This window comes from Corapipo altera, unplaced genomic scaffold (genome assembly GCF_003945725.1).
Source record: "Corapipo altera isolate COAL_440 unplaced genomic scaffold, ASM394572v1 65, whole genome shotgun sequence".
Taxonomy (NCBI): domain Eukaryota; kingdom Metazoa; phylum Chordata; class Aves; order Passeriformes; family Pipridae; genus Corapipo; species Corapipo altera.
In genome coordinates, this window is record NW_020884891.1 from 2,986,815 (window position 1) to 3,058,903 (window position 72,089).

Below are 72,089 nucleotides of genomic sequence, written 5' to 3' on the forward strand. Positions count from 1 at the left end.
TCCTTCCTACTAAGTAATATTCGTATCCTTAACACTTAAGGCACTTCTTGCTGCACCGCACAGGCGCCCACAGACTGGCTGTTGTAACAGAATTCTTGACAAGTTGAGAATGTTAACGTTGATTTTCCCTAATCAAATAAAATGGCTTCATTCTGTGTGAAATTTTCCTCATAGAGTAATGCTGAATAGTGAGTAGCCCTGCGAATTCATCACAGAATAATCTATTTCCAAATCAGACTGTGGGTAATTCAGGCATTTTGTAATATTTTTTAACAGAGAGCATAAGAGGTGTCATATCTTGAATACATCCCAGAGCCGCAGTAAATCATCAATGTTATGAGGTTCTGGATAAAACATTTCTTGCAGGGGGGGAAAAGGATTGATGGAAAGTGATGGTTTAGGGACATTCTTTGGAACCAATTAGCTACCTAGTGAGCATAAATGAAGATATGGTTAGGACATATAAATTGTTGTTACTGAGGAGTGTTTGGTAAATACTATGGAAAAGGACAACAAGCATTTAAGCATTACAGGAAAAAAAAGTTTGTTTTATAGCACAATGATGGTGTCAATAAGCTCATCTAGTTAAGGAGTTTCACTAAACTAGAGTAGTCTAAAGTCTGTGAAGTACCAAAACAATTTAGGAGCCAGCTTTAGACTCTATATGGTGTGACAAGCTGTGTACCTGAAAAGATTTAGCTATCCTAAGAATACCAAAAGTATTAACCAGGCTTTGAGAAGCACAAAAAATGACAACATTTTCCTTTCAAGGAATTTGTTGTCCACCCTGATATAACAATGTACTTTGCTGTTCCTTTATTTGACTGTATAATCACATATTAACAAGTTTTAACCTGTGAATTCTGTAGCTGGTGACAAATGCACTCTGCTGTGAAAAGAATTTTATTTCTTCAGGAAAGTGGATATTCAGTTTCATTTTATACAAGAAAAACGTATAGAAATATGAGCAAGACTCAAGAGTAAGAAAATGTAATAGTTGCATTGAGTGAATGTATTTCACCCCGCTCTGCCAATTCCCCAATTCTGATTTAGCTGTGAGCCTACACAGGGAAATTTTTAGAGTAGCTTGGGAAGATGAATAGAGACAAAAACCCATTTAACACACAGAATCTGGAAGGAAATAGGGTGAAGAAATGCATACTGGACCATGTCTTCAACAGATTTAACTCGGGAGGAAGCAAAGTCTTGTTTATTAGCTAAAATAGGCCACTGCCACATTGGCTAGAACAGGCAACACCTGTGACCTAAGGAATCTATGGTATGATTGGCTACAGAATTTAACCACTGAGTTTTTATTGTGCTGACAATGACAAGACCATAGTTTTGTTGTATCTGCACATGCAATAGAATTGGTTGGATTGCTGAGATCTGTACTTACAGATGAAAACCCTTTTTTAAAAAGCTTGAGAGATTTCATGCTTCGTGCACATTCTGATATTGTCTTTTTTTCATTGTTTCTGCTGGGGGAGAAATATGCTTCAGTATAAAATTAAGTTGCTTTCCCTCCCTGCCTCCTATACAGCTGTACATATAATGTCTTTTAAATATTGAACCACTCAGAATATGTTCAGTTTTTTTGTCAGAAATTGCCACATGATAAAGTCAAAGGCTTTCTCCTTTTCTGGTACAGGCATACTGCTCTTTCCCTCAGCTGGATTCAAACTGCTGGAAATGAAGAAATTCTCCATTATTTAAACCAGGTACAGTAAACAACCCCAAAGAAGCAACTGTTCAGGTCAAGGCCAGGATCTGCTTCACTTCCAATAAATTCAGATTTATTGTCCATTGCCATTGAGGCTATAGGTTAGTAAATGCTACAAATCTGACAGAAAAATAGGCCGTGATATTCTAGCTCTTTTCTAATGGATTTAACGCTTTGAAGGGCATACTAGATCCATGAGTTAGTGTGTCTACATATCTTAACAACAACATAGTAACTATACATTTTAAAATGTTTTTTAATTTTAGTAAGCCTAAATCATTTTAGTTTGGAGACCAAAATAAATGGAAACATGGCTTTTTAATCATTCCCTTATAGAATTTTCAGAGAATGAACACTTATAAGCCACTTCTTTTCTTCACAGTAGAGGACCTTCCCTTCTCCTCCTCTCAAAAAAAACCCAAAAAAACCAAACAAACAACAAAACCCCACCAAAAACAGGAGAGGGTTTGCATGAATTCAGGCTGTTATTCTTCCTCCCATGATCAGAATAATGAGCAGAAAAGTTCTAATGCATTAAAGTCAGGTGGAATATAGAAGAAGTGTGAGGATCAGCTGTGGGTTTATGTTCAGAAAGCCTAAACAAAGACCTAAATCTCGTTATTTAAGCAAGAGATATAAAAAGAAATAACTCAAATAGTATAAATTATTAAACTTAATAATGAGGGAGAAGAACCCAAATGACCTTCAGAAAGCACACCGTGTTCTTGATTCTGAGTACTTGTTATTCGCATCTCTCCTCTACACGGGCTTTGCTCACACACTCCCCTGTCTCAGGGCAGGCAGGTGGCACTTGGTGACAGCCTATCTCCTGTCCTCAACAGTAACCACATGATGGTGCTGCAAGGCCAAGTGGAACAAAGACCAGTCTGCCAGACTGTGTGCTGAGCACTGGCCCATCCAAAGGCACCCTCTGAGACATCTCCACTCCTGAAAAAAGGAAGGCTGGCAGAAAAAATTTTGCACAAGCAAGTGAAAGTGTGTGTCTCAGACTTACTGTCTAACTGGAGCTGTCTGCTTCATCTTTATCCTACTTTCCTAACTTTCAAGTCACTTGTTTCCTCTGTAGCTTTGAGGACATTACAATGCACTGACTTCATCAGGACACTTCAATAAGTAAATAATCTAAACGGTGGCAACATTCACTTCCAATCCAACTTTATTCTCCTCTCACAGCAGTCTTCTCCCAGCTGAATCACATGTAACTCAATAGACAGAAGAAAGAGAGCAATTTTATCCATGTAACATAATAAGTATGAAAGTTATTTTTTTACCAAATGGATGAAACTCATTTTGTATTACTGTCTCATATTTTGTAAACATAATATAAAATCCTTGTGCAGTCTTGTTAGTAGTGTCTCTCTTTCCATTCTGTCTTTTCCTCATTTCAGTCTCTGTTCTAAGTGCATTGCAGTGAAAGTAAAGTCATGCTGCAGGTGCAAGAGAAAGACAAATTCAGATGAAATTTGACCTGCTGGCAATTGCAATTGTACCAATGACTTACATGGCCAATATGCATCTACCTAATATTTGTATTGTTTATATTAACAGATTAAACTGCACCGGGAACCATAAATTAAGATTTATAGGATCGTGGCTTAATTTTTCACTTAGATATACCAGTAAAAAAGTGAATTCAAAACATTTTGAGATCATCTCTTAGTGTAAAATAATTCTTTAAGTATTTTTTTTTGACACATCTTTTAACTAGGTCAAAATGATTAGGAAATTTTAGGAGAACATCTTGCTTTTAGCAGACTGATGCCCTTTTAGGAATGACATCTTGTAGGCCAATGCAAAATTACACTCCTTCTGGACATCTGATTTTGGACACAAGGTGAATCCTATCAGACTCTCACAGCAATATGATCTTACTTTTTTAAAAGGAGAATCCTTCCAGATATTTAGACAGAAGTGGAGGAAACCAGAAACATAAAACTCTAGAAAAGGAAAAAAGGGAGGATCCTCATCTCCTAACTCGTTAATCTCTAGCTCATCAACCTCGACATATGGAGTGTTTCCAGACAGCACACCAGGCTGAAGAAATAAGATCAGAATTTTTTCATCTTGATATATTTGTTGTAATTTTAAAGAGATGACTATGTGATTTTCCAAGCCTCTTTTGCAAAGTCTGTGGAAAGTGTCCATCACCCCATTGTTTCTATTCAGAGGCAGACTAGAAATAGGACTGTCCAGAAGTCTGGGACTCTGGGAAATAGTGTGCTAATGCCAATGAGGAACCTGTAAAAGGTCAGCTACATTCACTCAGTTCAGAGCAATGCAATGGTGATATCCCATTCCTGTGGGAGGAAAAGACAGGTTGTGCTCAAGAAGCACGTAAAAAATTTAAAAATGACTGTGTAGTTCCAGCACATAAGGTCCACACACAGAGTCCTAAGCTGTTTCAGTTTTCATCTCAAATTGTCTGGAGAAAAGAATACAAACTAATGTTTTGGTGGGAAAATATCAACGGGGGTTACAGACAGAAAACGCTTCAAGTTCTTATGGAGGTAAAAGCTGGCTCTTTCATTCGCTTTCCTGATACATGACAAATCTCTTACTGTGAGATTTCCTTACCAGACTCCCCTCAGTGAGAAAAAGAAGTCGTTATCCTGCTAAAACCCTTCAGATTTCACTCAGGAATGTTTCAAATCTTTCTCATCCTCTTAAGTTTTTCTTTGTAGCAGTATGAACTGTTGCTATCAAAGCAATCACCTAGTCTGTGCGTGAACAAAGAAAAGCATTTCACAGGTTTCACATCATGCTACAAACAGTTCAGACTGCTGGATACTTTCTCTGCCTAAATAATTTCCTGATGCCTGGAAAGCACCTGAAGAACAGGATAAGGTGTGAGGTCATTCTGGAAGATGTGTGCACGAGACAATATCATCTTATGTCACCTGCAACTGAGGGAGAAGTGATTAGTCAGGGCAGTGGTTACTGGTATTGTGTGGTTGCTTTTTTAAGGAAATTAATAATTTTAATGGAAAAGTTTTTAGATTTTAATAGCACTGTCTCACAATGTGGGAGAGCTTTGTCAGAGTGACAAGTGGTTCCCAGCTACCAGGCTTGTATTGCCGTGGTGTTAAACTAAGAGATCAATTTTCCTTTGAAAGGGACACAAATCTCCCTTTAAGATGACATGGGTTTAGTTTTGTCATCTGCTTTGCAATTCTTACTGCCCTGATGGGAACCTTTAGACTCCGTGATATGTTTAGAGAACAGCAGGTCCCTAAGCAGGCAGTGGCAGAAATCTACCTCAGTACCAAGGGCAGAGTGAGTTTAATGTGGAGCTAGGCTCCTGTGTGTTGTTTCATATCAAATAAACCCACAGTTTGTGTGGACAGACAGCATATTTTCACAATTATAATGCTTTGGCACACATACAAAAAGTGCTGATGCACGCCCTGAAAATATTCTATTAGAAACTAGGAAATAGATTAGGATTCAGGATTTTTTGCCTTTAAGCATCAGTAGATAGCAGTCCATGGGCAGTGCCTACTAAATAGTATGAAGTAGCTCTTTTGAGTTAGTCTGTCAGGAACAACTGCATAATTACACCTTTGGGAGAATAACTGGAAACCAGTTCTGTTTGGATTCCTAACTATTCTGAGACTGTATTATGGGCCTCCATGTACAGAAATTTTCCTTCCTTATTTGAAAACCACTATTTCTATGTGGTTTATTTATAATGGTTGTTTTTAAGAGCAGGAAAAATAATCTTTCAGATCTTTTCTGAAGCTTGACATCAACTGAACCTGTGTAATTAAGACAGAGTTGGATTTAACGCTGAACTATTTAAAGTCATTGCCTCAGGAAGTCTGAGTCTTTACCTGGTCCCTGAATCAACATATAACTATCAGTTCAGCACTTGACAAGACTACTGTTACAGACAGCTGTCATGTGTACAGTTTACCACTTTGATCTGCTGGTGTCATATCAAGTATTTTATACTTGAATTTGACATGCCAGCCTTGCAAGTTTTCCATAACTTAAGTGGTTGCACAGGCATGTGAGAGCTTCTTTTTCAGTAGTGGAAAATGCACGAACACAGAAAGGGAAAAAGTGGTGGCACAAACAGAGTATTGCATTAAGTAGTTCTTCCCATAAGGAAGAACTTCTTAACCATAACTGAGGATAAAATGCCTCAGATTTCTTATTAAATATTAATGTAATTAAAGGGGAATGGATAAACAACAGCCTTCCAATGACCTGCTGACTATATGACTCAGCCCTATAACATACTAGAGCAAATTTGCCCCCTCATTTTGGTCTTGTAGGTAAATGTGGGGTTTTTATGCATTATGTTGGGATTTATACATGTATTGTGTTTGCAGGGAAAGGTTTTGGTAACAGGATGGCTTCTGTGAGAAGCTTCCAGAAACTTCCCCTATGTCCTATGGAGCCAATGCCCCTGGTTCCAGGATGGACCCATTGCTGGCCAGGGCTGAGCCTGTCAGTGATGGTGGGAACACCATAGTGCATTTAAGAAGGGTGGAAAAGTTACTGGACAACAGCAATTTCTACTGAAGAAGGGAGTGGGAATATGTGAGAGAAAGAGCCCTGCAGACACTATAGGAGAATGGGGGGAGGAGGTGCTCCAGGTGCCAAAGCAGAGTCCCTCTGTATTCTGCAAATGAAAAATCTAGGGCAAGAAGGTGTCATGGTATTGTCCCTAAGGCTGCTGAACTGGGTATGATATTGCACACCATTTTAAAAACCCCAAAGTTAATGGTTTACTGCCAACTTTTAGCATGCATCTCCATTATTATCCATTCTGTAGCTCCTGGTACCATCCTCACAAATCCTGTGAGTCAACATATATCTGATTAAAATGTGCTGCAAAGATCACTTTGAAAAATGATAAAATAGAAAACCCACCAAAAATAGTGGATTGCTGCACCTTCATATATTCTGATGCATTCCTGTCAGCACTCAAACTGTCCATGGATGATAGCATGAATTCTTAGTAAAATCTACTTAAATTGTTACCCTTCTTTACTCAGAAATCGAGAGTTAATACCTTTCTGATTATGGGATAGGAAAGAGGAATGCTAACCATGCTCTACTGTGCTGCAATAGACAATTTGCCATGTTGCTCTGTTAGGAAGGTTTTTTAATCTTTAAAACTCTGAGCACAAGACTGGGCCAGTAAGGCACTAGTAGAGTTTCCTGCTGGCTAAGACAAGTGATAATTCAAACATATTCCAGATTTTTCCTTGGCTCCAGACCTGAAAGGAAAACTCTCAGCTCATCAAGAAGTGACTCATTATAGAAAAAAGACCTGCCATCCTCTGCTACTGAAAATATTTCTACATTTTAACATACTTCTACTTGAGAATGGTCTGCTGAATTTAGCAGTTTTCTGTGAAGCTAATCTGGAAGCTGCATAGTGTGTACAACAAAAGGAAACCCTTTAAAATTCGTTCCTTAGGCTGGTCTGGGACTTTAGGGGGTCTATTTAATTGGCAGGGCTTCTCTCCACCACACCCTGCTCTGAGTTAGAGGCTGCTGGTTTGGCTTCATATATTGCATGTGTATGTGTGCATTGAGGTCCTGACTTCTGACATATTCACCCAAAATATGGGAAAGCTTGGTCCAGATTAATTAGGTGCTTCTGCCCATCTCTTTTTTTCATCTTTGTATGAAAGACCATGAATTAGTACTGAAGTCTGGGTCTTCCTCAATAATCCAGGAAGATGGGGAGAAAGGAAGCATGGGTTGGGAAAATGAGCATGTGAGTGAAATACAGGAACACAACAATGATGCCAGTACCATTTTAGGCAGACTTTCCTATCTCCTTCTCGCATTTCCAGCTCATCTATGTATGGTAAGATTAAGTGAGTTAATGTCAGATCTGTAAAGATATGTCAAGATGTGTGCAACTAAGAATTATGAACAATGTAGATGAATTCAACTGTATCCATTAAAGTGAAATGTGCTGTTAAAAATCTTGCACATAAAGGATACAAAGTGTCAAGACTAAAAACAAACAAGGAAGTGATTTTTAACCTTATTAAGGTCTTATGCCTTTCTGTCTAGAGGGCTTAATCTTTAACAAAGAGCTATAAAGAACAATTACTTTTTTATGGGTTACGATTACAATCTCAGATGATTTACTGTTTGGCTTATATTGTGATGAGAGTTGGGCTGTTAATTTTACTGCATTTTTTTTGTTTTGGTGGTCTGTCTTTTTCAGTCTCTCGTTGTATTTTCTGTTACCTAAAACTCCTTCATACTTCCGTGTCAGCAAGTAACTCAGCTCTGTACTACAATTTGTTGAGGATGTAGCAGTAGAAAAAGCATTACCCCCTTCAGATGTGACATTTGGTGTATTACCTGCACGTGCAGTATTGTCAGGGGTGTACTTTCTGACCTGCAATGCATTATCTGCTCTACTGACTTTGGGGCTGTTTATCACCAGTGACATATTTCTCTGCAGGAACCTGCCATTCTTCTTGTGTCTGCTTTAAAACCCCAAATGCAGACATAATTTCTGCATTTTTGAGAGTGGAATGAAACCAGATTTTTCATTTCTTTTAACAATTCCCTTCAATGCTTTCAGTTAAACATGGTGCCTCATAAGCTGCTTTTGCTAAGGCAATATCATGTTAAAGAGCAGAGGCACTGCAAGGGTGGAATTAATTATGTATGCTTTATGCTTGTCCAGCTAACCACACTATATTCCCAATGAAATACTTAGCACATCTATGCATTCCTAAAGTCAAATAACATCACTATAATTTAAGACTTATTTTGAGCTGCAAAGAAAAGATTTTGTTACACCTGCAGGAAAGCTATTCTTTTGGAAGGGGTTTTTTCCATTTGTATGCTTTGATTGTGAGCTACTTAATTTAGTCAAAGATTCTAATTGAGCTCATTGGCAGCCTGCCTGATATTTGGCACAGTACGACTGTCTAAGTTTGAACCTTTGGGGATGTTTTCAGAGAAACGTATGTCTTCTATTTCATTCTTTGTTGTGGCAGACTGATGAGAACTTCTAAAGCAAATGAGGAGTTAAACAAGATAGATGTTATTTGACAGAGCAGTATGTGTCATGGTCTAAGCAGACATAATAGGATGAAATTAAGAAATATGAATATTTAGTCTACAGACAAGACTGTTTCCTAATACTAAGACCTGTTCTAGTTTAAACAGTCCCTCAAAAAAAAAAAAAAAAAAAAGGCAGCTCCTAGCAGGGAATATTTAACACCATGTTGAACAATATGCTAATCCTCAGAGGATCGTTACAGTATTTTCAGCAGGATGAACTAACTGATCCCTTCCATCTCTGCTCTGTTTAATTTCAATGTCTCAAAGTTTCTGCTTAGAAGAATATGTACTTCACTGCTTCGTTTTCCTGTTTCCTTGAGAACTGTCATGTCTGCAGCCTAGAGAATGACCTACTGCTACAGGACATCCTCTGTTTGCTTCTCATTACCCTTGATTTTCACAAGCTGACTTGTCAATGAATGGCTCCAGCTGAAGCATTTGAGCTTAATTTGCCTAGTAACATACTAAGGGTCTCTGTGGTATCAACCAGATGCTTCCTACTGACCTGGAATCATCAACTCTCCAAAGATCCAGGACTCTGCAAATGGATAGACACAAACAAAAAGTGTCCTTTGAAGACTTGCCATCTCCCCTCTGCTCTCCCAGGGAGAAACCGAAGCGTTTACATTAATATCTAACCCCCTCTTTTGCCTCTGGAAACATGGTGATAATTCTACTTAAATAGGACTTGTGTGAAAGATGAGACAAAATTATGCTGAGAATAGGTTTTAAGATATTCTTAACTCTTCAAAGCATTTTGTGTGAGATAAGAGTTTACTTCTCTGTCAGATCTAAACTGTTACATTTATCTGTATTTCATCACTGCTAGCCACTACTGTGTACATAAACCTGTTTAGAAGTATGCTTGTACACTGTGAACAAAAATAGTATTACATTTTAAATTTTCAGGGTAAAGTAGATGACAACTTTAATGATACAAGTTGAACTGTTGGGGAAATGAAGCACCAGTTAGTAGTTTGTACCTTTGTGATCATTGTTATTTTATTGTAAAATATTATTGCTCAAAGTAACAAATATATCAAAATAATATAAATTATTGACACTTCTAACAGGTGTGTTAAAGTGTGTAAGCATTCCACACACATATATATATATAAAAATTATGTTTATATAAAATTAATTAATAATTAATAATTACTGTTATATAATTAATTAATTATAAAGTAATAAATATAATAAAATAATTAATTAATAAATAATTATATATAAAGTGTATAATTCATATGTTATGTATTAATTATAATTAATGTATATGATTATCATATAATTAATAATAGTTAACTAATATTAGTAATTAATGTTATCTAAATAAAATATCAGTTATTATTAATAATAATTTGTGATATTATAACTATTATTAATAATTAACTATTATTTTATTACACTTAATAAATAATGTTATGTTAATACAAATATAATAATAATAATAATAATAATAATAATAATAATAATAATAATATTAATAATAATGTGTTGTATAAATAAAACCCAAATGTGATCACTTAATGACTCATACTGGGATTTGAGAAGGTATTGGATATATTGGATGTGACTCAGAAAGAATTAATGTAAATACATGAAAGTAGGGTAGAACTTAGTTTATATCTTAACCTTTTGGGAAAGCCATTCTTTGGATGTCAAGATATGAATTATTTCTGAAGATTTAGCAAGTTTCTGGAACAGTGATGACAAATCATAGAATCAAAGACTGAGAAGAGGTTTTCCCATCCAAAGAGAAGGCGTGAAGTTGTTTACAAGGCTTTTGGTATTTAATAGCAGATCTACAGAGTAAGACCAAAGGGGAAACAGAGAAGTTCATAAAGACCAGGGAAAGCTATAAAACACAGATTCCTGAGCACCACTGATGAGCAGGCAGTTCCTCATTAAGAACTTGTTACAGTACACATATACAGTCTCAATCAATTTGTTTTATTTTAACAGGGCACCAAGTGCTTCCCATAAACTTTGAGGGCACTGAGTACTTAATTGAATCATTTACACATAACCCCTGGGCTCAAATAAATATCTATTTTTTCAGAAGTAATCAACTGAACCTTATCTGCATCGCATATACAGAATAGCATAAAATAAAATGTAATTTTTTTCAATAATCATGAACTTGTGCATCCTGTGTAATGATTAAAATACTTTTAATAATTAACCTGTCGATACTGAGGACCTCTTTATTCAGTGGAATTTTTAACAGTTTTGAGAGTGGAAATAATCCAAAACTCACTGTACTGGTTCTAAACACACAGAAAAAAAAAATCAAAAACATCTTTACTTTGTTCTTAGAGAATCTCAGATTTGTTTTTTCTCATGTTTTACTGTAAAGCAGCTTATGCTGTTACAGTCTTGATAAAAATATGACACTATATATATTCTTCACTGTATTGCATACTGAATAGTTGCTGGCACCTTCAGAGCTCTTCCAGGTGACTATCAAGCACCAGATTGTCTTGGATATACTAATATAAGTAAATATACATGTCAAAGGCAAAATGTGCTCATGTTAAATTCATACAGTCTAATGAGAATCTTCCCTTCATTAACAGCTAGTAGGATGCAGTTCCTTCTTTTGGACACACTACGAGAAGAGACTAAATAGAATCATAAATAAACATTTCTAATAGCTCAACTACTTCCTGAAGTATGTAGGATCTGTTGCTGGAGGATATAAAAAGAATGTTTATTTAATAAATTCTGTAACTTCATATGTATATTTGAGCATATAAACTGCTACAATGCATTATAATGTACACAAAACCCAATATGCTCTGTATACAGGCCCATCTGCTTTCAATGTGGTGACTGCTGATCACAGCAGACGGCTCACATCGTGTAAACACTTTGCTACACACAAACTGATATATTCTGATTACCAGTCAATAAATTCCATATACAACCCAATTAGTTGTCATAGAGACTCTAACTGATCTGTTTCAACTTGCTAGTTTACTTGCAGGCCAATATATATTCAGGATAGAGACCACTGTATCATAGAATAGAAACAATAAATACTTCCAAGTACAATCTATTTAGGTTAGTTTGTTTGATGAATTAAGTGACTTCCTATGGGAGAGGGTACCATGAATTCTGTTGAAATCCTCTTCCTACCAGTCCTTCTGTGGTATTTCATTTTGTGGAAATAATTTCTAAATATGCATAAAACACAGTTAATATAAATAAAACTTTAGGATACAAAGACTTCACTCTTGAATGAATTCTCACATTTGATCAAACTAGCACTAGAATGACTGTAAAAAAATTTTTTTCAGAGATGTGAAGGGGAAAAGAATTGGGATCTTCCACTATATCACTAGTGATTCAACAAAATAGAATCTAAGTATCTCTGCAAAGGTAAGGCATTTCCAGCAACACTAAACAACTTCACTAAAAAAAAAAAAAAGAAGAAAACAAGGCTCTTCACTCTGGGAAAGACAACAAAGGCTGCACGAATCTTCATACTGCTGTTCTGGGGAGACATTAAAATCCTAAATCACTATATAAAGGATAGAGTCTATATGTAAAATCACACAGGGCTGCCTGTAGAGTACACAGTTTGCAGCACTGGATGTTAACTGATTAAAAATCAGCAAAGATTACTCAGAAGATGTGGGCTTCTGCACTGATTTTAGGCAGATGAAATCATGAGCAGTAGGACAGGTCATGTCCAAAGTTCTGTGAAATTCCCTTGAATGATTTATCTCAGAAATTTTTACTGAAGGCCCTGGACACTCTATCAGTGTCACCTATGCTGATTTGTTCATTATCAATAGGTGTAGATTTTTAGATTCCTTAATATTAAGGTCAACTCTGGGGCTGGATGTTGATTTATTTAGCCAAAAATCTAACATGTGTCAGCCTGGAACTCAGGATGGTAGGATGAGATTTGCTGTTGAGTGAATTAGAAAGGAAGAAACTTCTAACTCTGTTTCAGACTGTTGTAACTGCTCTGATTATTCCAAATTGTTGTACCCAGCTCATAAAAGCAGTTTATCTTCTTGAGCTGAATTGAAAGTTGTAACCTTGTCTCTGGCAATAGTTAGGAGATAAGTTTTTTTTAGTCTCACCATTAGTAAATTCACAGATAATGTTTTTCCTTCTGCTGAATATGCAGAATGTGACTTAGAACTGCCTTACAGGCTCCCCAAAGAAGGAAGATGACAGTGCAGGGGAATTTATTTCAAAGCAAAATTGTATTGCCAGCAAGAGAAAATTAATAAAGTTGGGAATTCCTAGCAGACAAGCTTTAAGACTCCTCAGCTTAAAATTATTCCTCTTTCCCATTCTAGTCCGATCTCTGAAGAACAGCAAAATTATCTGAAAAAAAACCCTCTGCATAAATAATTGATTTCCTTTACTCTAGATGTGGATTCCTTCTGAATAAAAATGTTCTTGTGGGGTACACTTTGTAAGGCTGGAAGAGAGGAGGATTTGGTCTTTTGTTTAATACGCGGTTTCCTTTGGTTTCCCTGGCTGTGCTACACAGTTCTGGCAAAGAGAAGCTCGTACACAGCTCATACACACCCCATAAATGATGAGTTTGATACTGGGGTAATGATTTGAATTTGTATCACAATTTGTTTCTTCTAAATTTTATTTTTAACTCATACCAAGGTTAGGTCTAGGCATTTCTGCAAAATTAGAGACGCTGGGGATAAACATAAATCCTGAAATCAAGGGAGAGAACCATGTTAGTAGTGCCCTTGCACATTTCTGAAGACTGGACACAGAGGACCTGATTTTGCCTTCTACAGAAAGAGTAAACAGAGGTATTGCTTCTCTGAGGTGTAACTGATATATCACACAGTCCCTGATAATTTGTGTATATGCATTCATGTACTTGATAGCCCAAAACAAGACTGGTTGTTTCCACAGATCTCTGCACCAGAAAAGAAATATCCTAAAGAGCATCAGGAAAACTTTTATCACATGTATTAGTTTTATTTTAATGGAATCAGGTCACAGTCGTAGGGCACAATAAAGAACAGCCGAATGTTACAGTGATAGGAACAGAATACTGAGAATTAGCATTTTGTACAGTTTTGTATTCATCTGCTGCCTTTCTGCCAGCACGGATGGGTGACTGGTATTACCTCTGGTCCACCTGGAACTCGGGCCTGTCAAAAAAATACAAATCACAGTATGAAATAATCAGCTCATGAAAAAGTTCAGGCTGAGATTTGTTTCTCATTTGTCACATCAAAAACAAGAAACCTTTTATTCGGGAAGCTGGAGAGTATTTGACGTTAATCCTGCCAATATGCAGGGAGAATAAATGAGGAATTTTTGTTGTTCATGTGTTTGTGTAGCATATTAATGATTTTAATAACAGCATGAGGATATTTGGCTACTGTCTAAAATTAAATTGTTATGGCCATAAGACTGCTTCTCTCAAACATTGTTCTAGTCAATTTGTATGATCAATTGTTATATGATTGTTAAAAACGTGAAGGACAAGATCAAGTACAGCTCAGCCTATGGTAAAAAAATTATTCTCTTTAAGTTTCATTAAATCCATTTAGATTATTGATTGACAGATGCACACACCTGCTTTCTTTTTTCTCTTTTTTTTTGGATCAGCAACCCATCTTCTTAGGTATTTGTGTGACATATGTGTGCAATAGTTTTTTAATGACGCTAATTTTGAGAGGAACTAATTCAGCATACTGAGAAGAAGCTACATAGAGAAAAAGCAAGAAGCCAATCTCTTTCTTTAAAAAAGACGTTTTTTGTTTAGACTAACAGTCCTCCTACAGAGGTTGAAAAATGTAACTTAGACTAAATTTAACTTTGCTACAGTCACCAAAGATAATAATGTGTCCACCTTCTGACAAAGTAAACTAAATGACACTTGCTTGACTAATATTTACCATCATTCAGGTCTCACGGGAAGGACTATTCATGAGTGATGGGAGTTTGGAAAGACAAATATGTACCCTTCATCTTGCAAAGACATGTTATTGGAAGAGACTTATGAACTGCAGTATTAATGCAAACCACAGGGCCATCTCCTGAGCTATTAGGGGTGGCTAGAAGATGGTTAAGTTTGTTTTGTCAGATATTCAGAATGATTTCCTTCTGCTGAGTGATTGACTACAATTGTTACAATGCAACACCTCTGTGTGGAAGCTTCACCAATGGAATCTGAGAGCAGAAAATCTGCTTTCTCATCCGCTAAAAGTCAGTCTTTTGCTTTGAAAGTCTTGCTTGCACAAGACAATCAGATTTCTATTTTTTTATTGTAACACTTCTTCATCCCTTGGCTTGCAAAAAAATGACTTCAGGATAGCCCACTCTTTTCCAGTTGGTTAGTTCAAGAATCTCACCTTCATTTTTGCAGTTAGGAAATACAAAGTATAATCAGATGTTCAGTTAGAGAAAGGCAGACCTGGAGCTGGGCAGAGCTGTTTTCAAGGGTAGAAGAGAAAAAAGAAATATCTGATGCAGGTTAGACACCATGTTTAAGAAATGGGGATGCTATTGGAGGAAAATAAAGAAAAAACAAACCTCTGGGCAGTTCATGTAAAGCTTGGACAGAGCCTGATCTGCCTCAGCCCTGACACCTGCAGACCCAGGACAAAACCTGTGGCCTGTTATTGTCTACAGCAATTTTGTCCTCCTGCAAAAATGGGATTTCTTTTCAGTCATGGAATGGAGGTTACAGCTTTTAAACTTGAAGTGTTGTAACCCTGTGGAAGTGAATGAAATGCTCACTTTGGTGCTACCTGTTCTGGAGCAACACTTTTAGCAACTGTAAGTAGAAAATTAGGAATTTATTTAAGATAATGAGCCCTATAGCACTTTCATAATGTAAATGCAAAAACTAGGAACATTTCTTTTAATGGTATTAAAGCCAGCAGATGCATTTTTGAAAACTCTGTCTGAAAGACAACAACAATAATCAGTATCTTACCCAGGTCTTCAGTTTCTGTTATGCTCCTGAGCATTTTCATGCAGGAATAAGCAATTAAAGAAGCGTATCTAGTATAAAAAGTAAACCGGTGTTACAGTTTGAGGACTATTTCCTCTCCTAGACACCACATCCCCATGGCATCTCTCAGCTTCTCAGGATCTCTATGTATGTATGGTTTGTGTGTAAGACAGCAAAATTGCACTTCCATTTTTCAATGCCTAAGTAATAACGAATACAGTATCCTAATCAGAAGGAAATAAGTGATGTAGAGAAGACACTGCTTGGAAATATTCTGGAATAAGTCAAATTCATGTAGTTGTGCATAATGATGGCTGACTTATATATGCACCATACCTGCAATATGAACTTTGCAGTTTCTGACGCCATTTGCAGTTTAGCTTTGTACTCAGGTCTCTTGGATGGGCAGCTAAAGAGATCCAGCAGAGACAACACTGTGCTCTGTGGTTTGTATCTTGCACAAAAAGCTTCACAGAAAATACACAGAGCAGTGAGTGCTTGAACACAGGATCCTCCCATTTTTTTGATCTTCATTAAACTTCAATGTCATGCTTAAATGAGCCTATATTTAGCTCAATTAATTTCTATGCCTTAAATAGAAGTAAAGTTCCTTCATCAGGAAGTTCCTTATTATGCACAGATAGGGACTGAGGGGCCTGAAAGTTTAGTTCTCCCACAAAAGGAGTTCATCCCTCTGTCTCAGATGTAAAACATGGGAAGAGATGTCTCAGAAGGGGATCCACATTAAATGTTGCTCATCTGGGCAGAGAACACTGAGGACAAGAGGATGCTACCAAAATCTCTGAATTGCCAAAAAAATACAAGTTATTAACTCAGACACAATTTCATCTGACACTTAGAAATCCGAGTCCTATTCAAGGTTAACTTCATGTGGCACAGATAAAGTTCTCACCATGTATTAAAGGCACTTGAGTGCCACCAAGTAGCGAAAAAGATTAATAAGGTCTGTTCAGTTCCCACCTGCTCTTCCATAGATCAATCTGTCATTTCTTCCTTTGATTTTACTGCAACAAAACATAATTTTAGACCTGAATATAAATCTGACTTGCAGAGTTTACCCATTGAAACATAAGATATGAGACTATAAGAGAAAAAGCCATATAACAGAGTGCCTTCTTTACTGAAGCAAATCCTTTCTGGCTCCTTAGAGAGTAAGGCAGTGTAATGTGGACAGATTGCACTTCTTACACTCTGGAAGAGCAGTTTATTCCATGTTCTGACAGCATTTATTTGGATCTTGAAGAAATAGGTTATAGGAAGTATGGGGACAATGTTATACTTGCTATGAATTACCCTCCTTAGGAATTTGTAATATAGAGTAATATCACTTAATGTCTTTTGAAGAATGTTTCTGGCATCAGATTCTTATTTTGAAAAATAAATGCTAAGGGCAGTTTCATCAGAAAATTCATCAACCCAGCCCCCTGGAAAAAAGTCCAAACCAACACTGGGAAAAACTGTAACTGGTAAGAAAAGTCTGGTTGGGGATACAAGCAAGTAAATTATCTGTACATGCAGCATTCTAGGTACAGAGAAACATCGATTATTATAGGTTGGAAAAGACCTTTGCACATCATCTCTTCTACCCCCTTAAAATAAAGCTTATTTTGCTGAGGTTGCTCAGCACTTTCTGCTTTCAAGTTTTGAATATCTCCAATAATGGAGATTTCACAACCTCTCTGGGCCCTTGCTCCAATATTTGACCACCTTCAGTATGAAGAAATTTTTGCTTAACTTCAATAAAAACTTTCTTTTGCTGCAACTTATGTCCATTGCCACTAGTCTTGGGAATTTCTGAGAAAAGTCTGGCGCCATCTTCCTTATGAAACACTCATTAGTTAACTTACACAAGACATTTGACCTCTCACTAAAAAAAAGATACTGAGAGCCCAAAACTGAGCAAACAATGGTCCAACAAATGCCGGGTAAAAGAGAGTAATCATTTATTTTGACCTGCTGGCTGAGTTTTTGCAAATGCAGCATAGTATGAAGTTAGTGTTCTTTGCCACAAGAACACACCGCTGTATCATTTGCAAGTTTTCCCCAGGAACCACAGATCTTTCCTGTAGAGCTTTTTACTGGCCCTGTGATGCCCTCCCAGTACTGTTGCATGGGGTTGTGATGTGCCAAGGATGTGTCTTTGCATTTGCCCTTGTTGAACTTTGTTGGCAGGTCTCTGTTGGTTCATTTCCTTCAGTCTTTTGGGAGGGCAGCCAGGGATCGAGTACAGTTGAGTCCATTCATTGTCACCTGTAAGCTTGCACAGACACCTTCCACCAACATCCAGGGAGCCAGTGATGTGGAACAGGAGACACTGTGGTGACTGCCTGAGTAGTGCCACTTTTAGTCAACTGCCAGGCAGACTTCAAACAGCTGATTCACTTTCAGGTCTGAAAGTTTCATCTTGCTTTATTTTTAGAGTAATTTCTTTATCTATTTAAGGAATCCCAGAAATTAAGTATCATTTCATTGCTTTTTATATATAATAAAATTAGTTCTTTGCAGAGCTCATTGAGAGTACAGCTAAAATAAGCGTCTCATACACAGTATGTCTTGATTATCTACCTGGGAATATTTCATTGAGGCTGTATAGAGCTATATAGGTAAAATTTGTCATGTTCATTTATATCCCAAATGACATAATGACACCGACGCAGAATAAAAGACATGTTATATCTTTTCATCTGAAATTTCTAAATCTAGCACTCCTCATGGTACTGTAGCACCCCCAAATTTGCTTTAGGAGTCTAAGTCAAAAGCAATCTATACTTTTCACTATCTGTAAGTGATGGTTGGTTGACAGGTCCCAGAAGCTCAGATGACCCAGACTGTCACAAATTTTTATCTCAGTTCCAGGTTTTAACCATTACCATCTTCATCTGACATCTTCAAATCAGAAACTTTTAAATTTTTGATACAGAGACATCAATTTCTGGTGCTAAAAGCAATGAAAAGAGAGTATTTTAAAAGTGTTAGAAATGGTGGCCTTTCACTCTGTTTTCTACTGCCTTGAATATCAGTGTTCCTTACATGAAGGCACAAGAGTATAAATAAGAGATCTGTTCATGCAGAAATTGAAACATGTTGTAATGAGATGGTAACACATTCAAGACAGCAAATGTTTGTAAAAAAACAACCCCTGGCTCTATTTGTCACTACTCTGGGATACCTAGACGCAGATACTAGTCTTGAAATGGGACCATAAAAGTGAAGCCAAGCACATTCAGAAACCCTTTTGCTGATAAGCCCAATCTCACAGAAGTTTCTGCATGAGTGAAATGAATGTACTTGACTGAATAGTACCAACAGTAGATAGGAAAGCTTGGCAACTGATTATCAGCTCTTTGGGGGAAAGAGATCTAGTTATGTTAGAAAAGGAGTCACTGAGGTATGTTTGGCAGTAAAACAAGTATGTAGGGAAAAATAATTTACTTTTTGAAACCAGTACTCCTGAATATATATCTAGATGAGTACGGTCTCATAGCTCTGAAAACTCATACAGTTATGTCAGTCTCTTTGGTAGCCATAGACCTTCTTAATTACAAAGTTCCAGTAAGGAAACTACACACAATCAGGCTTCCTGAAAGATGTAGGCAATCCAGGCAAGGATGTCGTTGCATTATTCCATAATCACAAGTTGATTTCATCAAGTGATTTAATATACCATGTATTAGATTCAATTCTTAATGCACCTAATTCAATCGGGGGATGTTTCTGGTTTGAAAGGTGACGCGTCTTGATTGGAGCAGGGTGGTGGATGCTGTGGAAACTACATTTTATGCAGCAGAAGTAGTTGTTTCACTGAATCTTATGTAAGATTCAGGAAATGGTATCATGACTTTAATGTCATTTAAATGTCATTTAAAGTATAGTCTACTTCACAGACTTTTTTGCTGCAATGCTATATGAAATCACGAATATTAACAGTGCGCTAGTTTATTTTCTCTCTTAATTTTATCATAAGTGTGTTCTGAAACCAGAGGTGTTGTTTTCATGGAATAGAATAATCATATTGTCAAAGAGCTGCTGTGTTTTGGTGTACAAAACCACACAATGTGATTTAATAGCAAGTAAAAATTACTACATATGGTGAGAGATGAAATGAAAATGTTTGGGGTAAATGTGGAGAACTCAAACTTGACAACCACCTTATATTTTTAAAAATTTACCAAATTTTTCTGCCAAATTAGCAAACAAAATTGAGAGAATGTCTTTGTAGATAGTCAACAAAATAGTAAATTTAATAATCTGAATGACAGATCAGTCAAGCTCAGTCTGGCATCATCCTCAATCTCCCTGTGACTTAACATACAAGTTTAATGGATAAGAAAGATAAGAGAGGCTGGGGGTCAAAGACAGAAATAAAATTTAGCACATAGGGAGAAAAGAGACAATACCATATATATTGTAGTAATATGAGGCAGAGATGATAGGCTGCTGTATTTCAGGTTTAGGCTGAAATATTAGGCTACCATAGTGCAATTGCAACAGGTGTAATATGGAAAGAAAGAGCTGGGTTTCCTAAGCCAGAAAATGGAAAGGAATGTTTTTCCTGTTATTACTGGAATGTTTGCAGAAAATGTCTCTCTGTTTTTTGTTTTGTTTGACATACTGATCATTGTCAGAAAAGGCAGAGACAATAAGGCTTGAAGAAGCTGTACTTCTTACACCATTCATCCAAGGTGTGTGTGCTCCCAGCTATCCTCAAGCCCTACTGACACTGAGTACCTTCCCCCAGACTGATAGAAGCAATGAGGAATATATTCCTGTCCTAATTGTGTCTTTTGCCATAAGTGGAGTCACAAAACAGCTGAGCAGTTTTTCCCAAGGGATCATAAAAGGCAACAACCTGAAAAAGAGAATGCAACTGCAAGGATTCTCCTCCTGTATTTCAGGGAAACTCTTCATACCATAAAACATAATATTACTGGAATAACACCAAAAGAATGAATCTCCATTTGCTTTATAACTAAAGAAGCATAATTTCTGTTATCACACATGTTCTGTCTCATGTATTCACAAGCTTTCTCAGTTCTCTAAGTTTAAGTCTAAGAAGATGAAAGTTTTAACCTCTGCTGCAACTAATACATTAACCATGGAAGGCTCCACAATAAATTACTTTTTCTTTACCTTTTCCTGTCATCGTGCAGATAATAAATTGTCTTCCTAATGTAACCAGTTTTATTACATTCTTGAACTTAGAAGAAGACAAATAATCACCTTTGCACCATTAGACTTGATTAAGTTAAACTCAGAAATTCGAACTGGAAAGCACTGAACTGTACATTTCATAGGCCAAGTTTAAATGAACATGAATATTTTACAATACTTATGACTTGAAGGGGTTTTGTTTTTACAGTTATGTAAATAATTTTCCTAGGTGTTTTCTACAGAAAATTAATGTCAAGGACATATTTTACAGCATGTAAGATGATACAATACAGAGAAATAAAAGCAACCAACCATGCAGGTGAAGTTCTGCTCTTAAAATGCAAATCTAAAATGTTCCATCTTTTATACCTCTCTATGTTAAGTGGTACTCATACAAACTAGGGTACAATAATATTAATTCCATTAATTCAATTTAATCAATCTACTATGAAAAAAAAATTATTGAATGAAGATTAATTTTTAGATGAATGAACCTCTGATTTTCAGTTTTCACTCTACATGCAACTCTTGTTTTGAGCTTGAGTGTAAGTAAACACGAAGTGGAATATTTTGATATTTTTGGATCCAAATTGAGAACACTATAGTGAATATAGAATGACAATATTAGAGAAACTTTTCTCACTGACCTTATGTCTAAAAATTGAAGCTTCCAGTGTTTTTACACTCCCTACATTTTTTCTCTTTTACTCTCTCTTTCAAGTTTTAACTTTCCATTTAATGAATAGTTATAATTTTTTAGGCTTTATAATAGTGCAAGTTATTATGAGAATCTTAATTTTCTTCTTGCCTTATATCTCAATGAGTCTCCAGATTGTTACCTACATGTATACAGATACATATTTTCACAGTGAGAAAGAAAATGAGTTGTTAGATGAGAAGTACCTGATAAGTACTTCTTTGTCTCTGCATGAATCCCTTTACAATCTAGATCCATGCTTTGTGGGCAGTTAAGGTTGTTAACAAAGCTAAAGGAACCTCATAGCCAATTAAAAAGAAATTTCTTTGAATTTCTTTTTTTCCTATGAAGGAATAAGGATATAAGAAGGTTCTTGGTTATACATGTTTCAATAGACATGTTGTTAAACTGTGTGAATGCAAATAGGAAGCTTGATATTTTGCTGAGGCTGCCTTAGGGTGTAAAGTGAAGAAAATTTGGTGATAGAGTCAGCTAAGACTGAAACATCATCTTCTTTTTATGATTCGTCTTTCACACATTTAGCTTGAAAGAGCAGCTCTGAATAATTCTGCTTTGGAATAAAGGGGGGCTACCAAAGCCAAAAAACGTGAGAGACTCCGACTGAAAACATACCCACCATCGAGGCTAGATTGTGAGTATTGTCTTCATGACCAGAAAAGCTGGTTGAAAATGTGTGGGTTTTAATACGTGCTTCCCTGAAATGGAACAACCTAATTGGTTGCTCGGCAGGATTATTTGATTCTGAGGATGCTCAGACATTGATTCATCAAAACCAAATTACTTACAACAAAAGGTTACAGGTGCCTACTAGTTCATAAGATAACTATTAGCCCTGATTTAGGTTTGAAATTGCTATAGATTTCTCACATTTTCAACAACCTGTGCCTTTGCAGGAACTTACCAAAAAATAATGAAATGGCAACTCAGGAAAATCATTCATTAACATCTGTACTTGTCCAGAATATAAGTCTTGACCACAAACACTTGTAGTTATAATATATTTCCTATTTTCTCTAACACTGTTAAGAAAGTTATGTATTGTTTCTCAATCACATTTCTGAGGGCAAAAAGGCCATTTTCCTTGCCTGCTGCTATAAACCTCTGATAACAGATGAATAGGACAGGATGAACTCCCACACATCTGAATTTCTGAACATGTTCCTCGTATTGGATGTGTGTATCCTAGTGTTTAGTACAAAACAAACCTCATATGTACAAACAAGTTCATTAAAATTGCAAGAGCCTGTAGCACATTTGTAACAGCTTGCCCAAAGGTTAGCATTTATAGTTTTGCACTGCCAACATCCTGCTTTTATGGGGCGCATTTGTATGCTAAATTGCCTATTATGTTAAATTGTAAGTTACCATTTAGCAGTATCAGGAATAAGATTTGACTATAAGTGTTTAGATTTTATTAGTGCTCTGCTAGTCTTCTTAACAGCTCAAACTTTCCTACAGGCTGAAAATTTTCTGCAACCTCTACAGAGGTTCTTGAGTATGAGGTGTTTAGGAACAGCTGAGGATAAGGAGCATGGGAAGAAATGTAAGGCGCTGCTCACTGAGTGGAAAGTGCCTTACTGTGTCTCACCTTTACACGAGTCCTAAATGTCATGTTTAAGCAATGATTGCACCTAAAACAATCTCAGTAACATCCCCTTCTCGAGATAATGAGACCAAAAAGGTCAGCTGAAAATATTCCAAGAGGGATGGTGTTCTAATTGGTAAGTAAATATGTCTAGTTGCTTTTTTTTCTTGCTGTAGATAACTTCCCAAAGCATGACATAACAGAATGAATGTGATATACCAGCCACGTAAACTGAAGGGGCAAATTTTAGCTGTATGTGCAGTTCTCAAAGGTAAGAGAAATGTGTTTGCTAATGAAACTGTGTATCACTCGGACTCCCCTGGCTAACAGGTATTTCTCAGGAGATCTTGGGACTAAGGGAGTTACCAATATCACAAAAGCCTTTCAATTCTAAGTCACCAGTTTGCCACATCAGGGGCCTGATTTTGGATATTATTTTAAAAGCCTCCATAAATATTTGCTTTCCTTAGCAGCAAATGATTATGAAAAGTAACTTGACAAAAATAAAAGAAGTTCAAGTCCTTCACTCAGGTTTTCTCTGCAATAAAAAAAAAAAGAAAAAAACGGAGAGGAGGATTTGTGAAATTTCTTTTTGAATTCTTCTCTCAAAAATAAGAATGTGAGAACATAAAGTTTCTACTCTGCTCCTAATCTTTTGGTAGCATGTTGGAAAACATCATTCGAAGTAGATATACTGATGTACTTCACAGAATGACCAGGCCAGGTTTGGAAATTTATTTAAGTTTACATAGTGGGTGTAAATTGTCAAAGAGCTTGGGAAACATAAGCTGTTGAAAACCATTATCGTTGTAATTATTAGAACTAAGTATTCACCCCAACCACAAGGGGAAAACACAAAAAATGAATTTTCAAGTTGTTCGAACAGGAAAATAAATATTTTCTAAGATGCACAAATACTTTTCTGATATAACAGGATGTTCTTAGAGGCAAACAAGAATGATAAAAGGAATATAAAGCCTCTCAGCACTATCCAGAGCTGAGGAGGGCTGCCTCAGTTGCTGATTAAATAGGATTGCAGAGTTGTGTGTCTGCAGAACTCAACATTTTTCAATGATTATAAGAGTTGGAGTAAGGAAGGTGCTTTTTCTGTGTAAAATACAATATCATTTCCAGGACACAGAGGTCCCACATGAAAGCTCCAAGGTCTCTGTAGGAATCTGTCTAGCTGAACACACTGACTTTGTTGCCAGTAAAGGCTGCAACCTCCAGCAAATGCAGACAGCGCTTTACCTATTAAGACAATCCGTAGGGGAGAGACTTGAGGAAAGTAGCTCAGAAAGTTTTTTTTTTTAAATGACCTATTTAAAGTTACATTTTTTAAATCATTTATGGAGAAGACTTAGTTAATGCTACTTAATCAAAGTTCCCTGCAAATAACTTAAAGGTGACAGGTCAGCAAAGACATGCTTACTTAAAGACTGTATTTTAAGATTTAAAATGCTAAGAGTCTTACCAAGTCTAATCTGCTAAAAATTAGAATAAAGCATAAGAGAAGTTCAAACCTTATTTATTTCAAGATCAAATTTATTATTTTTTCGAGACCTTGCAGGCAAAGAAACAGACAAGAATTAACACAGCAACTCTTTCTCTAAAAGCACACAGTCTAGCTACACTGGTGGGTGGATGATGACCACTTTCATTATCCAAAATGTTTCAGGTTTCTGGCTGGTTATTCTCTGCGGTCTAAATGGGGTTTAGTGTTTTAGGCAGTGGAAATTATTTACTTTGGGAGTTTGTTTTCTTTATACGCACAGGATGTGACAACATCTGTAAATACACTGCAGCACTGTGCTATTTACAAATTCTTCTTGGTTGTAAATTTATTTTTTAAATAGCTGTTGCTGCAGTTTGAAATGAAAATGGTGACCTTAACAAGCACTATCATTATTATGCCTTCAAGGGACTTACCCACACTCTCTTTCACCCTGATATGCTATGTCTGAGTAACTTGGTGTTCTGAGCCTATTATTTTCCTGAAGTCACTGAAAAAAGGTGCTCTGCATTGCCCTGTGTCACTTTCTTTGGATAAATTTCATAATAGAATACTGCACAGTCGGATTCTGATTTCAAGTTAGTAACTTGAATAGTATTCTAATTAGAAATATCTACCTAGAACTTCACTTTTCCTATGTCAGAGTTACGTGGTGAATATGTAATTGGAGAACAAAGCCCAGGTGATTTTCTGCTTTTTGTTAGGATAAGGAAGAAGTGTGGGCTGTCCAGTGAAGACATTACGGAGTGCTGGAAAGAGAGAGAGTTCATTGTTATAACATGGTACTCACAGCTGGGAAAGGAAAAAACACCAGCTAATGAAATGGAGCGAACCACAAGATCAAAATGCTAGAGAAGACTTGACATAACCACTGATATATTACCAGCCTAAAACCAAAATATAGCTCAGCCTTCCAGCCAGGTCTGTGAGAGTGGCAGGGTCTGAATACCCATTTTATATCTGAACACTCTTTGAATTTCAACCAGCTCAATAAGGGAAGAGTGGGGTTCTAAGAGAGGAAGGAAGACTGAATCATTGTGCATTCTCTAAACCAGTGCTATCCCAGCAAAAAATAATCCAGTACACGTTTTAGATCCATTTGAAGATTTGTGATGTATAGGTGTCAAGCATATTAAGAACAAAGCAGCAAATCCAGATAGATTTTAAATACCAAATGATGTGTTTTAGTTTAGAATGAAGCAATCAGTGTTTGGGGAATGCTTTTAATAACACTGATTTTCCTTCTAGAAATTACCTATTCAGGGCAGGAAATTTCTGTTTGATTATTTCTACAGGTAAACATTGCATTTATTACATTCAGAAAACAACAGAAATTTAGATAGCTGAGCCTACACATATTCTTGTAGCATTTTCCATCTCCTTTACATTTATAATAAACATGAATTATATATGGAGACAGCCATGCTTTGTTTAAACTGCTGCACTAAGTACTCCTTGACAGCAGTAAATCAATGGTTTGTTTTCTCATACATTTGAATGAATGTAATAACTGGAATAAACAATTAATCTGATGAATACACAGGAACTCTCTGCAGCTAAGTGGAAGAATAATACTGTTCCATTGTTCATACATTTGTCATTTGTTGATGGTCACACTTTATTGACTTTACATATTATTTCTCTAATTATTTGATTCTCAAAGTTATTCTGAACAATTTATTCAGCGTTTGCTTATACTGATGTCTGAAATTTATTTTTTTTTCTTGATCTCCAACTAATAAGCCAATTAAGATCAGCTTTGGAAGCTATTAACCAGATTCCAGTTTCTATTTTTGCCACCTAATTAAATCTAATGCTCCTGGTACTACAGTGACACTTAGGCAATCAATGTGTTAATATTTTTTTTTAAGAAATGGTGGTATTTGTATAAAATATATATACATACATGTATACGAGATAGTGAATATATATGCATATATATATATATCTACATGTATATATATATATATTTACACACATAAAAAATACCAGTGACTAGTTGCTTATTAAGTTTAAAGAGTAGCATGAGCTCCAGTTGGGCTCTAAGGCTGTTTGGATGTGCTAGGAGAAAATAAGTGAGTTAAATTGTTCAGAGGAGCTTTCATTAGGCTTCTGCTACCTGGTGCCCTGGAGGTGTCATGGACATTATTAAATTAATGGAGGAAACAAGGATGGATGTACAGTGACATTCTGTGGACAAGCATGAAACATTAGATAAGAAATTCGCAGAACTTGTTCCATTTTGTACCTCCTCATTTTAGAAATGAATTGGAAGCACTTACATGAGAGAAAGAAATGCAGGATGGAATGTTCCTGTTCTGGTTTCTCCGTCTTTGCCAAGTGAAATGAAGGAACAAGGAAAATGATCTCTTTAGAACTATTACCCATCATTCTTGCTGAAGCTCTTGGATTTATTTTCATTAAATACAGAGATGGTGCACTTAAAGAAGAAGTTCCTGGAAAAGTGCTGATTGGGATTGGCCTTATGCATACACAGACCTGATTGTTACTCACCAAGGCATTAAACAGAGTCAGTTAATAACTTAGTCTTGGGCAAACGAATAGTTTACTGAGTTTAAGGGCTGGAACAAGCAAGTAAGACTAGTGGACCTTACATCTAGGTATTTCTCCCCCGTGAAGCTTCATAACCTCTATTTTTACATTAAGAATATCAGCTATAACATGGTAGCCACATAACTGAGTTCAATGCATGGAAGACATTCTTGGTTTCTTTTTGAGGCTGACAGTGACCAAATCTGCTTGGGAAAGGACAAGCCCAAAAGCATGAGCTTTTCTTTGGCAGGGAAGAGGCTTAATGGATGGCAATACTGTGAAAAATATTTTTCTTTGTTTCCTGCCAACCCTGTGAAAGGATTCTGAACAGTTTCTGTGTAGCCAGTGGTATTGATGTTTAAATGATCAAAAACTCAGCTTTGAACTTTTTTGTCTTGAGGCCTGGAAAATTTCTTTTTCAAAAATGAAACCAAGCCATTGTAGAGCTGCTGAAAAAACAACCTCCCATGGATGGAAGTATATGCTAAAAAAAAAATAAATCCCAGAGCCATTGTAATGTTTAGAACCACATAAGACTTCTCCTAGAGGAGACGTGAGTTGCAGTGCACTGTAATTGAAAACTAACACAGCTAAAAGCCTGATCCTGGTGGGTGTTTTTTTTTTTTTTTTGTGTGGTTTATTTTTTTTTTTTTTTTTTTAGTTTTTATGACTAAATGGAACAGGTAGGGTAGTTCTCTGAGAGATTCTGGGGCTCCATATCAAGTTTCTGTGGTCATTTATCATCATAGGAACAAACATACCATATGTACCCAAGAAGTGATTAAGATGCTTGTCTGAATGAAATAGGAGGAGGAGGGAGATCACACAGCAAACACCAAAAAGGTGAATCTCCAAATACTAAATGGGCAATATTTTGGCTTAAACTTCACATTTCCCTGATGTACCACTGTCTGCTGCACACTCAGAGAGAATGTTTTTAAAAAAATTAAAAATTAAGAAAAGCATTCTTTTTTTTTTAAAATGGTATTCAAAATGTTATTTGCTAAGAAGTGTTTCAATGGAATATGCTATAAACTTATAATCTACTATTCACATAGTCTTTGCATTACATTTCTTCTGCCCTTTTGGATAAACACCAATAGTTCCTTGTACCTATAATAACTACATTGCAATAGCTGCATTAAATTTAAGAGGTTCAGTGGTGTTGCAGTTCAGGTATCTTTTCTCCGAAAGTGGCAAAGAAGTGTCTTTCAACACGGGCCTTTCTCCCTAGTCCTTGCTGACCTCACCAGGAATGCATCCTGAACCAAGCTTTCTTTATCGGAAGCCAAAGAGAGAAAGCAACTCTCCCCAGGAGCCTTCTGCCATCAAACTAGAAGTTAACCAGAATTTCCCCAACCATCCTCCTACTCCTCTTCAGCAGCACCTTAGGCATGGACTGAGCATTCAGCAAGACACACATATTTGAGGCCTCTCCCATCCAACTTGCCAGCAGCGCTGAGAAATGTAGGGCTGCTTTTCTTCTGACAGCACTGTACTCTGCTGCACAAAACCCACACCAACAAGAAATTGAGTCTGTGACACAAATGTTCAGCTTTCTCATAGTCACTGAGAATTATTGCTCTGTCCTGCCGCGTGCTGAGCCTGGCTCTGCATCAGCCTGCCTAAACTGGGACTGCCTGCAAATCTAGAACTCTAGACTCAAGATTTCTCTTGGTGTCTGGCATATACATCAGTCTGGAATATGGGTGTTACAAGTTTTGCTCTTTATGTCCAGAAAGGGGTTTATGATTGAAGAAGATGGAGCAAAGCATGTCACAAATTCCTTCTACTGAGAAGAAATAATCTTATTGAATTCACTGCTTCCTTGGTAATATTTATGAATAACCACACAGTTTCCTCTATTGAGGAAGGAAACATCAAGAATTGTTTAATTTCAGCCTTTTTTTCCCTCTTTGAATTCTCTCACATTACTTTTCCTTGTACTAGCTATCAATTTGTTCTTACTGTTTAGATTATCCTCTCTGCTTTTCTTTCCCCCCATCTCTCCTCCCAAAGCTACACTAAACCAACAAACTTGTGAACCTTTTCGTTTAACGTGAGCTTTTATTTCAGGTCTATCACCTATTAATATGTACCCCAAAGAGAGATTGGAGTGTTGGAATTTATCATACACTAAAACAGCAGCCAGATGTTTGCAGGTCAAAAATCCCTGCAGCCTGGATTTTCTTCAGGCCAGTATATAAAAAACTGAATTGAATACCCCCCTTTTCCCACAGGTAACAAACCCTCTTCATTTTGTCCTTGAAACCTCAGTGGCAGAGTTACTTCATGAAAGGAACAGAGGTCTTTTTCCCGTAACTGATGGCAGGTTGGTGTCATTTGCCATAAGGATCTGATGCACTTTAATCCTTAAGGTTATTCACTGTACTTCCACTTACCGAGGCACTTACGCTCTCTCTCCCTGCCTCTTGTGCTGTCACATGTATTAGTGTGCTCACAGATGCAAGTGGGCATTCCTAGCTGAACTGCTCCTACCAAAAGAGAATATTCCCTTTTAGTTTTAGGCTGTGCTAAAAGTTTCTCAGAAATTTTCATGGATATTGACCGTGCTGAAGTGGCTACAGTCACCAAATTCTAACTTGGTGTCTCTTCTTTCATAATAATTTTAACATTTAGTCCTTCATTTGGTAACATAAAAGGTATGGTAATTGTGTATTTTCTCTTTCTATATTTTTTTGTATTTCTCCAAATTTCTCAATGTCAAAAGGACAATTAAAAAGTCTATTTGAGAAATTTAGAAGTTGACTAGTCAAAAACTTCCAAAGGTAAATTTTTCCATGTTTACAAAAAATGTAACTATCAAGTGAGAGAAATGATTCAAGTATGATGGTTGGAAAAGGATGATGATTACCAAAAGCCAAATGACAATGAAAATAAAATAAGACTTTGAATTAAGATGACCTAATTTTATTTCCCTTCTCCCACTGACTGACTCTAATAACTTTTAAGGACAAAGCTGTTCTGCATGACCACACCGGTATTGCATCCTCTTCTGAGATGTGAGCCCTCCTCTGCATTTTTTTTGAAATATAGTGAAATTAAAATGACTGATAATTGAGTTTCTAAAACAGTTTGGCAATCAGAAAGGTGAGCCTGGCTTTCACACAGCCAAGAGATTTGCTGACAGGAATTTTTGTTATATCAGTGTGAAAAAAGTCAATCCTCAGATAATCTTTCCTGGATGACCTAGGGCCTGGGTGTCCTTACATTTTTTAACTTCTCTACAGATGTTTGATAGAATGGGGGCAGATAATTGAGTGCAGGATCAAGTCTTATTCCTGGAATTGCTTTTAGGGCTAGTGAAGTAAATTTTCCCAGTCTGATAACATCAAGAAAGCTTTAAGTAAATGAAACATCTTGTATTGTGGTCAAAGAGACATGAAACATAGCACTGTAGTGGCCAAAGTAGTCATATTATCAAGAAATATGACAAAGGAAGCCAATAGCATTCTCATTTGAAAGTGAATAAATAAAAAAATTATCGTAATCAGAATTCAGGGAGGGAAAATTGATCCTACTTTTGAAATCCATAAAACTACATGCAGTAATAAAATGTGTTAAACCCAGTAGGACCTACTCACTGTTTCCTTTCCATGGTGTACTCACTGCCTGCCTCAGTCCCGTTGAAGGTGATAATTGCTTACTGTCAAAACAAAAAGAAGAGCAAACCGTTATTATTCCCATGGTAGTAACATGGGGGTTTTCTTCAGTGAAAGAGCATGTGCGTTCCATTTATTTGACTTTCTGTCAGAAAATTAGATGTTACCGCGTTTGTTTTCTGCTTCCCAGTCACTGTGCTCACAGCACTGCATTTTCTAATCGCTCTGGTGCACGGGCTGACATTGCAGCGCCACAGAATAGTCTGTTACCTTCTGTCACATCTGCTTAGATCTAAAGTGACATGTATATACTGAGACACAACCTGATGAAACACAGCACATCGGCAACATGAAGTCATGCTCTTTCTTGGCCTTGGGGACAAGTGTAGAAACTGAAATTCTAATGCAAAAGACACTGCAGGCAAAAGTGCATTTATTTACTGGAGTCGTTGATTAAATAAGAATATTCCATTTCAGCAATGAAAGTAGTTGGTAATATTTAATGAAAACATTTGCTGAAATGTGTGATTTCAACATATGTTTTTTCTCATTGCCTATTTTGCAAATGTTAATGGGAAAGTCATAAATGAACAGAGGGCCAATCTAAGTCATTACTACTACTTGTTAGAAACTCATTGAATACATGCTTAAACAAGGTACAAGCCTTGTTCTAATTCTATTCATGGAGTGAATTTTATTCTGTAGAAATAATTTTTTTATAGAAAGATCATGTATAGAAAGCATGTCATGACAGATTTATCAAGAAATTCAATTAAACTAAGAGCTAGAATGCCTGGACTAGCAAAACTGCACAAGAGAAATTGCTTCATGAAGTTAATCATAATGCATTATGTTTAGTGATGATCCAGCCTTCTTTCTGATTCAGGTTAAGATTTAAAAGAGAAAAAACCCAAACCAACCGAAACCTAAATCATAATTCTTTGCACTGTAAAAACACAAAAGAATACAACCCTTTTAAATTTAACGTGAACTGAAGGCTCATAAAACTTTGTTGGTAGAGGGTAATGGGTGGGTGTGGCCAGGAAATGAAGTTCCTCAGTGAGAGGGTCCTTCTCTGCAAACATATAGCAGATCTTGCACTGAGTGGTTCATCCTTTGTCTTTTCCATGCAGAAAAACCTGTTGAAGTATTACAAATTCCCTGTTCCCTGGTAAGGGATCAAGATGGGGGAGACACAGATCATAACTAATATTTATGAAACCTTACTATTTATTAGACTGGTATTATTAACAGAATCCAGTCTATATTATTAATTACAGATAACTATCTCTCTTCATGTACTCCCCCAAATAGTTCACTCATGCACATACTTGCATGCCCACATGGAGAGCCACAGTGACACTATCAGCTTCTAGGTCAGTGTGGAAGAGAGTCAAAGGTGTATGTATGATATTGTCTCTGTGTTTGAACACAGCACCCAGCACCTTCTGGGATGTGTCTTATCGATACAACCCATTGTTAATGTCACTATGTACTGGTGACTTTGGACAAATTGAGCAGACTTGGTGCTTTACCCATTTTTGCAGGTTCAACCAGGCAGTCCATCTCCCGAGCTTATCAGACATTGGAAGGCTTTCACAGAACCATTTAGGTTGGAAAAGACCTCTGAGATCATCAAGTCTAACTTTTGACTGGACACCACCTTGTTGACTAGACCATGGCACTAAATGCCACACCCAGTCTTTTCTTAAACACCTCCTGGGGTGATAGCTCTACCACCTCCCTAGGCAGTCCTTTCTGACAGCCTGACAGCCACTTCTGTGAAGAAATTCCCCATAATGTTCAGCTTGAACCTCCTCTGGCTCAGATCAAGGTTTTGTCCTCTCATCCTGTCACTTGTTACCTGGGAGAAGACCCTGCTCCCCACCTTGCTAAAACCTTGTTTCAGGTAGTTGTAGGGAGTGATCAGATCACCTCTGAGCCTCCTCTTCTCTAGGCTAAAAACCACTCTCTCTTCACACATACTTCCCCTCTCTTCTGATGACTTTCTTTCCATCCCCACACATCAGCAGCTCCGGATTCATTTCACACAACTTCACACAACCAGGTGTGATGCCCTGCTGGACCCCCAAAGGTGCACATACAAAATGCTGTGACACACAGTCACCCATATTCCTGCCAGGTTATGCACAAAGGGTTGAGTTGCACATCTGTGTCTCTACTATCTGGACTATAATGACAATATTAGTTCATAATCAAGATTAATTTTCCATACCCCGCTGGATTAACATGTTTGTGGCCCACTTGTGGACAGAGACCTGAATTCAAGTAACTCATACTTGCTGAAAAAACTGTAGAGCTTCCATTTGAATTTATTTCTTAATTTTTAGGTTCAAAGGGAGAATCACCACACACTCACCTATTGATGATGTCATTGATACTTAAGAAATAAAGGCCTCTCCTTTTCTATTTGGGTACAGCTGGATCTTGGCTTGCTCATAGTAGTTATTAGAAGAACACTACCTGCTTGTTATTTTTCTCCATGTTGAGTTCAGGTTGCTGTCTGTTTGTCAAACGACAAAAAAAATATCAATACAAGTGTTGAAAAGGAACCTTGGGTATTCAACTTTGCAAACAAAGTTCTTAAATAAGCACCAAGAAAAGTAGCAATAGAAAAAAAATATGAATACCAGACTTAATTACCAGGGTTCACATGAGGAATATTGCTTTCTCAAGTATAAAGAACCAAGTGGAAAAAGCAAAAAAGTATTTCCAAGGAAACTAAAAATGGACTGATGACATACCTTTACATTTCAGCTATGGCTGTCTCCTTTCATTTAATACTGATGTATCTTAAATGATTTGTTCATACAGAGGAAAATTAAGAGAGAAAAATTAATTCCTCATGTTTGAAATATAAAAAAAAGTCGTGATTTTTATTTTAGTTGTTGGCAAGAATTATTGAATCACCTGTATAATCTTTTAGCTTCTAGCCTTTGAATATCTCAGACCATTCATCTGGGCATTCTGAAGATGAAGAAACTTTAAATAATTTATGACCTTCTCAGGAAAAAAAATGGCGAGTCTGCAATACTATATTTTGGTGATTTTTTTCTTTTCCTTTAAGCTAATTCTACAAAAGAAGTAAAACATATGGATATATTTCTTGCCTGGTCCTGAATTAAGATACTGATATAAAAATAAAAAGATGTAACAAGCTGGATATTGAGTCACTGGACTGAGTATACATCAGTTGTTTGGTTCTCTACTATCTTAATTTGTCTCTAAATTTCACATGGATTTTCTCATGATTTCTAGTTAGTTGTAAGAATATTTTTTATGTACCTTAATTGATATCACAATGCAAAAGGCTTAAAAAAATACAGAGTCTTTTCAGAGCACATAATTCACCTGAGAAAAACTTCCCTACCAAAGTAGAAGTAATGATATCCAGTGCCAGGCTTTTCCAAGATTCCTGTCCCATTTCACGTATAATTTCAGAGTTGCTTGCCAAGACAGAGCTGCCCAGCACAATTAGACTTTCGTGTACTAACGAGAGCAGGAATCGCTGCCAGTAAAAAAAAAAAAAAGACAAGCAAACCAATCCTGAAATATGTAACAGTTTTCTGGGAGGATGAGAAAAGGTACATCCAAGGATGAGCTGGGAAAATAAAAAGCCAACGCTGTGGTCTTTTGGTTATTGACACCATCTCACGGCAATATGTATTAGGGGAGAAAAGGGAAAAGGACCCCAGTTATTAGAGACTGAGATTTGCCAGTTCTGTGGCTTTCAATTACAGCCTCTGGTGCCTGCCTTGTAAACAATTAGGTTTTTAAGAGAAGCACGAGTTCTAATACAAGAGCCACAGGAGTTACTGTGATACAAGAAGCTTTGAGCTTCAGCTCTTTCCTATTTCATTGTCAATCCATTGGTCCTTCTCATGCTTTCCCAACTTACTCTCTTATAGTATTAAGTCATTTAACTCTTATATTAAATTCTCAGGTGAGAAGAGAGCAGAAGAGAAGTGTTTTCATACTTCTTGGGGTTTAAACAGGGAGTACCAGAATTTAGAGACTGACCAGAGAATAGTCCTCTGCTGATTGATGCAGAATCGTGTAGAGAAAACTGTTTGGAGATTGTGTATTTGTCTCATGAGGAGTTTTGTTAACCTCTGTCTTTAAAAAGTTGACAAGAAAGAGCCACATTCTAGGCATAGAATCTGTTTACTTTTTGGTGGAGATTAACGAAATTTACCTATTAGAGTCACTGGACACAAAATGATATCTCAAGACAAAGTTATTTCTTTACTTCATTGTAAGAAAAAAAAGATATTTTTTTACAGCTGATTTTGCACAAAATAATCACTGCTTTGCTACAGTAAAACAATGGGTTTGTTGGTGGTTTTGAGCACCTTTTACAGTGAACACAAAAATAATATTTCCACACCCCTTTCAGCCCCAGCCAGCTTTAGTGTCTTCAGAGGTACTTTGGTAACATGCCACCAATGTGTACTGAAAAATGAGAGAAACTGCTGAGCTAGAAATCCTTTTAATTTAAGCAATTAAAGAGGTACAGTTCTGAGCAAAGCAGTTTGTGTTTATACTCTACATGTTATGCAATTAAAAAAAATAAATCACAAGCTCTTCGGGACTGTGCTTATTTTTCAGTGAAATCATGTCAGCATCTAGTTACTAATAAGAAACTCTCAATAACAGATTCTTGCAAGAAAGAAAGTTGTTTCAGCTTCAGGCTGATAAAAGGATTATTAGAAAACAGCTTTTTGTGTGAGTGGGCATGGCTGAATGCTTAAACAATCTTGAAAAATAATACTTTGATATCCTTCACCTCAAGACCATATAAACAAGACTGTCTCGTCCCACTAAAAGCAAATGAGGACATATAACTAAATCTAATGGATTAAGGAGTGAATCTTGGATTGATGATAATGGCGTAATAAGGACACTTATACACACAAATCATCCTTTTGAAACTATGATCATGCTAAGATTTTGTAAGAGGTTTTCCTTGTAGTTTTTTTTAAAGCTACCCACTCTCAACTAACCACCCTTGCTAGGATTTTCTCCAGTAGCACACTGCACTCTGTGCAGACTCACTATGTAAAATAGCAGCAAAAAAGGTTGACATAATGACTCATTACAATTTAAATCTTATTACACAAAGCTTCATTCAAGTCAATATACATAGTAGAGAACCGCAGGGGTACATTTTAGCCTGGTGTGAGAGGAATGAGTCACACAATTCCTATTATGGGTAATAGAAGGAACACATCTCCTGCCTCCTGTAATCCCCTGGAAGCTCACCTCACCTATTCAAATCACCCTGGGCCATGGCTACTCCAGCAAACAGGCACAGTAAAATAGCTACATTGCAAACTTTAAAGTTCATCTGATTCAGAATTTTTGGAAATGACATCTCATTGCCTTGATGACTTAGTGCAAATACATCACTGGCAGGGATGATGACTCCTAAATGCCACAGGAATAAGTGGAGACTTTCAGAAACTGGAAAAGGGAGGGACGTAAACCACATTAGCATGGATCATGGGTTTTTTGTCCTCTCATTATCTTTTTCCTTCCTAGACTCTTATAAATGGTGTTGTGCACACAGAAATAGCTATTACTGAACTTGGCCACTCCCTTCTTGAATTTTAGGATATATTTTTAATTATTGTTTTTTAATAAACTATGCCAGCTTATATGCTTATAGTTTTAGTTGCTTATTTTACTGATAGGTTGTTCCAACTAATTAAAGGAAATCTCCAGGAAATCTCTTTCTTCTGATAAGTAGGTTGCACAAACAGCTTCAAGGAGAATGCATCCTTCCAGACATAAATCTGTATTTAGAACTGCCAAGTCTGTTTGCAAATGCTGGAGTGGTATATGTTTGTAATGTCAGTTTTATTTTGTTATTTTAGATTCATGTACTGTTGAAAAGAGATATTATTATTATTACTGGGGATTTTTGAAAGAGAAAGTATTTTAATTATGGACATTGCTACTGTAGATTATAATCAGGCATAGTTTTTACTGGGAATATCTACATCAAAAAGGATTGAATTCTCAAAAATGTGCATCCTAGCTTTCAAGTTAACAAAAGTGATTCTTTTTTCAGTGCTTCAGTGCAATTAAGGGTTTTGATGTACGAATGTAAACTGCAAGATCCACCCGGTCTTTCCAGCTTTTTAATTTTTCCCAGTTTTATAGGCAAGGAAACCCTAACTCCTAATTCAGACAGCTCACACTGCTTACAGAACTTTGCACTTTTAATGATATTTTGAAAAACAAGGTTGCTTCTGCTGTGAAAGCAGAGTCTAAATAAAAAAAACCCAGACTTTATTAAAGATGAAAGCTGTATGGGTCGTGTGTTTGAATTCATTTCCAAATGAATTCAAACAGCTCTTGCTAAATCCTCCAGGAGCAGAAAGGTGCAGGTTACAGTGCAGTGCTGCCTCTGCAGAATGGGAGCATCATCAGGAATTCAGCTTCACTGCTGAGATTTAGAGGAGAAGCAGTAAAGCACCCCTTATCCAAAGGGCTTGCAAAGGCACTTTCTAAAAGAGGAGGATTTCCATTGTGTCTGTGTTATGAGCTTGGCAGAGGTATTCATCAGCCATTATTGATTTAGAAGAAGGCATGGCTGGAGTAAGGAGGATTGATCTGAAATCTCCCTTGGCTGAGTTAACTGTTGAGGGATCTATTCATATCAAGATGAAGCACTGAAGAGTGACCTACAATGATAGGAAATGTGTATCTCTGTCCTTTTTCTTTACAGTGCATGTGAAAAACTCTGGCTTACTCCTCAGATTGTTTTTTTTTTTCTCCCTTTATTACCTTTCAGAAACATTATCTTTGCTAAGTTTAGCATTTTTTGATTTTCCTGGGCAATTCTTCAGGGAATTACAGGGTAGCAGTTTCCTCTGAGATGATCTGGTGAAGGGGGAAAGAGCTATTGACTTTCTATTCAAGCTGCAACCTTTCTTATGAGAAACCAAAGGTGGCAAAAGGTATTCATCAGCAGTTTGGCTTAGCTGTGAGTTCTTAGCCAACCCTCCCTGTCCCAAAATGTCTCAGCATCTCCACAAGGTATTTCAGTGATCACTATTGCCATTCTTTCCTATTTATGTGTTGCTTCTTTTCCAGAGGAATCTGCAACTTGTCATTCTCAGAGACAGGACCATGAGCCAAGTGGACCCAGGAGGGTTGTCCTTGCTGAGGTCTCCTACCTGGAGAGCAGTGGGCTTGGACCTCTCAGCTCTGTAATAATGTGGGCAACACTTCATCTACACAGTTTTCTCCAGCTTTCATCTTACAGTTGCAGCATCTTTCTGCAGATTTTACAAGTCCAGATTAGGCTTAGGGGCAGCCATCTGAAATGTTTCTGCAAGGGGCATTTCTCTATTCCTCTCTTTGTATCCTTTCCTTTTTTTTCTTTTTTTTTCTTCTTATTTTTTTACCCATTTCTGTCACTTCACAGATAACTTGTCACATACCTTCATGGCCTTTTCTCCAACTCGTCATTTCACATGAGCTACTGATACGTCAAGTGCCACCACTGATTAGCTTCTGATCTCAGCTTCTTCAGCTATTTACTGCAGTTGGGGACAAACACATTTGTTCTTTGTCTTGTACTGCTCTTCACAGAGGTGAAGGTCTTTTCTACAAAAATACAGACAAGGCCATTTCAGGGTTTTCCCTTCAGTCTTTTTCAGGGAGAAATAAGTACCTTCTCCTTATATACTGCTCACTCCCTCTTTATGGCATCCAGTTGGCTAAATAAACACACTTATGGAGATTTTCTCCCCTCTGATTTAAACCCCAAACCCCCAAAATAAGTATCTTCTGTTATTTTCTTGTTAGTCTCACTTTAAAAGATATTGTTACACTTCCCACAATAAACTTAGGAAAAGTAAGAGCGTGGGTGTACAGAACACATTTATTATGGGAATTAAGGAATTTATGATCTTCAAATTCTACACATATCAATAAATGTCTTGTATTTGGTGTGCAACTTGTGACACCTTTTTATTTCTGGTTATTGTAGTGACCAGCACAACAGATTCCCTGAGCTGTAAATTGGGCCCTTGTAAACTAAAATACAAACAAATAATAATGTTATTCTCATTACTAAAGACATTATTAAAGACAAGACCAAGGAGCTACAGTTTAGGTACGTTTTGTAATAATTTAAAACAAATAAAATATTGATATTATAATATAGAATGTTACCTTTAAAGCAAGATTATTCAGACCTGAGACCTTCATAAAGGAATAAATCGCAGGTAATCTTCTGAAATAAAGAATAAGCATGAAATTCAATGAATCTGAATATCTGAAGATCTCAAGATTTCATTACTTGAATGACCTTATCTCAGGATCTTTATTATTTTAAGTAGCTCAATCTTAAGAAACATTTATGAACTTACTTCCTCCACTTACTGTGCTTTGCTTCATATGATGGAGCACCAGCTGTCAATGGGATTTTAGTCTCAGGGACCAGATTAAAGTCAATCTGAGGTAAACTTCCCTCAAAGTGCATAAAGTGGTTGCATTTCAGAGTAAAAAAATTAAATAATCAGACAAAATGTGCCTTTGAAATTGTTAATCATGAGAAGGTCAGTTACATACCTACATTTACATGGATTCCTGTGAAGGGGGCAACAGAAATCACAATCACTCTCTTAATGATTAATTAAATCAGAAAGGATGTATTAATAGTCCAGTTCTTCCTGAAAGACACAAGGGAAGAGTACAGAAATCCAGAACAGTGAAGGATTTGATACATAGCTGACAGTTTTTCTTTCAAAAAAAAATTGTGTTGTGACCCAAAAAAAAGCTCTTGAGAGTTTTATTACATTTTATAAACTTCTTATCTTTACTACTGAAACCACCAGACTACTTACTGTGTTAAAAATAAAGTGATCACTGTAGTGAGTTCACCTTCAAATCATCTCATATTTCTTCTATACTGCCTTTACATTTATGAGTTATAGCATATTGATTTCCCCCTTCCATTGCACTGAGTTTGACTCTCCCTTAATAGACAAAATGACAATTTTCTTTCTGTAAGTCCTACTATTTGTATTTCTTTTCTTCTCTGAGCTTTAATCTGTGACTTACAACAGGCCTCTGCTGTTCAGAGGTGCTAGTGATGAGGTGCTAGTTCAGCTTAATATTGTTCAAATAAAAAAAAAGTCTAACTGCCCGTCTGCTGTTACCAGTGCTTTTCTGACAGGTGTTCTTTAAATTATCCAACTTCCCAAGAAGATGAACAGTGCATTATATTCACCTGAAAACTGTCCAGGTAATTATCTCATACAATATTAGATCCCCTCACAATGCTCAGTGTTGGCTACTGTTCCTTGCACCATACTCTGCAGTTCCAATTTGTTATTCCCCTCCTGTAATGTTGAGTATTACTCTGAATTACACATCACACTGCATTCATTCCTTTGCTGCCTTGGATGTAACACACAGGACTGGACTGCCATTAAAACATCCTTCATCAAATTCTCTTTTCCTTCCAAGACCTTTTTTGGTTCTCTAAGGTGGTTACAGGTTTCTGAGTTGTGACCTGAAAATACAGTGCAAGTTCTATTTCTTACAGTTAACAAGAGAACATGCTCCACAACATTTCTTACAAGCGCACCTGTCACCAGAGCCCCACCAACTTGTACCTCTCCCCTGGGTCTGCCTGCTCCTTAACTTACCTGTTCCCTGTCAAAAGCTTTTGTCAGCTTTTGAACAGGAGAGGTGTAACTTTGACCATATCCATTTTTCATTAAGAGATCAGGTGAGATATTAGACCCCAGTCACTTTTACCTTTTCTACTCTTGTGCAGAAAGAAAAAAGAATTTCAGGCAGGAGAGATAGTACTTCACACAAAGGAGAAATGTGGTTTTAAAATAACAGTTTGAGACAGAACAATATGTAAATAGTTCATTATTCTTTGAAACTGTGGACTGTCTACATGATCAGCTTAGTGTTTAGCCTACAATGAAACAAACTTCGGGCTTATTTAAACTGAAATGAAGTACAGAAAGGTTATCCCAAACTGAATAAGAAGGTTTTGGCTCCTTTAATGAGGTTACAAAGAGAAAAGAAAAACCTGTTAAGAGAACATATTTTGATTTTCTTCCTTCTAACCATACCAGCTTCTTTCAGAAGAAAAAAAAAAAAAAAAAAAGAAAAAGGACTTGATTAAAGCTTATTCTTCAGTGCCAAATTATCACCTTATACTGATTGAGTCAAGTGTCTTGGTTTGCCTGTGTTTCACTTTTCTTCTGAAGAAATGCCATTTTTTACCACTTACTGTCCTCAACCTTTGGTCAGCTTTAGTCTCCTTACAACTTATACAGACTTATCTTTGGAAAAATTTCTTCATCAAGAGTGAAAACAAGATCAGCACCTGTTTTGGAGCAGAGCTTTTCTAACCCACTGAATAATGAATGCAAATGGAAGGAGTCTTGAACCTATGAAAAAGTTGTAGATCTCAAAGGTAACTGAATTAGTATCTATGACATTACTTTTTTTTAACTTGTTTTTAAAATCAGATGTTTTTATGAAATGATAAATGCATCTGGAATTTACATAAATGTAATAAAGACAAGACAACATATCACTAAGATGTATTGGTAGTTTTACTGAAGTGGAAAGACCTGACCTTACTCCTTCATAATTAGTACTACTTCTGTAAGTTAGTAAAATTTGCATTTAACAAGAGTAAAATTTTCATTTCCTTTGATTAAAATAGATTTTAGCAATATAGCCTCGTACCTCATACATCAAACTCCAGAGAAGCAATCATCACAATAGCTGCTGGTATAAAAAGCTATTTTATAACAGACACATTTATTATACAAAATAGTACTGAAAAATCATCCTCTAGCAATTTTAATCAGAGGTTAGAATTTCAGCAGGCCAGTAAGCCAGTGAGTCAACCAAAGAGCAGAGGAACTGAAGGGAAGGTGCAGCTCCTGCGTGTGGAATAGTTGCTTGGTTGCCCTGTTCTTACACAGATTAAAGGTGTGACTGCTGTGCATCCCCTCCATTAAATGTTATTCCCTGTAATGCTGGATTTTGAGGTGTTTTTCAGATAGTCTCCAAACAGGAAACTGCTCATTGCTCCACAAGACCTGAGCTGCTGTTTAACTACAGCAAAAGCTGTGCAGGAAAATTGCATCTGTTTTGCTCCACTGAGAATCTTCCCTGTTCCTTGGCCTCTTTACTTCCCTCTCAGGGCGTGTGTGGAGCAGAGCTTCACCCTGTCAAGAAAGCAGCCCTTATACTTGATGGAAGTTATGCACCTATTATCTGACACCTCTTTCATTTAACCTTAAGCTGCTACCAGATAAATTCAATTAGCTTTTACACACAGAGTTATGAAAACGTGAATGGTGGGGTATCCTCACAAGGGAAAGGAGCTGGTCTAAGTTAAGGAACCCATGCACCTCTGACAGCGGGGCAGGAGTGAAGCATGGCAGCATTGTTATACAGCACACAGATGAAGGGTGGCTGAACAGAGCTTTCAGGCCTTTTAATCTGTTTTTTTGATCATTTTTGAAATAGATCAAGGAAGAACATTCCTTTCCTCTCTGACAAAAAGTACTTACTGACTTCTCTGTATTAAACATCACCTCCTGCTCTGGAAATTGGGCTCGGGAATAGCACCTACTTACTCCATTTCTCTGTGCTCAGTAGAAAGGCCTGACCCTGGAGAGCTGTGGACCCAGTGCTGTGGTACCTCATTGAACAGCCAGAGGAATTGGGGCATTGTCCTTCCTGAACTGAGGTAGATGTGATCCATCAAAGAAGCCATAAAGATGTTGAAAGGAATTACAGAGAAAGGGGTGAATTGTTTGTATATCAGCATAGATGGCCTTTCAAACTGAACAGAGGAATTTTAACAAATGATGCAAGTCATGAAAGTTGATATTATAGGAATCAATAGATACGTGGTATGAAAAAACAGTGATGACTGGAGTACATTTATCAAACTCCTTGCCCACTCCAGAACAGATAGTGCCATAGTGTATATTAAAGATGGACTAGGGCATAAAAATAGAGTAGCACATGAGAAGAATTGATTTGGATCAAAATCATTCTTGAAAAGAATGATAAATAGTCATTGAGAGACTACAGGAATTCTTTCTGTGTAGTGCAAAAGGTTACCTTAACTCATGATTGTTATCTTGATAGTATTTATTACACGGAGACACAAAACCCACTCACAATTGTTTAATTTTTCTCTCATTGGAGAGAAATGCTACTGGTAACAGGCAGGCCCATATGTGCTTTGCTGTGAAAATTCACAGGGCTCTTCAACAAAAAGTCACCAACTCTACACCCATCAAACTGTAATCAAAGATTTGGTAATCAATGAGGACAATAAATGAGTGACAGAAAAATAACCTATTTGATTATGGCATCCCATTTACTCATTTTAAATGTAATGAAGAACAGAGAAAAGAGCATCCATGGCACACACATGATTTCAGAAGGGTAACAAAAAAAAAATGTTCTTTTGATTTATTGTGGGTCTCTCTCCCTGCATTCACAGGTTTAGTTCTAAAATACTTGAAAAAAAGCATTTGGAGAATGCAAAGCACAATACAAAAATGAGAGAGAAGACCTGTTATCTCAATGCTTTCTCTGATTCTTTCTTCTGTTTTATAACTGATGATTTTGAATACTCCTGCCATACATATGCACAGTTATTCAGTTCTGCACCTGAAAATAATTCCTATTGTACCTATGACTTATGGATGCTAAACCCAAAACCTGAAATAGTTTAAAATTCATCAAGTTAACAATAGTAGCACTGGCACAGGGCATAAATCCATATTTAGACATCCTGAAGACAGTGTTAAGTTTTCTGTTATCTTATTAAACTGTATCAGACTTGCCTTGCATAGAGTACATCCAGGCTTGATAAATGCTTGGACTCAGCTACACTCTCCCATTTATTTTCACACTGTCAGGCTTAATCCATAACTACTGTTCAAAGGCAACGGGCAGGAGATGAGGGTGTATCTTGACTCAGCTGGTAGCTGGCTACTGGCTGCCAAAAGCTACAATAATTTATTATTATTCACACTGCATCTTGACATAATTTATTTTCATTTTTTATAATATATTCTCTGAGGATAAGCAATTTATAATCACGTTATTTAATTAGTTTTTATTTTGTGTCAATTTGCTTAATCTCATTGACCAGAAAGCATGGATTTTTATGGAGAGGAAAAAAAAATACAACCCTCAAATGAAACCCCAACCAAAGAATCTGAAAAGCACACAGAAGACATAAATGCAAAACATGGGTTGCTGAAGTTAATATAAAAGTCTAAATGCACATCTTTTACTCAAACTGAACATAGGAGAGATGTTACTGCCCCATTGCAACAGATATACTTGATTTATCCTGAATATTTTGAAATTATGGGGGTTGTCTAACACTGGATTTCATCTCAGATCGGTCTGTGGCTGCAACCTTCTTCATTTCATTTCTGATATTTAATATTAGGAACAGGCACAAGTAAAGAAAACTCATTTTCTCAAGACAGAGGCTGTAAATGTTCATCACCCAACGAAAGTGCATTTTCCTTTGTCTAAGGGCTTATTTTGGATCCTAAAATGGCTGAAAATTTAATCCAATGAGCTGCCAGATAAAACAGCCAAATATGGATTTTGAGCATCACTTCTTCACAGACAGCAGCAATATAAAATCCTTCTCACTGGAGAGTTTTTAGATTAGATTAGACCAGTCTCTTGATAATCAACTCAAAATCACTGGCAGTCACAGAGAATCCCCTTTATAAGCACAGCTGGAGAGGAGGGAGGAGGAGACTTATGTGAGCCAAGTTTTTCCACTTTTTCATTGAAATCAAACCAAATGGTACCAAGTCAACTGAGCAGGAGGCAGAAAGAGGAACCTTTGCAAAAAGTCCTGCCTGAGAGAAAAAAGGTATGTTCTGAGAATATTCAGTCAGTTCCTGAATGATTCATAGGTAGGAAAACAAAAGAAATCAAAACAGAGAGAATTTGTCAGTTTACCTCCAAATTATTTACGTCAGTGAATTGCTCTCCTTCTAACTCTGTCAACACTGAATGTGTCACAAATGTTGTATGCAAGCTGCAGACTAAATATTTTAAAACTTTATTCAAAGCAGAAAGATCACTGATTCAAAAAAGAGCATTGCCATGTGATTTGGTGATGAGGGATGCATTGGACTGACTTGCTGTACCTTTGATGAAAAACACACTTGATAGAAAGGTCTTCACACCTATAGGGGACTGGAAGAGGAAGGAAAACAAGGTAAAGGGGGGAAAGAATGATTGACACAAACTGCAGAAGGAAAGAACCAGTTATTATTATTGTATTATTGAGTAGCATAGAAACAAAATTGCACTGCAATCATGCTCAGTACTGAGACAGCAGCATTAGGGGTTTCTGTTCATCCCTGTCAGACTGTTACAGGACAGTGGGATGAGCAGCAGTGTCCAGTGTCACCAGGACACATCAGTGCCACTGGTCTGCAGGAACTGACAGCCTGTTCCTGGTTCTGAATCCCAGACTTCCACCAGCATGGAGGCTCCACTGAAAATTTTCTGATAACCCTTCTATTCCAGAACCTCTGTATTAGAACATTAAACCTTGGTAATAAAATATGACTCCATGATATTACCTGAGAAGCAGACTTGATACTTGAAAGCAATTTTTTTTATTTTAAGTTAAATTTCTAGTTTCATAGAGTATGTATTTGCAGACATCACCCAAATTTTCTTCTGTTTAGGAACCTGACAGTGTTTACAGTCCTAGTGGTTCTAAAGGACAACTGCTCCCCTTCTCTCCCTTAAGCTGGGAAAAGATCTGATAGGGCTGTTTTTCACTGTTTTGTACTGAGCTTTGCATAGGCTGGGATAGCTTAGCACTTTGACAGCTCTGACATCCATATTCACTCCTTTTAGGCAACAGAAGATCAATGGCCCTATAATAACATTTTATCTTATTCTTACCTTTTCACTTGTCTTGCTGCAAAAAGGCTCCATGGGGGGGAACTGTGTCACTGCAGTTGTATCATAATTTTCCAGCTGCTGTACTGCAAGGGGTGGAACATTCTCAGTGGCACACAGACTATTTCACTGTTTCATCAGGTATATTTATTCACAGAGCTTGTTTATTACCTAGACATGTTAAAAGTGAAAATAAAACAAAATAAGTGCTTCTGGATGTTCCTATTCATCATTAGAATCCATCTGAATTGAAAAGATGCCACTGTATCAAGTAACCATTTCATTTATCCCCTGAGTTTTTGAGAAAATCTTATTAGAGAATCTCAATTGGTCCCTTGATTTGGGATGTAAAAAAAAAAAAAAAAAGGAAAAATTCCATATACTGATTCCTTAGTAATTTAAATTAATCAAATACAGTGTATTCTGCACATATACAATAACATCCTTCTTGCCAGCAAACTGCTTAAAGGGTGTCTCATAGTCTCTTTTACAAGTGCCGCTCAATAATTTGCTCTAAATTGTCGGTATTGTAGTTTAGACTGGTTTCCAAAGGTCACTGAAGTTTGCAAAACAACATGAACTGCCTGATGCACCACCTTGTCACCTTTTACCACCTGCATTCTGGTGCTGCTGTTGGCTGTCACTGGCTCAGCACAAAGCCAGCTCAAACAAACACCTTTCCTCAGGAACAAGGTCTAGCAGATGAAGATGTTGCATCTTTGTACTTTTCCAAGGTCTTTGTTTAAATTTTCTCTTTGCAAGTACCAGCCAGGAGAGTTCCAGCACTAACAGGACTAACAAAGCTCATACCTGGTTCAGACTTCAGTAAAAATCCTGTACTCTTCTCATCTTCGCTTAAATAAGGCATTCAATCATGTTGATTTACAAGAAGTTTTGACCTGCTTGAATTACCCTATCTCTAACCAGTTGATAGTTAAGCTACTAATTACCCTGTGGGCAGAAGAGCAGTCATGGTCCCAAGAATTTGTTGTGCAAAAGGCTGAATGACCCATTTATGCAGACAGAAAAAAACCCTGAAACAAAATTGAAGGGATTCTTGCTGTATATTAAGAATATTGTCTCCCATAAAACACAAGCTCTTTTTCTTCCTCACTCTTACTTCTTCATCAGTGTAGTTACAGAAGAATTATTCTGAGAACTGAACCAATTGATAACCACTTTTGCAAACCCACTTAAAAAGTTGGTGACACACCAGAGAAATGGAGCAGAGGATAAAGGAGTGGCAGCAATGAGCTGGAAGCAGTGTAGCAATGTGAAGATCTATTCCCTGCCTATGCTCATTTACTGAGATAGACTGGTGAAAGGAGTCCAAAACTAAGTATTCACATTCATTACCAGGGAAAAGAAGAGAAAAAAAGAGTTTTTCTCTTTACTTCTTTTGATTTCAGGAGTGATTAGGTTCACTTGCACCTCTTAAATTGCTTGGTAAGTGTTCTATCTCTCTCCTTTCAATAAAAAGGATAATATATTTCATTGTAGCATTTTCACTCAAAAGAGATTGGAATCATAAAGAACAAGAAAAAGGAGGGCAAAGTAGTATTCTGAGGTCATTAGGATGTTTTAGAAGTTGTTTTACTTTCTGTCTAAAATCACTCTATCACCTCTCTTCATATCCTGTAAATAGGAGAGTTGCTTCTCCTGAAAAGCAGCATTAGTGGTCATTTTAGGATTTTTTTTCAGAATCTGTTATCCTCTGCTGAACTACTGAACACAATTCATCAGGACATTCTTCAGTAGCATCAGACTGAGCTAAATCTTATTCTAGACTCCAGTGTTCTGTCTCAGATGGCAGCTGCTTTATTAACAGCACCATGCTAAGCACTGCAGAGCCAACAGCAGCAGTAAAGTTTTCTGAAAGTAGAAATCACTTGGCCTCAGCACGGCACAATCAAAAACACCCGAGCCTACAGGAACAATTTCTCTTCAGAGCTCCCTACTCCAGTCTGAAAGGATCTGCATCCCTTGTGTAAAGGCATCAGCCAAGTTTGAAACACAGAGAACCAGGTGCCACCTTACCCTTGCAGCCTTTTCCTGGCACTGCTCTGTGTGAACACAGAAAAGGAAGGAAGTGTTGAGCTTGGTTCAGTGTGATGATACTAACAAGCTTGGCATAATGAACTGTAGGAAGAAAAGATGGAAGTCCATTGAGGAAATATCTAATATTAAAAATATATAAAAGTCCAGATTTTGGCTTGTTTATAAGACAGAATTACAGGATCTTAGCATCTGCTTCCATTAAAGAATTAAAGAATTAAAGAACAAATTGGAGTACAAAACTTTATATCCTGGTTAAATATTCTTATCTTCGTGTTCGAACTTATTTTTAGAAGAACGTAAGAAATAGGGAAAACAAATTTAACTACTTTGTTTTAGAACAGAACTCTAAACTCAAAGATTTTTTTTTATTAGTTTTTTGGGGCATTGGTTTGTTTGTAAGTTTTGTTTGTTTTTTTGCAGGAAAGTATTTGCAACAAATTCCTAGTGCAAATGGAGAAATAGACAGCACACATTAAAATTGTTTTCTCTTATTCACGTGTGGCAGCTTCAACTACTCCTTAAGGTGTTCTGACCTCCCAATAGAAATATACACAGGCCAACATGAAGTACTTATTCTCAGAGCCACCGACACTTTGCAAGTCAGACTTCCAGACACAGAGAAGATGTCTTTGTATTTAATAACCTTTAATTGATTTCCCTCTCACATATTTGTTTGCTCTTACCAAACCTGCAGGCACTCTCTTTGTCAGCCCAAACACAGATGGAGCCTCTTTCATGCAACTGGTGCTCATGGATGCACACCATATATTATTTTATATTACTGTATTTGTTGACTCTGAGAACATTGTTTGAAGAAAAGATGCATCAGATGTTAGAAAGAACTGGTTTATGATTTCAAGGACACAATCTGTCTTATTAATATATCATGCACATGTATTTTAGCTACATGAACAAACATTCTGTACTACTCACCAATCCCAGATATAGGGTCTAACTTCTTCAGCTGAATTTTGATGTCAGCTTCAGTCTCCATGCTGGGAACATTGTATCTATGTCATTCTTTTAGCTTCTTCAATATATTACCAATTTGGATTTCTTTATTTTTCTGAAATCAAGTGGACAGAATAATAATCTCGTGACTCAGTGTGTTCCCATAGGACGATGCATTATTAGGACAATAAACATGGTGTCTACTCTACCTGTTAGGGAAATATAAACATATCTGACATTATTTTAGAGAAAAATAAAATGAACTATTATGGTAACCATGATTTGGAAGATTGAAAGTACAAATTTTACTTACAAGGAGCCATTTAGTCCTTCCATCAATTCATCACCCATTTCCCTGACTCAGGTGCCAAGGCTGGAAAAGCACGTGGAGTGTGTAATTTGAAGTAGATCAATAAGCATTGTCCTTGTGATTCATTTCAGTAATTAGTATAATTGTGGGCATAAGGGCAGTCTTTGGGCCATAAGGCTTGCCTCCAATTAGCTGTCAGCATTGCCAATCAAGAGTTGCTTCCAGAGTTCAAAACTACATAAGATTAAGTGAGATAAGAATCTGGCCCACACATCCCAGCACTGTTGGTTTTAAAGTTATACAGTAGCACCAATACCAAAATTTTACAGAGTGTGGTAAAGGTCAACAGATAAAATAGTTGAAACTTTTACTCATGAATATATTTAATTTGCTACTGCAAATGATTTTGATTACATTTTACAAAATACATAGCTGCTTCTCCTTTTGCAGTTAAAGATTTCTAATAATACAGCCAAACCTCCTTAATCATTGTAATACAGCCAAACCTTCTTAATCATTGTTCATTCTAGCAGAAAGTAAAGCTTGCTGTGTTTGAAGAGACCCAAGTCATCTTAAGAGCATCCCTTTTTGTTCCTTTTTATTTTATGAGATTAGAATCCTTAATAACCTTTACCATATCTGGCTGCAATGGAAGTGTGAAAAACAGTAAAACTTGCACAGTGGGTTGTATGGCTGGGGCAAAACTCAGTTCTGTAATTAGGTTTGTTTCTGTTGCTTAGGTTTGCAGAAAAAGTAAAAATTAATGGTTCTTTGCCTAAGATTGCTCTGCAGAGTTATACATAATAATAAAGCATGGTCAGAGACAGGCCTATCATCTGAATATTTGCCAAAACATCGGATTTATTATTTTTTCTTGCTAAAACACTTCAGTTTGGAGGAAAATAAATAGAAATACTCAGTGCCTAGACAGTCATCATTTTAATTGCAAATAATTAAGACACTAAAATAGTCTTGGAACTCCCACAGACACTTCCAGTTATCCTTATAAAAAACTCAGAGAAACTTCAGCTACAGTCTCAGATACTTGAACTCCAGAGTTGGTGTTGCTGCCCCTTCAGAGCTCTACTGCAGAGCGGCCTTGGGACAGATCAGTGAGACTTTACAGACACTCCCCTAAACCCCCAAAACTGAGCACGGAGTTATTTTTTGACAGAAACTTCATTTTCATTAAAAAGAAAAAAATGTGTTCAGGCAAGTTGATGGAGAAATGAACCAATTTGAATGTATTGAAGTTCTTCGTCTTGCTACAGTGCATTTTAAATGGTGTCTAAACAGTTGGTCACAGATTTATTTATGTTTCTGTGTAAAGAAAGAAAATATTGTCATTTTCTATATGGGAAACAGTTTCCCTAATTATTTGGCTCCTTCTTCAACTACATAAACAGCAATTTGTACCCCTCTCCTTCAACTGGCTGCAATTAACAGCTACATTGCAATAAGCAGATTATGTTAATTAAAAACTCAAAACTATGTAAACAATGGGAAAGCTGACTAGCCATTTTCTATTTTTGCCAACTGGGAGGAACACAAGAGAAATTAGTACCAAGCTTAATTTTGCTGTTTTTTAATTCGACTTATTTGTAACAAATTACAGCATTTAAAAAATGTTTTTAAACAATTAACTGTATTTCTCTACACTATTTGAACCATATTCCACTTGATAAGTTTACATCTGTATGAACTGGGGGAAAATAGAGTTTAAAAAACAAAAAAAAAAAAATCTCAAAAGGTGTTAAGGGAACAGATTTCCACATATCATCACCAAACTGGAATATTAAACACAAGATACCTTCCATGCCTGAATCACATTCTCAAAAGTCATAGCTAAGGACAAAAGTATAACTTAGTTGTGCTTCCTCAGCAAAAATTAGAGCAAACTCTAATTACCCAACTGATGTGAATAAATTATGAACTTTTCTGATGTTGCTACAGTTTCATAGAGTTTTGGTTTCCTTCTTTCCAGACTGGGATTGTTTAAGGCGGGCGGGAGGCAAAATGTTGGATATCGTGTTTCCAGTGCTCCCTTTTGGCCGTGGAGCTGGACTTCAATGTACAACTCCTGGACTTCGACGTTCCTTGTGGGTCCCTTCCAACTCAGAATATTCTATGATACCTCTCTATCACACACAAAGGGGATGTCACCACTAAGTGAATTGCAAGCACAGAGAGGCTGTGTATATACAGCAGATTTATTGACTATATCTGGGAAATTGCCATTGACCAGAATTTGGGGAAGAAGAAACAGAATAAAGTGCTGTGACCCTTTTTCAGCTTTATCAGGAAATGGTATGGCAGGAAACAGCATATTTCCTTCCCCAAGTTACCATGACCAGATATTGCTGATGGACAAGAGAGGAAAACACTAAAGTAGGGAATGATCATGGCTTCAGCTGAGCTGTTCGATGGTTTCTATGGGATTTTTTCAATGACTGTGCAGGAAAATGAAATGATACAGCAACATGTAAGGGCTCACTCAATCTGGGACCAGACCTTCAGAGTGGCCAGTATAAAAATACTTGTTCAGTGCTTAGTTTCAATTACACTCTTGAACCAAACTGCTTCAAAAAATGTAGAGTCTCAGAAGACGTGAAAGTTGCTGATGGAGGCATTATTCACAGACCCTCAGGAGGCCAGATAATGCTAAGTGCACAGCAAAAGACAACAAGAGCACGGGAAGCTTGAAGAGGGTAGAGATTTAGCAGAGCTGGCCACATCATTAGAATCTGCACCTACTGTCTTTGAGTCGTTTACAGAGAGTGAGAATCCTGGAGTGCTTCATGTATATTATGTTAGAAAAACATTTCCTCTGTTTTAAGGGCAACACTGATTTCCCATCTCCTGCTCCCTGCAGAGCTCATGGACAGTGGGAGGGCTACTGGAAATAAAAGTGCAGTTGATCATTTTGCTTTTTGTATTTCCACTATTTTCCTTTTGGAGACATGAACTTTAAATGAGCTACTGTAAAAGCTTCTTGGGGTCAAAATAGAGGAAATCACATCCACCACAGAGACAGGCACAGCAAAACCCCCTAAAATGACCATTATGTTCAACTCAGCAGTCTTTTTCCTGTTGGTAGGGTTTTGATACAAGCTTAGCATCAAGCCAGGCTGTCAAAAGCAATGAAATCTATTTCTGTGACATTGACAGAGCTCTTGATGAAAGTCAATCAGTTTAGGGAATGGTTTTTTGTTGGCTTTTGTTTTGTTGGTGTGGGGTTTTTTTTCAGAGCACTTGGAAAGAAGACAGGGGAAGAGTTGGGTTTTAACAGAATTGTTGCTTTCTCTTCTTGTTTTCTAAGAGGTGAGAAATATGTACTAAGCAAGCGCCCATTTATTCTACAAACAGCACATGTAGTGTTTGATGGTAACAGCTACATTTTAGTCTGACCATTTTCTGAGAGTCTTGTTTCTTAACAGAGTTAACCCTTTTGCCAGGTCTTTTATTTTTAAATTATTGGAGGGGCTTAGCTCCTGATGGGACTCTGTTTCTGGGTGACACAGAGAAGCCCTCAGGCTCCCGGGTTAAACAATTTTTACTTTCCATACTATAGAAGGAAGAATAATAAAGGGGTTAGGAATGATAAATAGGGGGAATTTCAGCTCAGATAATAACAATGATATTGGAAATTTTTCTATATTTAAGCTGTTACAGCATTTCCTCTACAAATATGTATTTATTGCTGCAAGCTACTACTATTAAGAAGGGCTGGACTTCTTGTAAAAGGCTTTTTCCTGCACATAAGCATTTTTGATGCTTTCTAGTCATTCTGAAGTTAATGAATACATAATTTGTAAGATCATTCAAGAACTTTATCTAGTCCAGAAGCTTTTTTAAACATAATTTAACAGCTTGTTTGCTTACAAAGAGTTTTATGGACTCTTTGGCTCCCATTAAAAAAAACGGCAGAAAGTAAATACCCCAGTAAAAATTATGTGTTTGGTGGTGTTACAAATCACTAATTGTTCCTTTGCATGGATTTTCCCAGCCTAGTAGGAAAGTAGAGCTATTTAGAGAGGATCAATTTACAAAGAGCTTAACTTTACATCTCCATCCATTCTCTGCTCAAGGTGAAATGAAAGAAATTGCCATCTTCTCCCCAGTCAGTTATTATAATAGTATGAAAAAATGACTTAAATATTGACCTTGTCAATGCAACCAAGTTCAGATGAGCTAAAAGTAAATCAAACAGTCTTTTAATCCCAGGAAAATATTTTAAGGCTTTTCTTTTTATTGTCTCAAGCTCACTTTTAAGACCTAAGTTTATGACACAGTAGTGATTCATGAAATCACCAAAAGAAAACTGAGAAAAGAATAAAGCAGTGGTTATCTGTTTTTGCAGCATTGAATCAGTTTTATGGTTTAACTCAAAAGCAATCTGTACTGTTTAAAAACTTTGATTCTTACTTAATTTTTCAGTAAAATAAGCCTACCACCAATTTTCCCATTCAAAATAAATCAAATAAACACTTCACTTAACTTCTTTTGCTCCCTTTCAAGCTGGTACTGCTCAGTTTTGTCCACTGTAAATATATATCACATTTTCTATCCAATCCAAATGGTACTTGTTACTGTTCCTCCTGCTTCTGATCTCTGAACTGAAGTCTCAGTTCAGAGCCACCAATTCTATCTACATGGGGAAAAAAGACACTTCAAAACAGAACCTGAACTACCAACAACATCAACTATTAAATCAACGTATTCTCTGAGATGAGCACAAGCATAGGTCAAGTTATACAACTTATTTAGAAGTTTTTAATGCTGATACTACTGGAACTACAGTATTCCAAGGATATACTAAGTTAACTGACACTCAACAAGAGGAAACCTACTGATAATAATATTTTTTCTCTTTCTAAGTTTAAATCTGAAGTTACTCTCGAACAGATTATACACTTCCATTAATTTTATTTTCCTAGAAGTTTTTAGTTTACCTGTTAAAAATTTTAGATAATGAAACGTGTTCCAGCTTTGAGATGGTGAGATTAGGTTGTTCAAAAATATAATTGATGCTATAAGGACACAGTTGTGTTGCAAGTTTACCAATGATATGCCATTGATCATAGACAACATTTGTTTCTTTGGTGGTATCTTTGAATAACAATTTAATAATTTCATAGTTTGAGAAAACAAAAGACAGAATGTGCTTAATAAAATCATAAAGAGAGGATGCTGTGGTAGCTTTTCCTTTCCACTGAGTGGATTCAGTAGCTTGACTTTGTCCCGTTCATAACTGTAGCTTATTTCTCCATTACCCTTCCCAATACACATATTATCTTTCATTATTCTATGCTCTATCATGGATGAATTCCAATGCCACTAAAACTGCAAATGTCTTTGCTGTTAACTATGCTCCCAGATTTTAGATGGAGCTATCCCAAAGGTTCTATAGAATCTTTTAAAAAGGTTATGGCATATTTATGTTGTAATTTACTCCATGAGTAGCCATGCTATAGCCTCAGCTCCGGCTGCAGTTGCAGCAGTGTAATCCAGACCCTGAATCCAGGACTTGAGGTCCCAGCTTTTCTCATGCTCAGTAAAAATTCACCTTCAGAAGTCTCTTCACCTCAGTATAGGATTATTATTATTATTATTATTACTATTATTAATTAATATTCTTAAGAATATGTGTATAAAGCCAGATGATGGAACATGAGAATACTATATTTTCAGAGAACAGAGGCCATGGGGGTTTTTTGGTTTACTTAAAAATCCCCAACATAGGAAATTACATTAAAGCTATTTATAAGGTAATTTCAGAGTGAGGTAAGTAAAAGTTAGTAATAAAATAACTCCATCCATATTTCACTGTCTTTTTATGCATGTGAGTTGTTGCTACATTAAATCATCATATATTGTTTTTCCTCTTGGTCTCCTGCCTCAGTGCCCAGAGAAGAAGACTGTCCAGTACAACTGAGACCCAGTCAGGTGTTCTTGCTGCCCAACCCACTGAGACACCCTCAGAGGAGCATCATTCCAGAAATTCCACAGGGAGTGAAACATTTTCCCATTTCTGAGAAAGACTTTGTTATTTTTAAGGTTTGGGATGAAGAAGGGTTGGCAGAGAATCACTCAACCATAGCTATTTTACTCCTACTCCCATTCCCTGCCCCACCAGGGGTGATGAAGAAATCCAGGGAGATGTGCAAAGCTCACCTTCAGTGTGACAGCCCTGAGTGACCAGAATTTTAATCTGACAAGGACATAAACTCTTGTAAGTGAAGTGTATTATTGATTTGTATGCAGCTACAGTGTAGGGATCAGGAGAAGTTCAAAGCTATATACTGTCATTAAATTCCTCTCAGATTAGGAAAAAAAAAAATCTAATTACTTTCATTGAGGTACACAAAAGGAAAAAAATCTATTTTAGTATTTTGGATTTAAAATTGATCAATTCCATTGTGCCATTTACCTCTTGAACGGATGGAGTCTGATACATTATGTAAAGAACAATTATATTCTAGAATAAATTAAAAGCAAACATATTGTTTGTAAAAATGAACCACAGATGTTCTGTTCTTGTGGGCATTTAAAAATAAATAAAATCAAGATTATGAGTCAAGAAGTTGCATGAAAAAGATATGATTATTTAAAATACTCTTATCACTGTTAATATAGATGACCCAGGAGTGATTCACCCTCAGAGCAACCATTCCTCATTTTATTTTTAGTAATTTTCAGACTGAGTCCAAGGTTCTTTGCAGCCCCAGGAAGGTCTGAATGGTCTGATGGTTCATTTTTGCTGTGCTCATTGGTATTAGTATTTTAGTATTTTCACCACTTGCATTATAATCAATGCTTTAAAAAAAATATGCATTCTAAGCACTATCTAGAAATGAATTAATTCCACTTGATTTTCAGCGTCTTAGACCTATTTAAAATAATCTCATCTGCTTGATACATATAAGTCGTGTTTAGCCCTTCCCTTCCCCCAGTTCGATTTAGCTTTTCCCTATTGTTGTGGCAGAGCTTTCAAAATGTGTTTGATCAGACATTCTTTCTGCTTGATGTTCTGTGCCAGTGATTGACAACAGTCCTTTGTGAGCAAGCATTTAAGTAATGATGAACGGACTTGTTAGGGAGCTGCTGTGTCAAGAGGAGAAATGAACAATAAATTAGAATAAAGTGGAATTGCATTTGAAACTTGGCTGGAGGATTTTGCATTTGTGAGGACAAAGGACATTTGACAATCTGAGTCATCTTGCAGCTTTGCCTGTAGCAACTGTCAAATTAGTTCTTAATGCTACAGGGAAAGGGATTGAGTCACAGCATTGCTTAAAGTTAAGAGGCTCATCAGTAAATCACTGGCAATATTAACAATTATGAGCTGCACATTAATATGGCAAAAACACTCTGAATATTATGCTTACAACAGAAAGCCAAGAGGTGAACATAATTTTTCTTTCAGATCCCTGAGCCTTCTCCCAGGAACTACAGCTTTAAATTGGGGTAGGCAGAGGAAAAAAAGGAGTAAATTGAGTCAAGATTTTCTAGACTACATGTTCTTACAACTATATAACGAGAAGAAAATCAGCCACTAAATATGGTTTTAGCCAAGTATAAAAGTGAGGTGAGGAAGAAAATTGCTTACCTTTATATAAATTCAGGATTCACATGCTTGCCTGTCATCCCTAAACTCACACTCAGCAGGATCCCACAGTGCTCCTCCCTCCTCTCAGACACCTTTGACTCCATCCCTTCTCTGCAACAGCTGGAGGATGTGACCAGATGTCACAGTAACTGCATTCCCACCAACACATGGTTCAGATAACTGGTGTAGATTGTGGGTCCATGCTGGGGATGAGTAAGGGCTGTGTCACATACACCAATTCCAGTTCACTCTAAGAGAAAACATCAGGTTTCTCTTAATTATAAACCATATTAGAGAACAGTATTGTTTTTCCAACTTTCTCAAACACATGAAATTCTTAGAGTGTTACACAACTTTGATGCCAGAGACATTTAAGTTGCTTCACAGAGCACTGTCCCTGTGTAGGGTTTGTGTCAGAAAAAGTACCCCGGTGTTAGAAAGGCTCACACAGAATCCTTGGATTTGAGCTGTTTTCATGGTGTACTTTCAGGCCATCATTTTCATGATCCTTTCATGCATCATTTTATAGTGTGGCTTTCAATGAAAAAAAAAAATATACCCATGTTTTATTTTTAAGACTGAAGATAAGACTTAACTGCCCCACATGATGATCAGTGTAATTTCAGCTCTTTCAAAATCTCTGTAGTCTGGTTCAATATGCTGTATGATATTATGAAGAATCTATTGTGCCAGAATCTACACCACTTTTCAAAGACACAGCTGTTCAATTCTACCATTTTCTACCATGAAAGGGGTCAGAGGGGAACAGAATTAGATATGTTGTGGGAATGGCCTGAGGTGCAATTGCATTGACAACTCATAATGACACGATAGGGTACCTTCTCTCATAAGCTGCACAGGTCTCTCACACAGCAGGCTCTGCCCTTTTAAGTGCTTGCTCACAGTAATGAAGTCCCACAACACTGACAAAGGAAGGATGATGAGTACATTCACCACCTGAAGAGTCTCTTAAAAGTGACACTGGAGAAAGAGATTTCCTGAGCTCTGCAAACACTGCACTAATGAAACTTTGAGTGGGATTGGTGGATCAAAATTAATTAAAAAGCCCCAAACCCTAAAAACCCTCACAAACAAGCAAATAAATTAACTAGTAGATGAAACTACATCAATGCATATTTTTAAGAAAGACTGTTTCATGTACCCTAGGTCCTATATTTAGCAGAGTTGTCTTTCTACTCACCAAATTCTTTGCCTGGCACACAAAAATATGATTACAGGATGTCAGATATCTCCCAACAATAATGAAGATTACACAACTTTACAGCTATTCACATATGAAATTGGTCACTCTTGGTTTGTTGGAAACTCATTTCAGACTTATGAGAATTTGTGAATAGACTTATTTACACCAGGCTGGAAGCACATTCAGTTCTTTAACAAGCTTTACCATCAGTTACATTGTTAACTGAACCTGAACATGGAATTCAACTTAGCTGGAAAAGTTATAGTGAAAAAAAAAAGAATTTTTTTTTTGGTAGATCTAATTGAAAGCAGAAAATGACATCCAATTCCAGGGATTTTGTAATAGACCTATTTTTATTTTGTGCTGTAATTTTTTACAAAATGTGCTCAAGTTTTGGGTAAATAGAGACAATATTGTCAGTGTAGCACCACCAACCTGTAGTAAAAGTTACATAATATTTAAGTAATACTTTACAAGTCAACTTGTGCAATTAAATTCACAGAGGTCTGCAAGAGAAAGGTTTGATATTCTGAATTTTAAATTTTAAAAATATATCTATGAACATAAAATATGAGGAGTGTCTTTGGACCTAATACCTGGTTTCAATTCTTTGCAGACTCAGGAAAATCTGCTTAATTTCCAAGTATTTTTGGGATTTCCAAGTATTTTTTTGGTACCTTTTCTTTTTTTTTCTGTGAGAATATTTCTCTATTTCTAGGTAGAATCTATAACAAGATCTGAGGAAATAGTTCATTGTATAGAAAATAATTCCAAAAGAAGCAACAGTTCAAGTCATGGGCTCCTAATACTTTAGGTACTATATGTACAATTCCTTTTCAGTTGTAGCAATGTTGAGTGTGTGAACCTTCCTCCTCTGACATGGTGTGTATTTTCCCACTTTGGAAAGACTGCTGAGATCACTGAAGAGAGAGTAACACTGAATGAATTTAGAAATAACTTTGTTTTCTTCAGAAGAAGAAATCAAACAGTGAACTAAGTCACTTATCTCTGAACATACCAACATCCATTCTCCAAAACACCTACCTCCCATGTTTGCAAAGGCTTCAAATTCAATCCTTAGCCAAGAATTTTATCTTTCTGGTTGTCTTTTCTAAAAAAAAATCCTAAAGAATTTAGGTGGTGCTGGTCACTTGTAACTGAACCTGCAAGAGCTAACAAGGATATAAACCCAAAGCCAAGACATGTGTAAACAAAGGACTATCACCACCAATGTTGAGACAAACACCTAGAGAAGGGGAAGCATGGATCTATTTTTCTCAACATCTTCCATTCCCTTTTTCTTAGACTTTATTACATGGATTAATAAGCAAGAGCTCTTCTGGATCTAGAAAGAGGTAAAGCACCCGAGAGGAACTCAGAAGAAAAAACAACTGAACAAACAAATAATAATAAAAAAAAATATCAAAACAGAAAAAGAGTAATTAAAATAATTTGTTTCTCCTCTACTAGGAGCCCTGAGGAAAGAAATCAAGCTTTATACACTAGTTGATGTAGGGCCTTTTCTCTTTCCAGGGAAAATATCAATGAAAAACATCCTGAGGGACATAAAAATGGATGATCTGAGCTTAATGAAGGTTGACAATGACTATTATTGATGTCCTTATCACAGATGACAAGAGGGTTAGGAGACTGTTCTAGCATATTGACACTGTACTCGTTCAAATGCTCTTTTTCTTTCTTTCTTTTTTTTTTTTTCCTCTTCTTTTATAAGCTGATGTACCCTCTGCTTCAGGGGCAGTGTTGGAAAAACTTGATGTGCAGAATGACATTTGTCACCCTTTGTTCCCCAGCTAAGAGCACTCTCTTCCCGTTAGATATCTTTCAAACTGAATAACAGCTGCATTAACACGAATTATTCTCTGTCCATCAATTTTAATTTTGAGATGGAAAGCAAAGGCAAACCTCAAGTGGAAGAAGAATGTTTCAAGTATAATTTCTCCTCTACCCTCCTCCTACCCACTTACTTTTACAAGAATGTGAATTCAGATGCTAAAATACAAGACAAATGGGAAGCAGTGTTTAGAAATATTTCTACGCCAGCAGGATTGTAATTGTAAAATTGCACAAAATATTCTTTAAAATAAATTTAGATTGTACAAATTCATTAAACACTTACAAGGAAGATAAGAAATTGAGGAAAAACAAACATTTTCATCTACAGGCATTGAGAGTGAGCGTGGTGCTCCCAAGGTTCACAGGAGGTCGTGTAAGAGAAAGTTGACTCAAATGAAATCCACCCACAGTCCCCCTGAAATCCCATCCTGACAAGATACAGGTACGTACCTGCTCATTATAAACCCTGCTTGCCATATGCAAAAAAAGACTACAACTCCAGTCACTCAGAACTCTTCAGCCAGTTCCCCTGACATAAGATTTATTAAAAGTCATTTTGAAATATTTCAAACTTCTCTACATGTCAAGTCTTTAAAATGAATGCTCAAAACCACAATTTCAAGCTTTTTATCTACAACTAAACATACTGCAAGTGTTTTCTTCAAAACACCATAATCACACAATTCCTGAAGCTTAAATATAAGCAAAGCAAACTTGTGGTATGATTTTGCAACTTAGTAACACTGTACTTGTATATAGTGTAACATACTCCTAAGTCATTAGTAGTATCTGAAAGAATAAGCTCTCCAGCTCATTAGTATTAAAGCCCAGAAAATGAGATTTTATTAAACAAATTTATCTTTGCATAAACCAAATTCTGACTCTGCACTGCCTATGACAGGCAGTTTCAATCATCTTTAAGACACAAACTTTTCCCTCATTCTGTTCTCCATTTTAATAACAAAACAGTTGCTACAAAAGAAACAAACTCTAATTATGAAAAGAAATAAAAGAGCATAGTAAAATGAGTACAACAAAAATTTTGGAGTTTAATACATATTTTTGAACTATACCAACATTTACACTCACATGTATAGAAAACACATATATAGAATATTCCTGTGTATTTTAAAGGGAAGGTTCATTAAGATTAAAATGTACAGACCAGAAACTGTATGTCTCATAAAACATTGCCCAAGTTAAATGTATGTACACCTCATGTTGGATATCTTTAAAAAATAATTCCCTTCTGTGTAAAAAAATTCTTTAGATCTTTGAAATAAGACAGGACTAAAAAGGTGTCTCAGAATCTCGTGGCAGAGATATGACTTGAGAAACAACTGTAAAAATACTCCACTCAAATTATCACAGTTGTAAACCACTTTAAAAACAACTCCCCAGTCATTTGTTCATATTGAAGTGTCCCTTATGTTAAGTTTTCAGAATTTGTTTGCCCTCACATGAGTTTTCCTAGCAATACTCTCCCTGTTCCTGGCTACAGAGATTCAGTTGGAAAGCTGAAGAGCAGGACAAACATGTAAAATGATTGCAGGGAGAAAAGAACTCTGTAGAACCTTTAAATAAACAAAATAAATTCCACTAATTCAAACAAAGCCATCTCCTTTAAAATAGGAGTTTCCTTCACCCTCACAGACCACCATGACTAAATGTTCAAGTAAAGTCTACCTCAAATGAGGGAGAGGGGAGGGGTAGAACAGGGAAAAAAATTGGCCAGGTAACAGTTGGTATATTAGTTTAGTACTTAATGTATCCCATCTTGTCTTTATGTTGTTAAAAGGTTTCCATTGATCTTTGTCTATTACACTTCAGATATGATTTAAAAAAGGATACTACACCTGTTTCACACTTTACTATAAAATTCATGCCACGTTAAAGGGACTATCTAGCTCAGCATCTTGATATCAAGTTTACAGCATGCTTAGGCAAGTAATCCAAAAAAACAATTGTCTGATGCAGTTCTTTATTTCCTTTAAAGCTTTACAAAAATTGCAGTCAATGTGGAAGTAGCCAAGAGTTATGAACTGTCAACATGCTGATAGGAAAGTAAACAATGTAAAAGTGAAGCCAGCATTTGAGTCTCACAGCACGGTACAGTGCTGTAATGGTTTAAATCATAAGCCAAATGATTGTTATTATAGAGATAGTGAATGTCATGCTTACAGAAAAATTGTGCATGTTAAAAATGACTGCCATTAAAAAGATAAGTCTCACAGGGGGAGGGGACCTCAAGCCAGTAAGCAGACAAACAGCATTACAGAAAAAAAAAAAAAAAAACAGGACAGAAAAGGGAAGTCTTGTCTAATTATCAGATTCAGCTATCATTTATAGTATTCTTTATTACCAGGAGAAGGTTGAAAGAGACAGATACAAGAGCAGTAGACTTCATTATTTATTTATTTTAAAGCAACAGAATTTCAGTTAGAATTAAGAGTATGGTATCTAAAATATGCATATCTGAAAAGAGATACTGGGTCTTTGTAGGCAAGTCTTTGACATTGCTAAGAAGAATTCTGCACCTACACAGTATTATTATTTAAATGTCAAAGTAAATAAAAAATAAAGATAAGGCTGATCCATAGAAACCTGGAGAATCATTCTCCTGCACCATTAACACAGCAACCTGTTCCTTATCACAAAAGAGGAAATCTGTACAACCATCCTACCTGCTGTAAGCAAATTAAAACACCAGAAAAGGAAATCTCTGCCAATACAACAGTTATCAAGGAACCATTTTAGTTTATGGTCCAGGAGGCCAGAAACAAAAGACTCCCTCCATGTGACAAAATACACTTTTCAGTGTTCTCCCACCACACAGCTCTGGTCAGAAGGCAACTTATTCCCCTTCAAACTGGAATCCTACTGACTGCTGTATGGTAGCTGATATGAAAGGGTAACATCTTCAAGAATGCTTAAGGGTCAAGATTCAAACTCTTTAAATTCAGAGAGGATCATGATTATAATATCTAAGAGCCTCCAGATCAACTCAAAACCATGGATTTTCTTGAATTCGTTCCCTCTTGACTAACACATTTCAAAGAAACTAAAATACTTATCAAATGCACAGGTAGCTGAACCAGACACTTTACTTCTGTTATTACCACAGTTATGTTAATTGAAAAGCTTCTGGAATTTTTATATTTGATACTCGTTTTTCATAGAACTAAGGAGCACATCATCCCCCTTGGGCATTCAGACAGCCTCACGACTGACTGCCCATTCAAATTCGAGTGGGTTATCCACTGGAGCTGCAGATTGCTTCCAAAATAAGTCTGGAGGGTGAAGGGGAGTGTGTAAAAAAGTGTTCTTTATTCCTAGGAGGAGAATTTTCTTGACTTCTAGCCATTTCAAAGACTCATTTTTTACTGGCACCAAAATCCACTTGGAAACTAATATGTGAGAGAAATGTTCGGTGTAGAGCATGAGTCGAAGGGCAAAAATCATCTTTATAAGTTATTCTAAAGGCAATCATTTCATATCTTGTTTTATTATACTGCATATTTTTCAGGTATTCATTCTGAGTGTATTTTTAAAAAACAAAACATTGAGCTCATTATATTTTAAGACTCCTAAAATACTGCTATGCATTTGAAGGATTTTATGCTCAAGGCCAGTGGTTCCTCATCTCTGTTTGTCTGTTACATGTGAAACTAGATGAGAAAATCTGATTATCACTCTCAAAGCCCTTTAGGAGAAAACTGAATTAACATGACAATTCAAGTTCATGGAAGAAGATACTTGTGCAAAGTGTGCATGACTTATAAATTCATTTAACATTGACTTTGCAATTAAGTTAGCTTACTTCCTTACAGATACTGTAGCAAGCTTGAGAATGTCGTAGGTAAATGAAGTAGCAAGGCAGGAGGCTGAACTCATGCACTACCTTTTAACTTCCATTTGGATAACTGTTTTCCAAAGATCTCCATGTCTTCTGGAAGTCTTCATCACGAAGTTATGGCAGACATAAAAGCAAAAAAAAAAAAAAAAAAAAACAAAGTTGGGAATTTAATGTTTAGAGGGGAAATCGCAGCTGCAGGAGGACACATAACTGCACAGGCCACAGTCTGGGTAGGAAGAGGTACATATTTAGCTCAATTAATTGTTACTTCATTCTGGAGGACAGTTTCTATAAAACTGGTAGTATCTCAGGGCTGGTATATAATGCATTTAACATTGTTAATATGTTAATGCAATTTAATTTGCTCAGTTCTGTATATTGCTCAAATGTCCTCTGAAAGACTCGTAATAGAAGTATGAGGATGGATATGAATGAAGTGTGGATAGAAATGTGTGTATGTATGGAAGCACCAGATGAGCAGTAGAATAGACATGAAAAGAATATCCTATACTGATAGCAGAGGAAACTATATCCAACAATAAAATGAGGAATGTGCTGCTTTTGTCAAAACCAGAAATCCTGCACTGTGATATGACCACAGCCACAAACCTCAGAGACATGTTGGGATGGGAGACAGGATTCAATAGTTGATGTCTTTTGTCCTGATCAAATATAGTTTCTATAGAGATTTTGTAAATAAATACCAACTTCAGCAGATGCAACTTATCACACAAGTAGAAAAAGCAAAGCCTTGAACTTTCAGTGGAAAAACAATAGTTGCAGGAGAGGAAAAGTGATTTATGCCTCCTTACTTCTCCAGCAAACACCTATAGCTTTTGCTGAGAAGAATTGGCCTTCTCAAAAGATGTCATAAAACTACTTATGCAAGGTAAATAGATAAAATGAAGACAAACTGATAGTTTTTATGCAATATCAAGCTTAATTTCTACTTCATGTGGTGGCCTTATGTTTATATACCTAGATTATAAATCATATTTAGGTGAGAAGAGACAGACACCTTTGTGCAAGCCACCGCCACTTTTATCTGAGGTGAAATCTCTACATTTTTAATGAGTTTCTAGAAACATGGCAATAGAAAAGTAATAGAAGGAAAATCTGTCAAAGAGTAATATACTCTTGAAATCCAGCCGAAAAAGCAGTGCCCTAGGTTTGGAGATCCTTGAGAGAAAAAGGTACTCAGATGACTACAGAATCCAAAAACTATAGAGCCAAGAGGTCTGAGGCAGACTATGGATTAGTACAGTTTGCAGATTTATAGCCAAGAGCCTGCTCCCACTCACAACCCACCAGCCCAAAAGTCCAGTGTTGGGATTCACACCCACCACAGACATAAGCAGTGGAAGCAGAGCATGACCAGGGCTTGACACACTCTATTTCATGGCTCAGTAAGTCCCTGACATTGCATGGAAAATCTGCTGTATTCTAATAATCTGCTGATTATAACAAAAGCCAGTACAACTGAACTTTATATATGTGACTGGCTTATTAACTGAGTTTAGTGGTTTAATCTGGACATTTTTTTAGTATGGGTTAAACAGTAAGTAAGAAATACTTTTGTTCATCACTTTGTTTACCAAATTCACTTATGAAGTCTTTTCTATAATTTTTTTTCTACCACTGATCGAGGTATGATGTGAGAGGAATAATCATTGACCTAAAGATCCTGGAGTTCAATTAAAAACGGACAATGAATAATTACAAAGAGGTAGACACAGGAAAGCACAATGCTGATGAGAGCTTTTAGCTCATGTCACAGCCAGAAGGTAGCAGTAAAACAAGGCCAATACTGAGGTGCTGCAAGCATTGAGATACATGCAAGACCAGCTTCACAGAGATGTCACAGAAACATGCACATGACACTTGTCAAGACAGGGAATGTTGAGAAACTGTTACCATTACCAAGTCTCAGTTGGTTAGAGCACAGTGCTAATAACGCCAAGGTTGGGGTTTGAGTCCCATAGGGACTCTTCACTTATGAGTTGGACTCAATGACCCTTGTGAGTCCCTTCCAACTCAGAATGTTCTGTGATTCTGTGAAAGCCTTGAGATGATACAGCTATTTGCTGTGAGAGGTGTTTCCTTAAACAACCCATGTAGAACAACCTGTAACATCTGAGGGCATGGAGAAATGTCCAAGGCAAAGAGCAGCCCTCTAAAACAGGTGGAATGAGATGATCTTGGCCTGACAAGACAACAGTACCTGTAGATACATTTTGACATGAAGGAGAGTCACAACAAGTAAATCTCAAAGACAGTAACTTCTGTATTGACCACACTGAGTGACAAATGATAATTGCAGTTAAAGAGACCACACCACAAATATCTGACAGTAAAGATGTATTGCAATACTGAGACTGGAAGGGCTCATTGTCACCCTCTGGAGCTGGAGCACCTAAACTCATTTTTCCTTTAAGTTTGGAAGCCTCCTACTCTACCATTCCAGATGAATGCAGAAGAGTCTGTCTTCATAATGTAACTGTAGTCTAATTTCATGCAGTATCACAGTTAAAGAGTGTGTAAAATGTAAAGCTTTGCAGAACCGTCTGGTCTCTACAGCACAGATGCAGTCACAGAATATCACCATAAGGCACCAAAGGTTTTGCCAGAATCCAGATGAATAGAAGCTTAATAACTTTCTTTTGTAATTGTCACTTTCTATCAAAATATTAGATTTCTATTTTGCACTTATAATGTGCCTTTGAGTTACAGGAATAAAAAAAAATACAATTATATACCGAGATAATTTTCTTCATTACTGAAATGAATCCTTCTTTGGGATAATGAGAGATTGAAGAGCTTACACCAAATCAAGAACATTATCATGTTCATATATAAATCTTTATAAGTCTAGCAAGATACATGGACTTTGATTTCCAGAGGGATTCAAGCCAGATTGTTTAGTAGGAGGGAGCATATTTGGTATTGTGAATGCACAATTAGCACTGCTGTACAGCAAGTTCTCTTCAAAACCATGGTGGTGCACCTGCAGCCAGAGCACTTCCCAGGGAACATGGATCAGCCACTGCCAGGGAGGCTCCCAGTGCCTTGCAGAGGCTCTGAGGCTGCAGAAACTCTTTAGAGCTGCCTATTGAACTCTCAGCACCATTTCTGAGCACTGGGGTTGACTTAGTTTTAACACAGCACAGATTAGCTTAAGTGCTCTGTACTAACAGGATCATAATGCTGGAAACTCTGACCTTGCCCTCCCTAACTCTTGAAGCATTCTCAGACTGTAACAGAGTCTTTGAAAGCCTTCAGTGAACATTACTAATTATAACTCCCTTTTCTTGGGTTTAACGTAGTGTAACATTGTTTTTAGCCTGACTGAGGTAATGATGGAAGTCTCAAGAAAAGATTTTTCTTTTCTCAAGCCCTCAAAACTTTTGATAAATGCAGAAAGCTTGCTATCTTGGAATGATACAAGGTAACTTATTATTACTAGATTACATATTCAATCTCACACAGAAAAGTATTAACTTCAGGTGTAACTTTGTCTTATTAAAACATTACAAAAAGCCCAAAAATAACAATTACTGAACATGTTCATCACTGCCTCAATCTGTAGTTTCTGAAAACCGTATATACCTAGACTACCACCTGCAGAGACCACAGATACTGTCACCAAAGAAATAATTTCCCAGGTATGACTTTCTACATGTTTTATATGTAGATGTACACGCAAAATAATATAATTAGCCAGCATTAAAGTCAGAAAAAAATCTCCCTCACAGCAGAACCCCTCTCCTGCCCCCTGAGCTATACAACATACAGTTGTAGGGCTTTAAGTAGTTGTATCAGTAGAAATATATAGGTTATTCATTCACAAATCTGACTGACATCAAATAGAAAAACCCATTTCCATTTGTTATCATGTCCCAAAAAAATAAAACAACATAGCAATTTCACAGCAAAGACTGAGGAGCACTCATACAAACTGGTCTTACAGCTCCCAATCAAATTAAACACTTCAGCCATACATCTGCCTTACCACACGTTAAACTTTTCCTTCAGAAGTAACAAGATCACATACATAAATCTCTCCCTCCTACATGCCTTGCACTCCTCAGCAACCTTGTTGAAAGGATTTATCTCCTAGTCCAACTACTCAGGGACACAAATGCATTTCTGCTCAGTGAAGGGGTCCAATCCTCCCTGCAAGGAAAGTGCTATGAGCTTGTGCAACAACAGACAGTCTGAGTTCCCCAAAAATCACTTAACACTTAATCAAAGAAAATTTGATTTGTGTAGTAGAAAGGAAGCTACTTGGATGGAGAGGTACATCCTCCTTCAATGACTGTGTAGTGTGTAATGTTGGTGTATTTATAGGAATGACAATACAAATCTGAGTTTCTCATACATTATGTTTGAAAGTCCTGTTGGTCCTCTCTCCCTCTCTCTCCCTCCCTCTCCCCTGCCACTCCATTCCCCTGCCTTTCCCTTGCATCTTTTCCCCAGCAAAGATTTAATTATTTAATGCCAAGTGCAATAACATCAGGAGCAACCAAGAGCATTCTTCCATAGAATACTTCATAGCACACTAATTAGGACTCTTCTGAGAGATTTAACAATCCCTGTAGGCAGGGGAAGGAGCTGAATCTGATCTCTTCTAATCCCAATGACTGCCCTCATTTTTGTGCTGTTACCAAGGGGAGTAGAGGTTTTACAGTGGCCTCCTTTTGTGAGAACAGCACTGCCTGTGCCTCACTCCAGCTGTGGATAAGGGACTTGTTCAGTTCCAAGAACTTGGTTAAGACTGAGAGGAACCTCAGTGTCTTGAACTCACTGAACCAGGTTGCTTAGGGCCCCATCCAGTCTCTCCCTGAACATTCCCAGGAATGGGGCATCCACAACCTCTCTGGGCAGCCTGTGCCAGGGCCTCACCACCATCACAGTAAAGGGTAATATTTAATCTAAACCTGCCTTCTGGCTGTGGAAAGCCATTCCCCCTTTTTCTGTCACTCCATACCTTTGTCCAAAGTCCCTGTCCAGCTCTCTTGGAGCCCCTTTAGGAAGTGGAAGGGTCCCTCTTTTCCAGGCTGAACAGTATGTGGTTGAGCAGCGAGGATCACATGCTGCAAGGGGAGCCCCAACATCAAGCAGCTCTCCAGAGGAAAGCAGTTCATGAACTGCCAAGTTTTACCCATAGTTTTGAACTTCTGACCACACCATGACCCCATCATCACACTTCTACCAAATCTGAATGGGATTTTGCAGTGCATGAGAGAAGTATAAGTGAACTAGAAGACCGGCACTGCTCTGAACATTGCATCTGATTGCAATAAAACAGTTTTTTTGAGCCATTAGCTTTAGGTGACAAAAGGTATAAAAAATGACTGACCTGTTAATAATATTCAGTTACCTCTCACCTTATTTCGGATCACTGTTTCTAATATTTCTGCTCTTCCTTAAATTCTTCAGTTTGGCCACTGAAAACTCAACAGCAATTAGCTACAATAAAAAGTAAGAACAATTTATTATTAAAGTACGGCCAGTATCTTAAGAGTTATTGCAAAGTTTATTGAAATCAATGTAAATCTTCCCCACCAATTAAAAAAAGATCTTCTCACTAAGAAAGAAAGCTGCAATATGAGTACGAGCTATGTGACCCTATACAGTCGATCTTTTCTAGACCAAACCGAATGTGAAATTTTAAACATATACTAAAGTTGTTGCTCTTTATTTTTACCAATTAATGACTCTTTTGAACTTCACCTCATGATACTTATTAGCCCTCTCAAATATACTGGAGGTTATACATTCTTCATTTCTGTCATTCATTAATCACTGTTCAATAACTGCTGTCAGGAAGCCGCTGTCTTTGATGTCTCATTGTTCACCGCATTCTTTCTTGTTGGTAGTTAATCAAACGCTTCCCTGCTGTGGTCAAAGCACAGTTTGATAGCAGTTCCAGAGGTGATCCAGCATTAAAACATGGAGCTTATTGTAAAGATTCATTTTTTCTTCTACCATGCCAAAGTGAAAGCCTTCATTTTGTAGTCCTTGGCAAATGACACATTGTTGTCATGCCCTCAAGACTGGGTAGCTCAGAAAACAGTACTGAGTTCTGCCATCTAACTGAAGCACACTGTAATGACTGACTAATTAGCTGCAGCTCTGAAATGAACTGCAAAGTTTCCACTGTCAATCACAGTGAGATAATGCTAAACAATATTTTTTTTTTTTTTTTGAAAGTGGAATTAGAACTATTGTCAAAATGTGTTAAAACCTCAGGGGGTGGTAAGTCAAATGAAAGCATCCAACAGAGAAAAATATCTGTCCTGGGATAAAATGAACATTTTCACTTCTAGTGTTTGTTCAAGCTAGATTTATACAGAAAATATTCAGAAAGAAATTCTGCAAAAACAATAGTGGGCAGACTAAAAGCAAGTGAAATACAGCTTAGAGGAGAATGGAAGGCAAGAATGAAATGGGATCAGGAACCATCATTGAAAATAAGTTTAAAAACAGACTACCAGAAAATATTGTGTGTTTTTATAGTAGTTTGGTTTATTTGTTTTAATTATTAAATAAATATTAAATAAATAACCATTAAATAAAATATTGTAGAAGTATCTTTACAGTAGACATCTTATGATCCAGTCATGACACAGATAATGACAAAATCCATCTGCATAACTTTTGAATCTCTGTGCTATGTCATTTTGTCATAGCTTACACGAAGAGTATACATCTGCAATTAAAGTAAGAGCTTGGTGGACTATTCATAGTCTAACTTTCACTTTGTCACCTGCTATTTTCCATTTTTCTCTTGTTTGAGACTGAACAGAAAAGATGATGTTTTAGCCTGCAGGCACTTTCTTAAGATTTTTTTTTTTTTTTCAAATGACTGAGGGAACAAAATAATTCCCTTTCTCTAGACACTGGCATTCCACCTGACTCAAATCCCCGTGACCTCAAGTAACATTTTCTTCTCATTCAAGACTAGAAATAAAAGCACTAAGTCAATACATAGTCAGTCTGTTCATTCTGGTTACAATACACCTCTTGATGTACCTTGTGATCTTCAGAAGAGCACTATAAAAACTTTTAAAAAATCTGAAGGCTGTAAATCCCTGATGTACTAATAGCAGGCACTGACCCATTCAAAATCCAGAGGCTAATTTGCTGAGGTTACAAGGCAGTAAAACATCTCCACTGATACCTGTAATGCTCCAAACACTTCCATTCCCAGCAGTACCTGAAGTTCACTGACCTGTTCAGTCCAGCTCTTGGCCAGCATTGCTCAGTTCCTGTGTGATATCAATGCTGTCAACTCACTCTTAGACAGGTAAGACTGGAGCAAATGTTTCCAAAAGAAAGAAGTGACATCATGATCCTGATTCTCAGTGAACATCTGTGAAGTATTTCAGTGGGCATTTGGAAAGAGGAGGGATCCAATAACATGTTTTCTAGTGAGATTTAAGTTCAAGCAGCTGATTTACTTTTTCTCTCCCAGGCACCAAATTTTTGGTGTTTTATCATTGCCTTCAGGGAAGTTCTCAAATGTTTTGCAGGAATATCATAAAATATGACTCAGACTAAATCTGTACTGTTGTCTAGTGTCAGTGAAGTGTAAGCCAATAAAATTACAGAAGGATGAATTTGGAGTCTTATACTTCAGGGAGCATGAAGGATTTTGCTCCAGATGCAAAATGACAGATTGCTGATGGCTTTTACATATATTTTACAAACTGAGTTAATCATAAATAATTATACCAAATAGAGAAAATTCCCTATAGCCTCTCTGAAGAGCAAACTCTGAGAACATTAAAAAACCACCCAAAACCGAGGTAGAGCAAAGACCTAACTGAAAGCTCTTTTTTAATTTTTTTTTTTAATTGAGTTATTTTGAAGTGAAGAATAAGAAGAAAGGTAGCTTTCACAGGAACTTTCTCCAATAGGTTTTCACCAAGTTGTTTAAATTTTAAAATGTTTACATCCTGAGCCAAATGCAGAAAAAGACCCTCTTCTCAATGCTGAAATGTGGAAACAAGAGGATTCCTGTCATTTAATCTAGTACAGCATTGAGTCATTTCACATCACGAATAACTTATTTCCTGTCTGTTTTCAGGAAATATAATCTAACAGGCAGAAGAAATTTGACTCAGATTGCATTATTTTTCACATAGCAAGTCTACATTCTAAATGTAAGGTTCTCTAGTAACTACTATTGTAATATATAATTATATGAAGATTGAAAACCTTTTTTTTTTCTCAATTTAAAACTGTCGCTGACAGCTCCTCTCCAGGACACAAACTGACTCAGTATCTTGTCACAACCTGAAAATGTCTTCACTATCTTAATTGTCCCTCTTTCCT

General features: G+C 36.8%; 1 long non-coding RNA gene across 1 annotated transcript; it reads right to left on the reverse strand.

Annotated features, from left to right (window-relative positions):
- Positions 1–29,717: 29,717 nt before the first annotated feature.
- Positions 29,718–33,392, reverse strand: LOC113948015. Its single transcript, XR_003527956.1, has 3 exons — positions 33,297–33,392; positions 30,895–30,960; positions 29,718–29,788 (listed from the first exon to the last, which is right to left on the reverse strand). It is a non-coding gene; the product is annotated as an uncharacterized LOC113948015 (long non-coding RNA).
- Positions 33,393–72,089: the final 38,697 nt, after the last annotated feature.